Genomic DNA, 72,089 nt, shown 5'->3' on the forward strand with positions numbered 1-72,089 from the left:
CTACATAGATATTTAAAAGGAGCAGGTAGTACTTTACCAAAGTCGTAAATTTCATGTGGGCAGGGGTAGAGTTTTAGTTTGGGGCCAAAATTATCATAGTGATTATTGTCTTTATCATTCCCAAAATCAGTAGGATTCTTCCTCTTTTGTGTGTGTGTGTTATAAGAAGGGATATATACTAAAGGTTCTGTTTGTGTGTGTGTTTTTAACACTGAGATTGTAGACACTTCATAGCCCACGTTTTTTGCGCCATTGATAACTGTTATGAAAAGAGGAAAAATCCTACTGATTTTAAGATCAAAATGTCGAGGTCATTATGGGACTTAGAAAAACTTTATAAACACTATATTGGCTGCTCGATCCATTTATTTGATACTTCATATGTAGTTTTTTTTATCACGAGATGAAAACCTCCATTGATTTGGGGGTTACAAGGTCAAAGGCCATTATGGGAATTCATAGAAAAAGCTTGCAGACACTTTGTAAGAGGGTTGTCCCACCTTGTGGAGCTCTTGTTTGATGTGTTTTGGATATTCTCCTTAAACTGAAAGTAATTTTATCCCCGAAGTCGATCAATCACATTAACACTGTTTTTTTGTATGTGACTGTACTTTTGTATGTGACTGTACTTTTGGTATGAAAACTGAAATTTGAAGCATTTTGATGTTTATTCTCATTCCAATGATGTTGATTACATCATTAAAGGGCCCCTCCCCTTTACCCAGCCTTCATGTATGACTTTAGTGCTGTTATGAAAATTATGTCGTATATTCACCTTTCTTCTTTGTGTAGACCTTTCTTTCCTTTGAGTAAAAGCTCTTTCCATTCTTATTTTGCAGGTACCAATGATAGAAGGGATAAAAAAAACCATTGAGTATTTTAGAAATGAATTGAAACGAACCCGACACAGTCAAAGAAATTTACATGTTCCAAATTGATTTCATTAGGACATGAATGTTTTTATTTTAAAATTTACAATTGTTACTAAATACTTTTAAAGATGATTATATTGCTTTTGTAGAAATGCTTTCAAACGATTTCATTTGTTTATTTTTTGTATCTTTATCAGCCTTTATTTTTCAAGGTTGAACTCTAATTTTAGAAATTTGAAAATTCATATCTGTGCTGTTGCTGTTCATTAATTCCTCGCGTTCATTGTATATATAGGAATTTACAGTGACTGAGAGCAGACTACATTAACTGATCTAGCATTTGCATCCAACAGTTTACGCCAATATGTCACAATAACATTGCATGTCTTTCAAATTGTTATTTATTTTTCCTTGGCTAATGGCTGCTGGACACAATGGTGTACATTTATTAATTTAAGCTGATCATGTTCTTAGTATTACGTGTAGATGATGTATATTTATATTATTAGTAAGTGTGATGAATTATTTGTATCAGGATTTTTTTATTACACTGTGACAGTAAATATTTTCTGTTTTAAAATGATGACTATAGTCTCTCTGTTTACACAACAACCGTTCGTAGATATGTATCTGCTGTGGGTATATTTCTAGTAGATTTTTATCTGCTCTGGGTATATATTTCATGTAGATATATATATATATGCTCTGGGTATATTTCTAGTAGATTTGTATCTGCTCTGGGTATATTTCTAAAACATCAGCATAGATACATGTAAGCTATTTTAATTGTGTTGTAAGAATTCCCTGACTCTTGCGACAGAAATTCTGCTATGCCCTGTCAACATTGTGGTATTTGTACAGTGTACAGAGGACTTGTTAGATCAGACATTCCATTTTTTTTGTCATTTGTTGAGTCACTTGTGTTCTGATTTTATTGTAGTAGATTGTAGACAATCTCCATCAGCTGTACACACATTCACTAAGACTTGTTCTGTAACATCTGCCACTGTTCACAAATGTCCATTTACATGTACTGATGTATAGAGTCCTACTTGTTCAATTAATCAGGGATATTATTGATCATTACATTGTATAATTAAGATCATTTAACTGAGCCATTAAGGCAGCGTTTCTGGCTTACAATAGAAATCTAGCGATTGTTGTGGGAATCTTCTGCCTAGGAGGAGTACCTGTAAGCATCCCCTGTCGACCGGTCACATCCAACAGCAGTGATGATTAAAGTTTGTGAAAGTAATGTAAAAACACACAGTGACATGTTGTGTTTGTAGTGTTACAATGCTTTGAACATATTTTGTTTTATATATATTTACAAAAAGTTTGGAACACAAGTTCTAACAACTTAGGAGTAGTCCAATAGCATGACCTGGCTTATTGCTGAGCAGCTAACTGATCCAGTAAGGTTCTATGAGCAAGGTGACTCGGGTATTACTCAAATTTTTACGGCTGAAATAAAAGAAAACGCAGACTTAAATTTGAGATTTTTTTTAATAGAAATTCCACAAGCCTGTGCTTTTAGTTTCCCTTCTTAATCATTCATGCTTTCTTATATACAAGAAGGATCTGAATGTACTGGTATAATCAAGTCCTGTGTGGTTTATTCCATGAATTGTCTTGTTTACACGTAAACGAAATCCGCTAGTCATTTCATAACCAGTGAAATCTAATAGAAATCTGACATCAAAGGCAAGAATACTCGAATTATTAGTTTCTCAACAGTTTGATGTGCTATGATATATAGCCATTTTTTTTTTTTTTTTTATATCTTTCCAGTAATTTGTACTTTTTTTTTTTATTTATTGTTCCTAGAGAACTTTTAGGTCATTTTTCTGTCACTTGCTTTTACAACAAATACAGTGTGGCTTGTTTCACATCAGCTTTCCTGAATTTATGTAAATAGCATTAAGAATTTACAATTGTATAGTGCGTATACATCCTGTGAATGAAAAGTATAAGTAAGATATTAATGTACGTAATAAAATTATTGGAATTGGAAGCTTTAGATTTATCTTGTCTTTAAAAATTGCAATTTTAGATCAGGAAAAGAACATGGGTGAACTTTGTGAATAATAAGCCTATTCATAATTGGGCACCGGTCGCGAATCGGGAGTTTAAAATCCGCATTGATTGTACCCGTATATTGATACAGTACCATACTAAAGTGCTGTCCAAAATATTCAGCATTAAAAACAAATACATAGATCATACTTCAAAGAATGATATTTAATCCAAATCATCATCAGAATTTGTTTCACAGGCAGCATCATGTATATCAGACATTAAGCGGGCTTTAACACACATATAATTACACTGATGCCTGGAGTACCTAAGGTACCAAATGACATTACATATATGCTCGCAACATCCAACAGTATGTTCTCCGCATTTCCATTGACATACATGTATTTACTGATGTGAATGAGAAACTTCACGTTTTGTGGTGTAAATCAAACGTGGAATAGCGTTTTCGGTATGGTACAATATTAATGCTTTGTTTCTCCCAACAAATGTTTTTGAACAGCATTTACATCCTACTGGTACTAATATACCGAATATGATAAAGGCATCAGTTCTCGCCTCATTTTGTACAACTGCAAATTTACAGTTGCAAAACACACATTTGTTGTTAGATTTCCCAGCAAATACAAATGGGACAGAAATAGACACTTGATTTGCTTTTGTGTTTGTACTGTTCCTTTTAGACAGTTGGTTACATGTATTTCACTTTTGTCATGATCTCTTCAAGTAACTTCTTAAACATTATTGAAATTGTTCTTTTTAACTTTCCTTTAACGTGTCGTTTACATGAACAACATCCATATTTCACAGGAGGCCCCATACTTGTTTACATTTATTCACTAGCTGCATGTTGGAATCAATTACTTGTGATCCTCATTAAGACTGCATAAACTTAGCATAAAATGCCAGAGACAAATAATTATTGGAAGTCTATTCATTAATAAGAAAAAAAAATAGGTAGGGAAAATTGGTATTCGAACCACAGATATGCAATATGGGCTTGTCCAAAACGTCAGTAAGATTGCCGCTATAACACCTCGGCTATCCATTCCATGCAGTATTTCCGAATTTCAAGCTATCTAAAGTCACCCGTCGTGGACATATAAATTTTCTTGATAATACGACAAAAGTTATACACAAGAAGTAAGTTTTTTTCATAGACTGAGTCAAGTCTCCATACTTTTATTTGCTGGTGGACTGTTAGTCCCCGAGGGTCTCTACAGCCCAGTAGCTTAGTACTTCGTTACTAGCTTGAAAATACGGATGTATATTGAATTGCTGTTATAAAATTTAGAAATTCATTTCAAAATTAAGGATTATCTCCCTCGTGCATAGCTCTTATCCTTGGACGAATTTGGCTCCACTTTTTTGGCAAGCTGTTTTTGGCTATATTTAGCTCTAAAACTTCATAGTTATTTTGGATTTCAAACATTTCGGTTGAGCATCACTGAAGAGACATTATTTGTCGAAATGCGCATCTGATGCATCAAAATTGGTACCGTATAAGTTTTACATATTACACCTGAACATGTACTAACATATTTTACTCAGTTCACAATGGAGACTTGGCCCACTCCATATGAAAATCTGCTTGGAAAAGTCATATTTTCTGTTATTTTGTGCGTTAGGTTGAGGAATATAAGACATGTCATAAACACAAGAAATAGATTACATGAAAGGTGAAGATGACGAACAGTGATCAATCTCATAACTCCTACAAGCAATACAAAATAGAGGGTTGGGTAAACACGAACGCCTGGACACACCGACTTCTGGAGAACTCGTACCCAGGAGAACTCGTACCCAGAAATTTGGGTACGAGTTCTCCTGGAGAAGTCATGCCTGGGTACGACTTCTCCAGGAGAACTCGTACCCATCGATATCTGGGTACGAGTTCTCCTGGAGAAAAACTTTGTCATTTTATCAAATAGAAATGTAGGTACGAGTTCTCCTAAGGAAAAAACTTGTCAATTGTATTATAAAAATCTGAGTACGAGTTCTCTCGGAGAAAAAACTGTAATTTTATCGGATAAATCTGGGTACGAGTTCTCCTGCAGAAAACAAACTTTGTCATTTCTGTCATAAATGTATGGGTACGAGTTCTCCTGGAGAAAAACTTTGTCATTTCTGTCAAAAATCTGGGTACGAATTCTCCTGGTGAAAAACTTCGTCATTTTTTCATATAAATCTGGGTACGAGTTTTCCTCCATGTGCCGGAGAATAGAGGTACGCTATAAAAATACATTGTCGCAGGTTTAAAATTGCTGTTTAATTGCAATAATTATACTAATTATCGTCTCAAGCCAAACAGTATTTCAAATGAAAAAACAAAACAACAAACAAGTATGATCATTGTATTTACTTTTTTTTTATTCAATTGAAAGGGATGTTCATAGTAAATTATGTATAATGTATGAAATTCTCGATTTTTTTCTAGGAGAAATTGTACCCAGATTCCAATACCTAAAATGGTACAATTCTTAATGAGATAAACTCGTATCAAAATTTTGATTACTATATAATGACAAACTTTTTCTCCAGGAGAACTCTTACCAGGATTTATATGACAAAAAAGACATAGTTTTTCTCCAGGAGAATCCATTTAATAAAATGCTTAAGGTTTTTTTCTCACTACTGGACACACTATGTACTGAGAGTGTCACTATTGGACGCACTATATACTGAGAGTGTCACTACTGGACGCACTATGTACTGAGAGTGTCACTACTACACGCACTATATACTGAGAGTGTCACTACTGGACGCATTATGTACTGAGAGTGTCACTACTGGACGCACTATATACTGAGAGTGTCACTACTACACGCACTATGTACTGAGAGTGTCACTACTGGATACACTATGTACTGAGAGTGTCACTACTGGACGCACTATATACTGAGAGTGTCACTACTGGATGCATTATATACTGAGAGTGTCACTATTGGACGCACTATATACTGAGAGTGTCACTACTGGACGCACTATGTACTGAGAGTGTCACTACTACACGCACTATATACTGAGAGTGTCACTACTGGACGCATTATCTACTGAGAGTGTCACTACTAGACGCACTATATACTGAGAGTGTCACTACTACACGCACTATGTACTGAGAGTGTCACTACTGGATACACTATATACTGAGTGTCACTACTGGATGCATTATATACTGAGAGTGTCACTACTGGACGCACTATATACTGAGAGTGTCACTACTACACGCACTATATACTGAGAGTGTTACTACTACACGTACTATGTACTGAGAGTGTCACTACTAGACGCACTATGCACTGAGTGTCACTACTAGACGCACTATATACTGAGTGTCACTATTGGACGCACTATGTACTGAGAGTGTCACTACTAGACGCACTATATACTGAGAGTGTCACTACTAGATTCACTATATACTGAGTGTCACTACTGGATTCACTATATACTGAGTGTCACTACTGGACGCATTATATACTGAGTGTCACTACTGGATTCACTATATACTGAGTGTCACTACTAGACGCACTATGTACTGAGAGTGTCACTACTGGACGCATTATATACTGAGTGTCACTACTGGATTCACTATATACTGAGTGTCACTACTAGACGCACTATATACTGAGAGTGTCACTACTGGACGCATTATATACTGAGAGTGTCACTACTGGACGCACTATATACTGAGTGTCACTACTGGATGCATTATATACTGAGTGTCACTACTGGACGCACTATGTACTGAGTGTCACTACTGGACGCATTATATACTGAGTGTCACTACTGGACGCACTATATACTGAGTGTGTCACTACTACACGCGCTATATACTGAGTGTCACTACTGGATGCATTATGTACTGAGTGTCACTACTGGACGCACTATATACTGAGTGTCACTACTGTATGCACTATATACTGAGTGTCACTACTACACGCACTATATACTGAGAGTGTCACTACTGGACGCATTATATACTGAGAGTGTCACTACTGGACGCACTATATACTGAGAGTGTCACTACTGGACGCACTACATGTATGTACTGAGAGTGTCATTTTTCAACATTTTTCAAATTGGTCCTGTGGCTATCGAATTGGGAAAAATTGTTAACATTTTGATCAAATAGGGAAACCTAGACATTATTGTAAACATGCTGAATATATCATATCAAAAAAGAAATCACACACAAATTGATGTCATTCTTTTATTTTACATACTTAACTTTCCTTTCGTTAAGCTCTTAAATTTTCGACTATTCTTTCTAAATCATCTAGAATTGATGCGTCTTTGTCATGTCGTACATAAACTACTCACATATAACTTATTTTTTTAACAAATACGTACAAACATAGAAGCAGTTGATAGGACTATTTAATTATCTGCACACGCAAAAGCTTGATCAAAAGTAAACAATATGGTTATTAACATTGATAAACTTTAAGGCATGAAGTGTTATAAACTAGTGGAAATCCTCGTACTGCGCATGCCTTATGTTAAACATTTCTTTTCGTTTCCAGTCAAGAAAAAATCTCTACTTGGAGTTTTGATCCGTCTCAAAACCATCTTAATCAAAACTTTTTGGTGTAAATTTACCCTAATTTATGTACATCCGTCTACAATGATTAACAAAGAGCACCGCTGGAGTACTTGATACGCTGATCCGGAACAACATGTACATGTACTTGATGCATTTCTATGTTTGCAAACCTCAAGGTCCATCATCAGCGCAAATCTAATGGAGTTAGTAGACCTTATATTGTACAAGATATGATTCAGACACATTTTGACTATCTATATATAGCAATACAATCCAGGCATGGCGCTTCTGTGACGTGCTATTGGGTCATGACACGCCTTCCCCCAAAATACACCAAAATGTTTGATGGTTCTAGGCCCGACACAGTTCAACATATGATCCAGACATGACTTTAATATGTAGCCATAAATTTCCAAAATACGGCCACAGTGACCTACTTTTGGTCACGGCACCACCTCCCTTCAAGAGACACCACCTGACTAAAGTTGATGATCCTAGACGCCACAGTGTGGAAAATATGATCTAGACATGGTTTGAGTGTGTATATGATCTAGACATGGTTTGAGTGTGTATATGATCTAGACATGGTTTGAGTGTGTATATGATCTAGACATGGTTTGAGTGTGTAGATGATCTAGACATGGTTTGAGTGTGTAGATTATCTAGACATGGTTTGAGTGTGTATATGATCTAGACATGGTTTGAGTGTGTAGATGATCTAGACATGGTTTGAGTGTGTATATGATCTAGACATGGTTTGAGTGTGTATATGATCTAGACATGGTTTGAGTGTGTATATGATCTAGACATGGTTTGAGTGTGTATATGATCTAGACATGGTTTGAGTGTGTATATGATCTAGACATGGTTTGAGTGTGTATATGATCTAGACATGGTTTGAGTGTGTAGATGATCTAGACATGGTTTGAGTGTGTATATGATCTAGACATGGTTTGAGTGTGTATATGATCTAGACATGGTTTGAGTGTGTATATGATCTAGACATGGTTTGAGTGTGTAGACATACATTTCCAGAGGGAGGCCACAGTGACCTAGTTCTGACGCACGATACACCTTTTCCGCAAGATACATCAGCTGACCAGATTTGATAGTCCTAGACCTCACAGTGTGAGTGATGTGACTGGACATAAAATCGCTGACAGACAGACGGACGGGAAATGCCACACCACAGTACTTGTCAAAAGATGGACGTATAAAAATGCGTAGATAGATATTATGAAACAACCAACGTACTCTGAGTTTTTTTTTAATTTGACAATATTTTATTATCACACAACAACAACAATATGAAGGAATATACATGTACATGTACGTACAATGATAGCAAATTGATTGTTCTGACGTATCATTTGATACATATATTCATAAGAAAATTTGAACTATCATGTATATTATAGATTACCAGTCTTCAAGTTTGTTGTTTTTGTTGTTGTTTTCAAAGAAAAGGTTATATATTGATTGACATATTCATTATAATATCGATAGGCAAAACATATACATCATAATATCGATAGGCAAAACATATACATTATAATATCGATAGGCAAAACATATACGTCATAATATCGATAGGCAAAACATACACATCATAATATCGATAGGCAAAACATATACATCATAATATCGATAGGCAAAACATATACATTATAATATCGATAGGCAAAACATATACATGTATAAAGATTAAAAAATAGATATACACGTATATTTCTGATTATTGTCATTAATAGGGGGTAACGCCTCACGTAGAATACAGTCTATTCACAACCCCCATGGCAGTACTACAGGAGGACAGGTCTTCTACTTGTAGTTGAAAGAAAAACATTTATAAGCACATTGACAATTCATAAAACATTTTCACATTTAGTCTAATTTCTTATAAATTTCGTAGTAATATAAAAGATTGTTTTTTTTACGTACATTTTAATCCCCATATTTGTTTCTGGTCTCTGTTCATATCTTAATTTTATTTTTATCTTGTATACATGGGAAGCAATATTACATGTAAATAACAAAGGATTGAGAAGCTGTGTGTTTCGGTTTTCGACGGAAAAAATCCCCAATAACAATATGTTTCCACTGAATGTTTAAATGGCATATGTTTCGCGCGACTTCCCATATTTGTTTAACATTTTTACAATCAAATATTAAGTATTTTATATCTTTCGTCAATTTACAGTTACGTTTTTATTCCAGATGCTCACCGATTGTTCAATAAATTATGTAAAAGTTTGAAATTGAATTCAGCAAGTTGTTTTCTCTGCATTTTATCATTTTTGATGTATAGATTAATTTTCTGTGTTCTTTGAAGTCATTAAAAAGTTTTGTCAAATTTTTCTCAAAATAGGGTTTAATGAATTTTTTAGAAATGAAATCTTATGTAACATTTTACAACTAAATTGATCTAAAGATACTTTTTTATTGTTGCTCAATAAGAATTTGTCATAATTCGTTATATTGATAAAGTTGTTTTTATTTGTGTCTGCTTCTCTTCTACTTGTTTTAAAGTTCGTTTAAGTAGAGTATACTCACAAAGCCAGTTAGATTTGTTTTGTATTACATCAGAGAAATATTCTATTTCATGAAAATTTCCCTCTTGGTCAAGTATATCCTTTACGTACAGAATCCCACCTTTTGTCCAATGAGTGTAAAATAATGAATGTTTGTTTAATTTGGAAATTTTCATTTAGCCAGATAGGTTGTGATAGAGCCTTGTCAGCTGATACATATATTATTTCATTAAACGCACACAAAACTTCACAGTAAAACTTTGGTAGTTTTTGAAAAGCATTTTTAAGATCGGATATATATGTATTGCTAGTTTTCAAGAGATAGATTAAATCTATTGATTTTGTTTTACTTATACATGATTCGAAAAAGGATCTTATTGCAGATTTATTTTTGGATAAGCACTTTATCCACATAGCTTTTAACGATTTGAATTTACTTTCCACATCGACAATTCCTACTCCCAATTACGGTATTTCTTTTAATTCTATAGCGTTTCCCCCATAGAAATTGAAAATTAAAAATCAATTTTTGAATATTCCTCAAAGTTTCTTCAGATTGGGTAATTTAGAATCGTGGCACTATAATATAATTGAGTAAATGCTAATTTAATGTATTTATGATAGTACATTCTCCAAAGAGAGTAAATTTTCTGTTTTTCCATATGTAAATTGTTTTTTGTTTTTTTTTATAATTTCTTAACCTTTTTTTATCTTTTCATATCGATTAGGTTTGAATCTTTTGATTCAAAATTTTCAATTTCTCTTTCTATCAACAGAATACGTTGTTTTGTTTCAAGACTTTTATTTTGCGAAAATTACATTGAAAACGTTTTAACTATTGTTTTAATTTCCCCCCACTTCATTTGGTCATCTAAAATGTTATTTATTTCTTCATTTTCACGTATCAATTCTTTAAGTTGTGTTACATAATTAGCACCAGTCAAGGGGGGATGTATCTAATTTCCAATACCCTTTACTTTTCTTTTCTCCTATAAGTATAAAATCGAATCTTATTGCCAAATGATCTGAAAGTCTACTGTTTTTAACTTTAGGTGCTTTTTTTGCAAGAATGTTAGCTATTTCTAGTTCAAAGTGATTTGATATAAAAACAAAGTCAATATGGCTCCTGGGGATATCTCGCCCATCACACCAGATGAAGCCTGGATTATTTTGTTTACATATTCTCCAGATGTCGATTAAATTTAAGTATGTCAGTAGATCTGTTAAATGTTTAGAACTTTTATCATTAATGTTTTGTTGTGTCCAGTGTCTATCTTCTTTATCTATTATAGTGTTAAAGTTTCCAGCTAGAAAATTATATTTTGATCATTAAGCGTATATGATGGAGGAAGGAGTTGTTTGTGATATTTTGGGAAAGCCTCATCCCCTGGCTTGTGTCCAGCTTGAAGACAGACCTTACACTTAGGCCCCTCTTTGCACTCATGCGTGAAATGTTGGTTACTCCAGCAAATTCGACATTTCTTTTGTGGTGTAGTCTTGGGTTGTCTGTAGTAATATATAGTACACAGGCGACCCAAGCAATAGCTTTTGCGAAGAAGGAATGTATTTTCAGGTAGCGGTTCTATGTATACTATTCTGTTTCCATTGAGAACTGATGTCATCTCACGTGTGTGAGGGTTACGGATCTTCTCAAATTCAACTTTACTCTTGGGATTGACACCTAGCTTTCTCAACAAGTTTTCTATTTCACTGCTACCCACTGAGGGAGGCACGTCAGACACAGTTACTTTTAAAAGCTCGTTTGCTCTTCTACGTGGCCTAAGCAGAAATGGGTTTCTTTCATGCACACTAAAGTTTTGATCGTGTAGTTCGATACCATGTATAATAAGTTGTTGCCTGCTGTAATCATCAGCTAGGTAGAACTGCCATAAACTCCGGCCAAGCTGAACACAGAGAATTTTGTCACCGACAACTGCTAATACATCATCTCAAATTCAGAGATTCTCGTGTTCGATTTTGTTTGGATGTCTTTGTTATTAACAAAAAGGTTTGATACACTTTCCATATCGAACGAAATAATATAAATCTGTTTTCTCTCATACACTAGTCAACACAGCACAAGTAAACACAGCGAACTAGTAGTGAACATGTACTCACCGAGAGTAAAAAGTTAAATCTCCGAAATCCAAAGTTTGCATAACGCAAAAACAAACATATATACAAAGAATAAGGCACAATAATACAAATGCACCTATAAACACCTTTGAGTGATAGTTAATAGGACAAAAACTGTCAAAAAGACGGAGCTCAGTTGAGACACGACGGTTCACTTGCTCAGTCATGTGACTCGCGTGCTTTTTCAATAACATTGATAAATTTTACACGACAAAAGTCGGTAGCATATTTATGTTAATCACCAACATGAACTTGTTTATTCATTTTCTTCAGTTGTCTAAAGTATCTGGATACATTTCGGTACATCATTTTTAAATGAGCTTTTATTATGAAGATATCGGAGACGAATATAACCAAGAACACCATTCCTAAGAGAAAACCTCCCAGAATTCCAATTCCTTGTGAGGAGGGCCGATAGTCGGCGACACTTTCCTTCGTCCTAATATTTGAAGACAAATTCCGAAGTGACACTTTTCCCGATGCTTTGGCTTTCTGCAGGGCTGGTCTCAGGACGTTCTTAATCTCTTCAATTGTGTAGTTATTCAGAAACTCCCATTTGCTAACCTTAGGTTCTTGTCTATCTGTAAAGTTGTATATTGACTAAATGTAACGCTTGAATATAAGATACAGTAGTACTTTCAAATTGGTAGCTATTAATGCAACACTAGCATTTTACTTACGGTAAAATCCCAGAACTGCAAGACGATCAGCCATTATCAATGAATTATCTATAATATTATAAGACACGTTATAAAATGTAGCGCACACAAATGAGTCATACAGCTTGAACACCAAAGTCAACTATGTGTATCTCTGTCTAAAATGAGAATCTAATAATTGATAACCAATTCATAAAACCTAGATAAACCTGGAACTATGCTACCAAACATTTACATGTTAAATCAATATTTTTAATCTTGTTTGCAAAGATCCAAATTACCACCATGATATGCACAAAATTAAATACAGAGTTAAGCTTACCAAAGAAGTCATTGTACATGTTGTAACTGTGTCATGACTCAACACAAACTCAATCTCGTGTTCATAAATGAAGACTTTACCAGAAACCTATACACGCATTACAACCATCCAATTATCCCTGACAACAGTGAAGAATTCTAGCCAGATGCCATGGACATACTACGTATTGAATTCTTCTAATACATGTATTCTGGATTTTTTTTCGTAGAAAGCTCAAGTCTTGGTAGCTTATACAATGTAACATTATTATCAATTCAGTATCGCCTTCACTTTAGACAGTTTAGGTAAATCACTTAGTACAAGTCTGTTTGCCTTGGACTTTTAGTAGGGCGTGACTTTCTCGACGTTACATATTTACCGCCTGCCAAATGGTGACCTTAAGTATGCCCAGCAAATGTCGCTCTCAGATGGACTCCTGAAGGGAAAAGAAAGAGGGAAAGACCAAAAGAAACCTACCGAAGAATGATAGATAGAGAGTTGAAAGAGATGGAACTAACCTGGAAAGAAGCAGAAAAGAAGGCAATGGACAAACAACTGGCGGGAGCTGATTTCAGCCTTATGTGCAGACATGCACGAAGAGGATTAAGTAAGTAAATGGTGACCTAGATTATAATTGGTTAAGAGATCGATCGCATCAGTGATTTCGGATTGTTGCTGACAAAAGGCGAAATGACTTTAACCCCACTTCTTTACTGTAAGAAACGCTGCCATTGGTTTCTCGCTACCTATTGATTAATCTCATGACATCCCCGCTGTTTTCATCACATGTATATTACTCCTGAATGAAAATCATGAGTGTAAATTTCAGTTCAGAACATTGTCAGTCTTACATGTATGTATGTATGAAGTAAGCAGATGATATTACGTATCATATATACGCCGATGACACCCATATCTATATTATCGTTGAACCTGGTGACAATTGGACTGATATGTCTCAAATATTTTCAAGTTGTTCATCGGACATACGTATGTGGATGATTATCAACCTCCTCAAACTCAATGAAGATAAAACTGAACTTGTAGTATTCGCACCAAAACACAGACTTGTAGCTATGAGAGGTTTGGACACAGACTTGTAGCTATGAGAGGTTTTGACACAGACTTGTAGCTATGAGAGGTTTGGACACAGACTTGTAGCTATGAGAGGTTTGGACACAGACTTGTAGCTATGAGAGGTTTGGACACAGACTTGTAGCTATGAGAGGTTTGGATCTTGAATTTGGTGACTGTGTTGTAAGTTATTCGACTTTCGTAAAAATTTAGGCGTATTTTTTGACAAATCCCTTACCATGGAAAAACACTGCCTCTCTATTTCCCGCTCAGCATATGTGAACATTCGCAGAATTAGCTGTATCCGTCTATCTAACGAAGCACGTATAAATCCATCTTCACAAGTCAAGGATTATTTATCCTTTACCTCGCACTAACCCTTGACATCAGTCGCTATATAAAAGTTGGGCTCATTAGACCATTACACAATCCACTATAAATAAAACAACCAATAAAATCACTGCATCCTGTTATGGCATACATGGATACAAATGACGTGATTTCATACTGCTGTATTGATAAACACGCGCAATTGTAATATTTACACCACTAATCCCGTTTATTGACTGTAGATCAAGTTTGGAAACCTTTTTGCTTGAGACAACATTCCTTAAACGATTGAAATAGCCATAACTGTAGGTATCAATACTCGTGTTTTTATTGGAATCGCTTCGCGTTGTTGTCGATAGAACTGTATTCCCAATGGTCCCCACTCTTTTGTGGAAACAATCAGAACGAGCCCAGGTTTTTTATAACCATTGATGTCAAGGGTTAGTGCGAGGTAACGAATCAATAACGCTTGACTTGTGAAGATGGTAAAACTCTTGTAAACTCGTTAGTTACATCCAGATTAGATTACGAAAATGCATTGCGTTATGGTGTTCATTCTCAACACACCAGCAAACTTCAGAGGGTACAAAACACAGCTGCAAGATTAATAACACGCTCAAAACAATCCGACCATATAACTCCTGTTCTAATAGATCTGCACTTCCTCCCAGTTGAATACAGAATTCAATTTTAGATCCTTCTTCATTCTTTCAAATCTCTCAACAACCTATCTCCAGTTTACATAAAGGATATCCTTACAGTTTACAATCCCACACGATATATATATATATATATATATATATATATATATATATATATATTTGTATATATGTAAAACACTCTTTTTACATGAGGGACCCCTTCTCTATACCTTTCAGGGAGAAAATAATGTGAAAATCATACTCACTTTTAATTGTGTAAAGCATAAATTTGCATGAAGGTTGTTTCTTAGTAAACTTAATCTTCAGATGCTTAGTGTAGATGCACGAGTGTAACTTCGAGCAAGCATATAGCTACAAGATATAAACTTTGATTTAAATACCAAACCATCTGAACCAGTCTTTCAGACGTTAAATTGGCTATAAATCTCCCACTCTCTCATCATATAATTTAATCATTTCATCCTTTACCTACAAATTCAAGAAACTTTTTTTCTGTCTCAAATTAAAAGCACAATATATTTTCAAAGAAGGAAACCATTATTTATCTAAATCCGTTGTTGCTACATTACAAAGACACTGCATAGCCATATTTTGTACGTAAGGGCCCTGTTGTAAAAGAGTAGTTAACATTCAACTGACATTTAAATTGTGCATGTAATTAATTCTTTCGTTCATATCCCAGGAAATTATATCGTTAGTGTGCGAATTTACTTATAAAGGGTAAAGGTATATAACTTTATATACATGTATAGGGTACCCAAGTTAGCCTATGTAAAAACAATAAACCAAATGGTATAAAATTCTACTCTGCATTCTAATACATTTCTAAAGAATCAATCTACATTACTACCAAGGTCATCCTGAAATTCCGTACAATTCCCATGTACTCTGATGTTGAAATAAAAAATATGCTAGAGTTCCTCATTGATAATATCTTCGTGGTCTTTGGTGATCAGGTCGTCCAACAGTCTGTTGGAATTCCCATGGGCACGAATTGTGCTCCTTTGTTAGCTGACCTGTTTTTATATATTCATATGAAGCAGAATTTATTCAAAAACTTATACGCGAGAAGAAAAGATCTCTTGTTGCGGCCTTTAATTCGACATTTAGATATATCGACGATGTTTTGTCGATTAACAATCATAACTTCCATTCATATGTCGATTTGATATATCCCTGTGAGCTCGAAATAAAAGACAACACAGAGTCGTCCACTTCTGCTTCATACTTAGATATTTTATTGAAAGTAGACATTAACGGCAAACTGACAACTCAACTGTATGACAAACAGGATGATTTTAGCTTCTCCATCGTCAACGTCCCATATTTATGTAGCAATATTCCATTGTCACCTGCATATGGTGTCTATATCTCTCAACTGATTCGATACGCATGCACCTCCTAAGAAAATTATCATTACCCCTTAATAGAGGGCGGTGTGATATAGACCCCCTACTATTACATGCATTATTACAAATAAAAATTACCGGTTCCTGTGCACGGCAGCACGTGTACAGAATGAAATGAAAGCGTTGTTGCCAACATCCGTCTCAGACAACACAAATGTACCTAGAGAGGTTGATCTTACCTCTAATTTAGTTAATGTTACCAAACACAAGAAATTAATCCAAATGTGGGATTATTTACCAATGCAGTGGTTGTACTTTCACTTCTCGAAGTAACAATATGGCCGACTGGGACCTATAGTGATTATACCTACGTTCTTTACAATTAAATAAATTGAAAACCTATAAACTGTTTAAAGTTCCGATTGTACAGCTTTGTCAATAATTTGATGCATTTGATATTTATTTGCAAATCAACTCAAGAACTGGTTGATTGATTGTATTGCTGTTTACCGCCACACTAAAGAATTTTTAAGTTCTCTGGTGGCGCCCAGTTTTTATTGGTGGAAGAGAGAGCCCAGATACAATGTACCTGGGAAGAGACCACCGACCTTCCGAAAGTAAACTGGGAAACTTTATCACTTACCGGCGCAAGCGGAATTCGAACCCGCGCCGACCAGAGGTGAGAGGCCGTGTGAATTTGAGCGTGATGCTTTAACCACTCGGCCACGGAGGCCCGTGTTGGATTTTTTAATTTTTCGGCATCGCGCATTTTTTTCAGATATGACATAACATATGCTGTTTTATGACTGTTTCGTTAATCGCTACTTACCCAAGGAATTAGGCGGGAAATTCAAAATATAAAATTGAAAATGCACCCATTAAAGGTTTTTTTTTGAAAATATAGATATATGCAATGAGTTACTCTGACTCGCGTTATTTCATTTGTATGCAGACACCGTTGTAGTTATGAACCATTTAAGTATTCTGCCGTAGAGCGTTACTCAGAATATTTAAGATATGCTTAATATTTATTACTTAGTCCATAAAGTTGAAAACACCTTTAGAATGAACTTCCTTGAATGTTAAATATTTTCAATAAAAATGACAAGTGTACACCTTCATTACATACATACACAAAGTTTGAATCAAATCTGTTTGATGGTTTTAAGCAGACAATGCCCAATGACAAACACCCCCATCAAAATGGGGAAAATGTCCCATAAATTCCTTGCATATCAAACGATATCAATCAAGGTCTCATGTGCACAACTTCATTGTTTATATAAGATATACAGAAATCAGATCTGAACGCCGGTGTAGTCAGGACGAATTATATCTACGGACAGATAAAGAAACAGGGTGACTCCAGTATACCTCCCTAAACTTATTACAATGTATGATATCTGTGCTTTGAAAATTTTAACAACACCCCTCTGTTGGAAACCTAGGAATTGATACTATATGATTAATACATTTCAGTGGGCTTCACTGATTAACACTGTCAAATAATACTTATGCAAAGAAAAACAACCCGACCCCCCTACAAACATGATATAAAAAACTCCAACATACTTTAACAATTTTTGATTTAGTCCCTTCATAAGGCCAGAATTCCATCTCCACGTACGTCCCATTGTAATGATGTGATTCAATACAACATATGTATACAGCTGTCTTTTTTGTAATGTTACCCTATAAAAGAGAAAAAGAGATAATTTCCATTGATATCAAATACTTTGTAATTTGTAAATGCATATTTTCTATTTGTATTATGAAAATCGTCAATTTCATTTTTCATTATTATAGTTCCATTTGACCATGGATTTACATACTTTGATAGATAATACAGGGACGAGGAATCGGGAGGGGGGGTTCGCGACATTGTCCGAAGTTTAGAAGAATATGTGAAATCATTGGAGCGAGCTTTGTTTGCTAATATGTGCACATGGATATACGGTGTGACCGTTGGACCGAGTGAAGCATGAAATGGTCATTGACGTGTCCCAAGTGATAATCTTAATTCTGTTAAGAAATAGAAATATCCTTTCACTTGGAAATATATATTATTTATCAAGTTCCCCTTGCCCCAAACGTCCAGTAAAGTCCAAACAGGAATGGGGGATATATGAAGATAATTACAGTACGCAAGGTGAAGATAACGAACAGTGATCAATCTCATAACTCCTACAAGCAATACAAAATAGATGGTTGGGCAAACACGGACCCCTGGACACACCAGAGGTGGGATCAAGTGCCTAGGAGGAGTAAGCATCCCCTGTTGACCGGTCACACCCGCCGTGAGCCCCATATCCTGATCAGGTAAACGGAGTTATCCGCAGTCAAAATCAGTGTGACAAGAACGGCTTTACAATCGGTATGAAACACGTCAGACAGCATTTGACCCAATGCGAGGTTGTATTGACGAACTAGATCGTTATAACGACCATAGAATTTGCGAAATGCTGACTTCAATCGAGACTGTTGAAATCCCTGTACCATCAACTTGTTTGTCAGTAGCTTACCTCGATTTAAAAACTGACTATACCCAGAACAAGCGCTTGCATATCGAATCAGTTGAGATCTATAAACACCATATGCAGGTGATAATGGAATATTGCTACATATTTGTGGGAAGTTGAAGATGGAGAAGCTGAAATCATCCCGTTTGTCATACAGTTGAGTTGTCAGTTTGCCGTTAATGTCTACTTTCAATAAAATATCTAAGTATGAAGCAGAAGTGGACGACTCTGTGGTGTCCTTTATTTCGAGCTCACAGGGATATATCAAATCGACATATGAATGAAAGCTATCATTGTTAATAGACAAAACGTCATCGATATATCTAAAAGTCGAACTGAAGGTCACAGCGAGAGATTTTTTCTTCTCACGTAGAAGTTTTTGAATAACTTCTGCTTCATATGAATATAAAAACAGGTCAGCTAACAAAGGAGCACAATTCGTGTCCATGGGAATTCCAACAGACTGTTGGAAGACCTGAGTATATGATTATAGAATAACCCCTCAGGTTTAACATTGTTTAATGCATTTTTTTATGTATTTATTGTTCTTTGTTTTGGTTTGTTTTTATTGGTATACTTGTAAAGGGATTTAGGGTAATTGTCTTAATTAGATAACGCACTATATAAATCTATAATAATACTATTAATGATATATGATTTGCCTATTCATTTAATGCGGCGAATATAACGCCAGCCGACGTAAAATGTGCATTGTGACGTCACACTTAGCTTCGATGCTTTCTCTCTTTCAAACCAAACAATTATAAATAGTAACAATTTATCTTCAAAAAATTAACCAACACATTTGAACTGGTAAAAAAGTAAGCGCATATCTTTATTTAAAGAAAATCTTGTTCATCTATTTATAGACCATGGACTAGTAAAAGGTAATGGGGGATCCCCCTCGGGAATTTTGCAAAGAAGTATTTTTTGAAAGTGCTTAGTCTCTTGATTATAAATCAGGTTATTTGACATTTCTGCGTTGGGGCGTTTACAAGTTTTAGGGCAAAAAACATGAAATTATAACAATACATGTAAAAACCGAAAGCTGGAAAAACTCTTCAGATCCGAAATAGATGGCACTGACATTTGCAAACAAATATTTTGTGAATGTATGTAACCCTTTAATTATATATCAAGTTGTTTGACATATATATGTGGGGGTTTTAACGAGATTTGCGGCTAAAACAGGATTTTTTCTTTAAAAATCGCTGAAAAATGGAAAATTCAGATCCTATATAGATAATATGGACCTTTGAAAACAATTATTTTCTGAAAACATGTAGCCCTTTTACTATAAATAAGATTGTTTGTATGGAGACCTTTACCTGTTTTAGGGCAAAAACCTAAAATTTATAAAAATAATAGCCGAAAACTGGAGAAACTCTTCAGATCCGATATAGATGACATTGACATTTGCAAAGAAATAGTTTGTTAACATATGTAACCCTTTGATTATATATCAATAAATATGGGGGAATTTACGAGGTTTGGGGCTAACATATCATTTTTCATTAAAAACTCGCCAAAGAATGGATAACTTCTTCAGATCTTATATAGAACAAATATTGTTTTAAATTATGGAGAAAAAAATCTCGTTCTACATTACCGGTCTTTCTCATATAACAAAATGTCACTAACACATATATCAACAATTTTTTACATGTGAATATTTCACAAACGCGAACATCACAGAAAGTTATTTCAATTTCACGGCTTGAAATGAACGTGACCATTATTTTAAGATCAAATAAGAAACAAATATAAAAGGCGAAGATAACGAACAGCGACAAAATATAGTTGGGCAAGCACGGGCCACTGAACATAACAGAAGTTGGGTCAGGTGCTTAGGAAAAGTAAGCATTCCCTGTCGACCGGTCACACCCGCCTTGAGCCCTATGTCTTGATCAGGTAAACGGAGTAATTCGTAGTCAAAATCAGTGTGCCAAGAACTCCTAACAATTGGTATGAAACACGGCAAACAGCATTTGGCCTAATGATAGGCTATATGGACAAACTAGATCATTATAACGATCAGAGAACCTATTTGCAAAATGCTGTCTTTAAACGAGACTGTTGAAATCCTGAAACATCAACTTGTTTGTCAATAGCCTGCCTCGATTTCATAAACTGATCATACACATAACAAACTCTTGTATGTCGAATCAGTGGAGAGATACAAACACCATATGTAAGTGATAATCAGAGTGGTGTCTATCAAAGTAATTTTTTGGATGACTGATCACCAGATAGGAATATTTGCGTTTTCGATTTTTATTTTTTTTTGAAGAAGCAACTGTATATGATGTCAAAAAGGTCTAGTCTTTAATTTATCGTGAGGAATCTATTCACAATGCTAATTTTCATTCATATGTCGATTAAATATATCCCTGTAAACTCGAAATAAAAGACACCACTGAGTCATACACTTCAGTTTAATAATTAGATGTTTCATTGAAAATAAATATTAACACCAAATAACAACTCAACTTTATGACAAACGGGATGATTTCAGCTTCTCCATCGTCAACTTCCCATACATATGTAGAAATATTCCATTATCACCTGCATATGGTGTCTATATCTCTCAACTGATTCGAAACGCAAGAGTTCGTTCTGCATATGATAATTTTTTTTAACTTGAGGCAGGCTACTGACAGATAAATTGATGTTACAGAGATTTCAACAATCTCGTTTAAAATCAGCATTTCACAAATTCTATAGTCGTTATAACGATCTAGTTTGCGATTACAACCTATCATTGGGTCAAATGCTGTCTCACTTGTTTCATACCGATTGTTAGGCCGTTCTTGGAATACTAATTTTGATTAGGAATACCTCCGTTTGCCCGTTAATGACATATGGTTCACGGTGGGTGTGACCGGTCGACAGGGGATGCTTACTCTTCTTAAACACCTGATCCCATCTCTGGTATATCGAAGAGTTTGTGTCTGCCCAACTCTCTATTTTGTATTGCTTATGGGAGCTATGAGATTGATCACTGTTCGTTATTTTCAACTTTCATTCAGTGAATGTGAATATACATGTATGGTATGCAGACTTAGCTTGATTGTGATTCAACCAAAAACCAAAAGTTATGTGACACATACGTGTCCGTGTTGTGACAGTGTTGTGACGTGATGCTAATGTATCGAAACTCAGGGGCATAACATGATAGATGGAAATGTAGGCACCAAGAGGCAAGGGGTCTGGGAACCACTTAAGGTTCCCAGTAGTTCCAGGTCGGGACGTGGGAGGGGTTCAGGGGGCGAAAAACCCTGCCAAAAACAGATTGAAGCATTCTGAAATGTCATAAGATGCCATAAAATGGTGTTTTATCTTGATATTGATTCAGACGGGGGGGGGGGGTTAGTCCCCTGATTTTAACTTAGTGGAAAATTCAAATGAAAAATAAGATTAAAGCCAGGATACAAAATGTCTTGATTTTTCTTGAACACTAATTGAACGTATGGCTCGTGCAGATTAGTGGCACAATTTTTGTTGACTTTGGTTTTTGGTTGAAATGTGCCTCTTTTTGAGATTGTTCTAAAAATGACGGAAACTGAAAAGATGCAACTTAGTACTGTTAATGTAATGTTAAAGTGAATGGAAAATGCATACCAAAGTGATCATAACCAGAAAGTGCGGAGATAGGCATATATGACTTATCTTTTTACGCATAGACGAATTATTTGTGTGTGAAAATAGTATGCAGGCTCAGGCTTTTGTGCTACCATTGCTGTTGTTACGCCCCTGAAATTTATGTAACACATGTACATATTACAGAAATCCATGTACGTGACATGGAGCTCCTCTGCCCTTTTTATCAATTCTAGTTCAAACAGAAGCGTATTGGATTTTCCATGTGACCTCAAAGGTTTTATCCTTCGGGTTGCGACAGTAACGTACATTTCAAATGCAGTAAAACGTCATTTACTATAGGCCAGATCAGAAATATATAACAGTTATGAATAACACTAACATTTCTTAATGCAAATTTTAATCTTGGGAGAAAATCGATTAGTACCCTTATACTGAGAATCGGCGGAAGGAGAACGTGCTTGCTTCAAACCTATTGTGATTTTTACACATATTCAATTTTAATTTTCGCCAGTTTGATAATACCAAGTTAAACGCTGTACTTTCTTTTATCGTTAAAGGTACTCACATGGTCGCAGCTATGGTTCTTCATTTCCAATTTTGTCAATTTAGGCCCTGTCTCATCACCCTCTATATTAATAGAATTTCGTGCATTCATTAGACCAATCAGTGAGGGTTTTTTTTTACTATTCTATACCCAGAATCTTTGTAGTTCGTTGACCCTGATTCAAATTCAAATCAAAATGGCCGTCATCGTACCGATACAGATGACAATATGGCCGTCATCGTACTAGTCTCATGCAACCAGACGCTCTGCTTTTCCCGTAAATATCCGAAGAGCAGAGAGTCTGGTAAAGACACGCGATGACGTTTGTAACGTCAGAACGAGACTTACCAAAATTTCGGTATTTAATTTGATTGGTTGATTCAACACACCTTCAAAATAACGACTATCAAAGAAATTTGTAATAGATTGAATTTACCGTTTAAGCTTAAGGATTTACAATTAGAGTGTTTATAAAAACTTTTGTAAAAGGAAAGGATTTATTTGCTGTTCTACCGACGGGAAATGGTAAAACCGTTTTATCAAAATTACTTTAGGAGGCAAAAGTGAAAGTAAAATTTCCAGCTGACAAAGAGCGTAATTTTTTTTTAATTGTACATGTAGTAATAAATTTCCCATTAGTATCACTAATGAAGGATCAACTAATTAGCATCAAATTTCGGAATTGATTGTTTATGTCAGAGAGAATCCAACGGAAACTAAATTAACGCTCCCTAGCGGTAATAGTTATTATCGCGTGTCTTTACCAGACTCTCTGCTCGTCGGAGATTTACGGAGACAGCCGAGTGTCTGGTTGAACGAGACTATCATCGTACCGATACAGATGACAATTTGGCCGTCATCGTACCGATACAGATGACAATACGGCCGTCATCGTACCAATACAGATGACAATACGGCCGTCATCGTACCAATACAGATGACAATACGGCCGTCATCGTACCAATACAGATGACAATAAGGCCGTCATCGTACCAATACAGATGACAATACGGCCGTCATCGTACCGATACAGATAACAATACGGCCGTCATCGTACCAATACAGATGACAATATGGCCGTCATCGTACCGATACAGATGACTTCAATTGAAGGTCCGGTTTACTCTAAACCAAAGGAGATAGAATATAAAACAGTTTTGTTGTATTCTCTATAAATAGGGTGGTTTGTTTGTTTGTTATACGTCCCGTCGAGAATTTTCACTCGTTTTAGGACGTCATCAGTTGTAAGTACCACAGATTTAGACCTATGCTTAGGACTTACGGCCGCAGCAGTGAGGATTGTGTATATCATGCCAACACCTGTCACGACTAAGGTCAGATCCAAAAGTCCCGTGATTCTCACTTCCAAATGCCGAGTGTTTGCTGAGGGAGCAATAATCACCCTTGTTTCAGTCTTAGGATTTAACGCGGTCATGACACCTTCCTGTTTACGAAGCAAACGCTTTACCATTGAGCTACCGCAACCAGTTCTTTACAGATAGGGAAAAATGCAATGTTTTCCATCAGAAAGCTTCAATGTGCTCGAATCTTGCTTCGTTACGGATAAATGACATCATGAATGTGTTGTAGCATGATTTGATATTGTGTTCATTTATAAGACTTGAAACCTATTGATGCACAAAATTTGAATTCAATGCTAAACATGTTTTTGTAAATATTTTAATTGATTAAAAGATCTGTGTCAATGTATTATAACTTGGGGAAGGAACATATCGATTTCCAAACTTTCGGCTCGAGCATCAACGAAGAGACATTATTTGTCGAAATGCGCATCAAAATTGGTACCGTATAAGTTTTACATTACAACCCCTGGGTCGAGGCCTCTGCTGGTGAACTGTTAGTCCCCGATGGTCTTTACAGCCTAGTAGCTAAGTACTTTGTTACTAGCTTGAAAATACGGAAGTATATTTAATTGCTGTGGTAAAATTTAGAAATTCATTTCAAAATTACGGATTATCTCCCTCATGCATAGCTCTGAACCGTAGACAAATTTGACTCCAGTATTTAGCACCCTGTTTTTCCTTTTCGCTCTTACAAGTTTATTGTTATTTCGGATTTCCAAACTTTCGGCTTGAGCATCACTGAAGAGACATTATTTGTCGAAATCCGCATCTGGTGCATCAAAATTGCTACCGTATACGTTTTACATGCGAACTGTATTCTAAAAGACAAAGATGGTACTGTCAGAAATATTTGTTTTGCTATTTTAAAGCTACAATGTTTTTATAAAATCTTGTATAGCTGGTTGTATAAAACGTATTATGGCCTGCACATGCTCTACCACAAGATAAAACACTTAGTAGAATTGTTGGACCATGGATATTACATGTATGTGGGTCATCCATGTTGACCATTTTCGGTAGCTATGGTGGGACATTCTCTACAACTGCTCGCAGCATTTTATGGATTTCACAATTCTATACTATAGTAGTTGCTTAAAAACAAGTAAGACCAGTAGTCTGAAAGTTCACCACTCTATGGAAAACAAATTGCTCTCAGTTAATAGAGCTGTGAGTTTTATATGAACCGGCAAACTAGAAGTAGATATTAAAGTGTAAACGAAGAGGCCAGCTACAGCTTTTACGCTGCATTCTGCTATGTGATGACATAACACTAAATCCCGGACCACTAAAGCAGCCCTGTACACTCTGTGGCAGTCCATTCAAGTCAAACCAACAAGCTATTCAATGTAAGTTCTGTAAGTTGTGAACACATAGTAAATGCACCATAACAATATCGCAATATATATCTCTTAAAACATCAGATGTCACTATCTTCTGTTTGACATGAAAAGAATGATTGCCTATTCTCAGCGACTTCCGAACCCCAGTTCCCCGGATGGTGATGGGGCGTGTAGTAAGTTTGTTCAGAACACAGGGCATGGCCAAAACGCCTTCAAACAGCTGATTGATGTGAAATTGAAATAACCAAATCGCTTCATATGTACATATTTCAATATGAATAATCTCTCATATAAAATTTACCATATCAAAGAACGTTTGAGCAAACATACAATGTAGATGAATTGTCTGTAGACTGTTATTTTCAATGTGGATAATTACATGTATACACTTTGGAAAGCAGACAGAAATACTAAAGGTGAAAAGATTGCTGCATACTTACGATCGGATCTACTTTCGGTCGCCTCTTGCAGGAGACCTACAAAAGGTATTGGAATTTCAACATATAGTCTACATAGGTGTTGAGCCTCATAACAACAAATAGTTGTTCATAGCAGACCTTTATAAACGGCAATTTATGAGTAAAGCTAATTTTACCATCTTTCGTAACTGTAGTTAAGACGACACCTAAATGTGACCATTTTATGATTTAAATCAATACCTTTTAGACAATACCAAATGCACACTTCTCATTAATGTTTGCATTAATTTTTTACCTTACAAGTCTAGTAAAGACACTCATTTGTTTGACAAGAATTGGCGGACCAAGTGTGGTCGATGTTATACTTACAAATAGTCCATCCCCATGTGATATTAGTGATGCACATAAATTAGCTGTGTTTTATCTCAATATGCAGATATCAATAACATCTAAAGATATTAATGATTTTATCAAAACAGCCTGTCATTGGGTACATTGCTGTTTGACATATTTCATACCAATTGAGGTCATTCTTTGCACTCTCATTTTGACTACGGATTACTCCGTTTACCCGATCAAGATATAGGGCTCTCGGTGGGTGTGACCGGTCGACAGGGGATGCTTACTCCTCTTAGTACCTGATCCTACCTCTGGTATGTCCAAGGGTCCATGTTCGCCCTACTCTTAATTTTGTTTTATTCTTTATAGGAGTTATGAGACTGATCACTATTCGTATCTTCACCTTTTCATCTAAACAAAAAATCTGGAATGTAAGTGGCAAAAACATAGTATCTTTAGAATATTGATCATGACTCGTTTCTATTTGACCTTGGAAAAATTGAGTAAGCTAGTGTTACATTGACAAATAATGCTCACCAAGCTCACAAAGATTTCTCTCGGAGCCTATTGGGTGCCAAATACGTCCGTGTTGGCCCAACTATCTATTTTGTATTGCTTATAGGAATTCAAAGATTGATCACTGTTCGTTATCTTCACTTTCCATACGACCATTTACATATAAAGAATAGGAAAACAAAAGAAAATTAATTCCCATATTTTAACAGAAACTTTAGGAAAGCAGTATAAAAGTAAACAATGTTATATAATAAATATCAAAAGTTTCCAAACTCTATGAAAATATAGGGTTCAAGGAAATTATATCTATAAACCAAAAATAATCAATCAATCAATAGTACCTAGAAAGATGCTCTGGGTGACAAACACCCAAAACTTTCTGGCCAACTGTCAAACCCTTCATTCCTAACAAGGGAATATCAAATCAAAAGGACACATTGTTATATGAAAATGAATGCTTAGTCACAAATCAGGACAACATTAGTGAAATCTTCAATTCTTCTTTTTTGTTGATGTAGGTAAATATATAGGCATCTGTGAACAAGAAGTAAATAATGACGACCCAAGTACAACAGCGATCAGAGAAAATAGCAAGTCACCTTTGAATGGGCAACTTCCGAGATATTAGCTCTTCTGTGATGGAGGTACGTTCAGTATTCTGTTGAACGCTTGGGTGGGTACAAGATGCATATAAATGTATTATAGACTAGCTATGTAAATAAGGATAAAAGTTATAAAAGCGTAAATTTTGTTTATATCAATCGTTGGTATACATCAAACCGGTTATATCAAAATATTTGTTTGAATTAGGCCATTAAACTAAATATGAAATTATTTTTCATTTCATCTTCTACACGAGTGATATTTTCATAAAAAGATGGGGATTTTCAATTTTTGTTTGAGCTATTTTATCATCAAATACTCATAAACTTACTAAACTTGTGTGTCCCAGCAGTTTGGGTGGTTGCGTGATATCTGATAATCATCCTTTAGGCAATATATGAAGGCAGTGATTACCATTTGTACCCACCGCGTGTGAACGAAAGTATGTTTTGCGTTTCACTGTAAACAAGAGTTCCACAAAGGGAAAGAACTATTGGGCAACTCGGAAATTGCGTATTTGAAACCAGTATCAGAGGTGTTTTTCCATAAAAAAAATTGCCAGCATAAAGGCAACTGCCGTTAACACCATATCCTCCAAACTTCTAAATTTGTAGAACCTAATTTCCTTAGACTTAATCACCTGATCGCAACAATAGATTGTTTACCCAGATGATATTAAAATTGACCAGACAGTCTCTTACATAAAAAAGACGTGTATTAGAAATGGGCAACTATAGTTCCGTTAGTGTTTTGCTCAAAATATCTAAGATGTTTAAAGGGGCAATTCACTGACACATTGCGACCTATGTTGACAGTATTTTTACCCCAATCTATCTGTTTTGGTTGGCGAACTACACTATTTATTGAAGCCTGGAAGAAAACCTTAAACGAAAATAAATACATATATATCGAGGTTATCCTTATTGACATTTCGAAGGCATTTGACGGTCTCCCCCATGATCTCTTGCTTCTAAAAATAGAAACTATCATACCTCAGTCTTAGGTACAGTCATTGCCTTTGAAGATGAAGTAAAGTTTATGGGAGTCACTTTGGAGTTTAAGCTTAATTTTAATAATCACATCTCATATGTTTAGTAAGGCTTCCAGACATCGTAACTGTTTACAACGCCTAGGAAGAATTTTAAGACGATTTGGGAGACTTACTATTTACTAGTCCTTTATTCTTTCTAACTTTCATTACTATCCACTCACTTGGCATTTCTCATATTGAGACATCACCAGCTGTAGGTGAAGTACCGCACATTTATACCCATGCTTAGCGGACCTCCGTCTTTAAGGTCATATCCGAAGAACCCATGATTCTCACAAATGAATGCCGAGCGTTTGAAGAAGGAACAAACACTGCCAATCTTTACGTCTTGACGCAGTCATAGTACAAGCAAAGTTCGAACTCACAACTTCCGGTCACGAGGGGGACACTCTTTCACTGAGCTATGTGGCTGTATGTAATAAGATAGTGTTTTTTATTGCACATGAAATACGAGACGGAGTACCTGCAGAACTGTATCTGTGGGAAATAACTGGGATATACTTTGGTGTATCCCAATTGTTTTCTCATAGCTACAGATTTGCTTCAATAGACAGAAGTACACGTTATCCATGTCGACTGTGGCGGAGAAAGTTCGTAGTGCATGGGTCAAGGTTTCAAGCATCCCCTGTCGGCCGGTCTCACCCACCGTGAGCTCTATATCTCTATCATGTAAATGGAGTAATCCGTAGTCAAATTCAATGTATAAAGAATGGCCGCAATATGTATGGAACATGTTATGCAGCATTTTACACTATGACAGGTTGCTTTGGTAAATTAGGTCGTTATAACGACCATAAAAATTTCGAAATGCTGACTTTAAATGAGACTGTTGAAACCTCTGAAACATCAACTTATCTCTCAGTAGCCTGTCTCAAGTTAAAACAAATTACCATTAATTATTGTGAAAAGCGAAGATAACTTGTGTTTCGAATAAGTTGAGAGACATAAACATCATATGCAGGTGATAATGGAATATTGCTACATAAATGTGGGACGTTGACGATGGAGAAGCTGAAATCATCCCGTTTGTCATAAAGTTGAGTTGTAAGTTTGCCTTTAATATCTACTTTCAATAAAATATCTAAGTATGAAGCAGAAGTGGATTACTCTGTGTTGTCTTTTATTTTGAGCTCATAGAGATATATCGAATCGACATTTGAATGAAAGTTATTATTGTTAATAGATAAAACGTCGTCCATATATCTAAAATATTGAATGTCGAATTGAAGACCACAGCATCATATTTTTTCTTCTCACAAAGACGTTTTTGAATAAATTCTGCTTCATAAGAATATACAATCAGGTCAACTAACAAAGGAGCAAAATTCGTGCCCATAGGAATTCCTACAGACTATTGGAAGACCTGATCACCAAAGACCACGAAGATATTGTCAATGAGGAACTGTAGTATGTTGGGTTTTTTTATATTTTAACTTCGTAGTACTTGTGCGTGAAATCAGAGTGGCGTTTTACAAAGTATTTTTTTTGGATGACAGATCACTAGATATGAATATTTCCGTTTTCCATTTTTGTTCAAGAAGCAACTGTCTATGATGTCAAAAAGTCTAGTCTTTAATTCATCATGAGGAATGATCGTGTATAGTGTTGAAAAGTCATAGGTTTGAATGTTATTCATTTGGGAAAAATTCTGCGATTTCAAGTTTACTAAAAGTTCTTTAGAATTTTTTTAAATCCACATTTGATTAACACCACTTCTGGTATATGTAGTCGCACAGTAGGTTTGAAATTTCTCCTTCACAGCTGTTAATATTTTCGTGGGGAGCAAAGATGGGGGTTTGGTAGGGCACTTACTGGATCCAGCAATGTATCATTGTTTGTAAGGGTTTTTATGTAGTTTAGGAATCCAGTATATGTATGGTAATTCATATTCATCCGATCCATTGATTGGGATATTAAATGTGTCTAAAACCGAAGTAGGTTTTGAAGAACGTCATCTTTTGAAAGGGCAGTTGGAGTATAGGTACGATTAACATAAGTGGAATTAATGCCAAGTTCGTTTAAAATACAGTTGTAATAATGAGCCTTACAAACAAAGACAATGTTGTTACAAGCTTTGTCAGCTAGAACCAGTACATGTTCCTCATGTAACTTATCTAATGAAAGGCGAAGATACCAAACAGTGATCAATCTCATAACTCCTATAAGCAATGCAAAATAGATAGTTGGGGAAACACGGACCCCTGGACACACCAGGGGTGGGATCAGTTGCCTAGGAGGAGTAAGCATCCCCTGTCGACCGGTCACACCCACCGTGAGCTCTATATCCTGATCAGGTAAACGCAGTTATCCGTAGTCAAAATCAGTGTGCCGAGAAATGGTCACTAATATGTCTAAAAGCCAGATAATATACAATTTTGGATTAAAACCATGAGTTCAAAAATATATTTTTTTTAAAATATAAGCAAAACACTCTAGGGTATATGAACTTGAGATCTACAGGTCACTAACTTGATATTTTGTCCACTGAGGTACTAATCGATCGATACAAATAATTTCACAAATAATCAATATCGTCATCTTGTGACGTAGTGTTATCAGAAGTATAAGTCTTGGTATAATGAGTTACTTGAAACTAAATTATTAAGGGAAATATACACATGATTATATCAAATATGAAAAAAAGTGTTTAAAATGCAAAATATTGACTGATTGATATTTTTACGCCCTGTTGAGAATATTTCACTCATACTGAGACGTCACCAGCTGTAGGGTAAGTACCTTTATAGATAAATGTATACCTATGCTTAGCGCTCAAGGCTGTAGCAGTGAGGGTTTTAGCATGCCAAAGAACCATGATTCTCACTTCTAAATTCCGATCGTTTGGCAAAGAAGGAAGTACTACCTATTTCAACGTCTTAGGTTTGACGCGGCCATGGCAAGAGTGGGTCTCAAACTTACGACATCCCGGTTGCAAAGCGAACGCTCTATCACTGAACGACCGGTGAAAATAGAAACTAAAAATGTTGCGTCATTCGGTTTCGAACCATGGTAAAACATAACCAAACTATTACTGCTAGCGGTGCTGCTGACTGAGATACTCGAAGCACAAATAACGTTCGTGTAATTATGCACCAGGTTTTCAAATACAGTTCCCTTAAATGTTTCAGTTTTTCGTGAATTTTGAACCCAAGGTAGGGGTGTCCCTAAAATATTATTGTAAGTAGTTCTTATGATTGTAACCTATCAAAATATCAAAATAAATATTAGTAACAGGCCGACTTTGAAAGACTTGTCAAAATCGGTGCATAAATGGGGTAAATGCTGTTTAGACCAACTTTGGAAGTTAATTTGAATATTTTAGATAATAAATTATAGGTTTGAAATAAATACATGTATAATAAAAAAAAATCATAGATATGTATGACAGAAAATAAATAAAATAACATGATATAACAATTTGACTTTTCTCAGGAAATTGTTCTTCCCTATAGGTGAAAAGGTGAACATAAGGAGTAGTGGTCAATTTCATAACTCCCATAAGGAGTTCAAAATTTAGAGTTTGGCAAACACAGACCCCTGGACATACCAGATTACTGTAAACGTATTATATTTGGCGTGTACGATATTTGGCGGACATCATTTTTTCAACAAGTTAGCGTAGATTTGATTTAGCGCATTCCTGAATTACTTTAAACATCTAGATTTACGGATGGCATTTAGCGATGTACTTGATTTAGCGGAAGCTGCGTTCCGCCAAAGGCGCTATATAGAATACACAGCCACATGTAATACATTTACAGTATAAGAGAGGGTTTTTTAATATGATTTCTTCGTTAAAAATCAATGCAAGGTGAAGATAACGAACAGTGATCAATCTCATAACTCCTACAAGCAATACAAAATAGATAGTTGGGCAAACACGGACCCCCGGACACACCAGAGGTGGGATCAGGTGCCTAGGAGGAGTAAACATCCCCTGTTGACCGGTCACACCCGCCGTGAGCCCTATAATGGCAAGGAAAGTCCATATAACGATTACACAAGGCAGGATGAGGGGGTTATTGTGCAATATGCTTATAGCAAATTCGATGTGAAATTTTTATACATCTTTTGGATGTGTTAAGTGTTAAAACCGCCGGTGTATGCTCTGTAGATGGGTTTCAATACAGATATTTACGATTTTCTAGCTGTATACGGCAAAAAATATGTTGTTCATACGTATTTAGATGTAATTGAAATTTCGCATTGTGTATTGGGTCATGATTTTTGAATGACCTATATACGACTACATATACCAGAAGTGTTGTTAATAAAATGTGGATTTAAAAAAAATTCTAAAGAACTTTTTGACATCATAGACAGTTGATTCTTCAACAAAAATGGAAAAAGGAAATATCTACGTGAGAAGAAAAAATATTTCGCTGTGACCTTCAATTCGACTTTTAGATATATCGATGACGTTTTGTCTATTAACAATGATAGCTTCCATTCATATGTCGATTTGATATATCCCTGTGAGCTCGAAATAAAGGACACCACAGAGTCGTCCACTTCTGCTTCATACTTAGATATTTTATTGAAAGTAGACATTAACGGCAAACTGACAACTCAACTGTATGACAAACGGGATGATTTCAGCTTCTCCATCGTCAACTTCCCACATTTATGTAGCAATATTCCATTATCACCTGCATATGGTGTTTATATATCTCAACTGATTCGATATGCAAGCGCTTGTTCTGGGTATAGTCAGTTTTTAAATCGAGGTAAGCTACTGACAAACAAGTTGATGGTACAGGGATTTCAACAGTCTCGATTGAAGTCAGCATTTCGCAAATTCTATGGTCGTTATAACGATCTAGTTCGTTAATACAACCTCGCATTGGGTCAAATGCTCTCTGACGTGTTTCATACCGATTGTTAAGCCGTTCTTGGCACACTTATTTTGACTGCGGATAACTCCGTTTACCTGATCAGGATATGGGGCTCACGGCGGGTGTGACCGGTCAACAGGGGATGCTTACTCCTCCTAGGCACCTGATCCCACCTCTGGTGTGTCCAGGGGTCCGTGTTTGCCCAACTATCTATTTTGTATTGTTTGTAGGAGTTATGAGATTGATCACTGTTCGTTATCTTCACCTTGCATTCATATCTAGTGATCAGTCATCCAAAAACTTACTTTGTTAAAGACCACTCTGATTTCACGCACAAGTACTCTGAAGTTGAAATAAAAATATGCTAGAGTTCCTCATTGACAATATCTTCGTGGTCTTTTGTGATCAGGACTTCCAACAGTCTGTTGGAATTCCCATGGGCACGAATTGTGCTCCTTTATTAGCTGACCTGTTTCTATATTCATATTAAGCAGAATTTATTCCAAAACTTATACGCGATAGATAAACAAGGCAACCTATTCTGAACAATTTTATATCACCTATATCATGTTTTAGCAACCACAACTTCACATGATCTCATTTATTGCAACTTCTTGAAATACCAAGATATCAAAACATTACGTGTAAACTGTTTTAAATTGGAAAATATAATGAATTTTAAATCAATTGAAATCAAATTTAAAAACATTGCGATGGATAAAAATAAATCACGCCAGCTGTCAGTATGTGGTATAATTTTCTGCTACGTCTGGAACGAGTATTCTTACGCATCTGTCGGACTCCCCCGTTCACATGTCTATAGGGAAACCAGAAAACGAACTGCTTTTCATCGATGCCATTGAAACGACAAGGCAGTCTTAACAGTTTCGTGGCATTTACCACATATTCCACCACACTTGACAATTTACGGTGGAAATGTCTTATTCCGAGACCACTTTTTTCGATACCACAGCTATAACCATTGATGACCAGATGCTGTTCCACAACAACCCACCGATTCTCATATATTCTACAGTTAATCTTTCAAGTTATCATCCACCTCATATATTCATTGGTGTGCTAAAAGGTTACCCACACAAATCTGTAACACCTATTAAATTCCCACGCTCCTATTTATTCATATTTAACGTATGACCTTCTTATACATAAAGAAGGAAAGCCACTATAGGATACAAAATTTTAGGATATATTACATAGGTAGTCCGGATGTCACTGCTTTGAGTATGACGAAAATTATCAATGACTGCAGACTGGTATGAATTTCAGCAGTATTGGCGTATGTACCACAGTCATGTACTCAATAGCAGGTGTAGAGGTCGAACATTGTCCCAGAAGCGTCTGTCTGATGTAAATATTCACCTTCATCTACATGTAGTACTGCTGCAGAGATCCGAGTAATGACGTAAAATGTCAAACTTATATGGTACCAATTTTGATGCACCAGATGCGCATTTCGACAAATAATGTCTCTTCAGTGGTGCTCAACCGAAATGTTTGAAATCCGAAATAACAATGAATTCTTAGAGCTATTACAGGGGAAAACAGTGTGCTAAAACGGTGGAGTCAAATTCGCCTAAGGATTAGAGCTATGCGTGAGGGAGATAATCCTTAATTTTGAAATGAATTTCTTCATTTTGTAACAGCAATTAAATATACATCCGTATTTTCAAGCTAGTGACGTGCAAGGTGCAAGGTCTAAGATGATCTCACATGACTTCGATCCTTGAATATTTGTTACATATGTAACTTACATAGACTGCCGGGCTTGGGATGATGTTCACTAGTGACTTGCCGCATATTTATGTTAGTGATATGAGTGAACACATGTTAGTGTCACAAGTGGTTGGTTCCAGTCATCCGGAACTGAGTTATGGAGTTTGAAAGCTTGGTACCATCATACAGAACTAAATCCTGAGTAATAAAAACTTGGTGCCAGTCATCTGAGACGTAGTCCACATCGATGTAAGGTTGGAGACAGTCATCTGAAAGTGAGCCCTGTGCTATGGAAGCTTGCTACCAGTTATGAGAAAATGAAATATGCACTATGGAAGCTTACTATATCAGTAGTGCTCATTTACTGACGTTGAAAGAATTCAATTGAGGTTTCGTTAGAGGTTGTTTTACTCCGTGTAAGACGTTTTACACATATAGAGAGGATAAAAGCCACAAAAAGTACCAGTATTTAACAGTTTGAGTGCAACGGTTGGTTAGTTGAATATTGTTTAACTTCCCGAGCATTTTTCACTCATATGGAAATGTCACCATGTGTTCGGCGCTTACGGTTTTTGAGCAGGGAAGGATATTTTACGTGCCACACCTACTGTGACAGGGGGCCTCGATTTTTGTGGTCTCATTCGAAGGACCGCCCCATTTAGTCGCCTCTTACGACAAGCAAGGGGTACTGAGGACCTATTCTAACCCGGATCCCCTTGGGTTGGAAGTGGACCGTGATTTACAGATATCATCAAATATACTCGCAACAATGACGATCGTATGGTAAAGAAATTGAAGCTAACGTGTTTCTCCTTACCTCTAATGCTTGATGATACTTGGAAATTTATCATGTTACTGCAAATGTTTGATAAAAAGGAACAGTGTGTGATGATATTTTCTTCTATTTTAGAGAATTATTAAAACATCAGCAAATTGATCAACACCCGATGCGAGTGCGTTAACTCGATGAATTAAGTATATATATGTTGGATAGATTTAATCTCACTTGTTCAGCTTTGTCTCTTGTTGTGCATCCTATTCATGTGTTTTCCAAGTGCGCTGGTATATATAGAGATACATGTACATGTGCAATCTTTCTTCTTTTAGAAATCATTAACCAATTTAAAAACTTTTGGTTTCTCAGTGAATCTGGCGAAGTATTATCTTACTTCAAAACCTAGTGTAGTTTAAAAAAAAAGTTGTTTGTGTTTGCCCAACTCTCTATGTTGTATTACTTATGTGAGATTGATCACTGTTCATTATCTCCACCTTTCATTTTTATTTATATGCATTAGAAATATGACCCTAACTACCCGCCGTATACCATGACCTAGAAAAAGGGTTCTTCAGCATTTAGAAGTGATAGTCACGGGTCTGTCGGATATAACCTTAAAAACGGAGGTTTTGTGTTACCGCAGGCATCGGCACTTTATAAGCCTTAACCGCTACGGCCCTAGGCGCCAACCATTGGTTTTACTTTGTTGTATTTCACCTATAGCTGGTCACTTCTTTTGATGAAAATATAAAGATAATGGACAGTGATTGATCACATAACTGCTGTAATGGATTCAAAATTAAGAGTTGGGAAAACACGGACCCTGGATATAAAAGAGGTGTAATCAGGTGCCTAGGAGGAGTAAGCATCACATATCGACCGGTAACATCCGCTGTAAACCCTATAGCTTAATCGGGTAAATGGAGTAATCAGTTTGTAAAGAAAAGACTAAGAATTGGCTTGGAACACAATTGCATATAATCAGATGAGAACCGGCATAGAACTGGCATAGAACTGAGAATTGATATAAACGCCATATGCAGGTGATAATGGAATATCGCTACAAACATATGTGAAGTTGACGATGGAGATGCGGAAGTCATCCCATTTGTCATGAAGTTGAATAGTTAATTGTCGTTATTCAATAAAATATCAAAGTACGAAGGAGATGTGGAACACTCTGTGGTGTCTTATTTCTAGTTCACTTAGATGTAAAACTTATACGGTACCAATTTTGATACACCAGATGCACATTTCGACAAATAATGTCTCTTCGATGATGCTCAACCGAAATGGTTGAAATCCGAAATAACGATGAAGTTTTAGAGCTATTATAGCCAAAAACAGCGTGCCAAACAAGTGGAGCCAAATTCGTCCAAGGAGAAGAGCTATGGATGAGGGAGATAATCCTTAATTTTGAAATGAATTTATAAATTTTATAACAGCAATTAAATATACATCCGTATTTTCAAGCTAGTAACGAAGTACTTTGCTACTGGGCTGTAGAGACCCTCGGGGACTAACAGTCCACCAGCAGAATCCTCGACCCAGTGGTCATAATATAAAACTTATACGGTACCAATTTTGATGCACCAGATGGATATAATGTGTGTCTTATTTCTAGTTCACTTAGACATAATGAATGGACATATAAACGAAAACAATTCTTGTTGATGAGGGGGGAAATCGTTCACGTATCTTATTGTGGAGATAAAAGCCGCAGCAAGAGATTTATTTTTCCTCATGTAGAATATTTCAAATAAATTCTGCCTCGTAAGAATATAAAGACAGGTTATCTAACAAAGGAGCAGAATTCATGCCCTTGGGAATTCCAACAGACTGTCGGAAGACCTGATCACCAAAGACTACGAAGATATTGTCAATGAGGGACTGCAGAAGCTTTTAAATATCAACTTCAGAGTACTTAAAAGCGTTGAATCAGGAAAGTTTTGAATAACTGATATGAATATTTCTTTTTTCCACTTTTGTTGAAGAAGCAACTGTCTATGATGTCAAAATCTCGTCTTTAATCTATCATGTACATTGTTGAAAAGTCGTACGTTTTGATGTTGTAAATTTGAGCAAAGCATTCTTCGTTGTCTGTTCAGCTGGACATGCCATTGATGGTGATGTTGATATGGTTGAAAATGAGGACCTGGGATCACTTATTTTAAAAGGTCCTAGATTCAGAGAATCCCGGTCTTTCGATTGGCGACAGAACGTCATCTCTATTATGAATTATGTCGAAGATTATGTCAGACGATGGACTAAATATGAAAAAGAACTGGATACTTTGTCAGAATGGATAAAATGTATGAGAGCAATAGCACAATCACGTGTTAGAAACATCAAAACAAAAGTGTACTATTTATCCTTCTGTGTTTAGTAAACCACAACTAATAAAAAAAAGATTACTTTGTTAAACACCACTCTAGTGATCAGTCATTCGAAAGATTACTTGCACCACTCTGATTCTACGCACAGGTGCTCTTAGTTTGGTGTTAAAAAAGATGCTGGAGTTCCTTATTGAATATATTTTGAAAAACTTTTTTTTTTATTTAAATTTTCGGAGAATCCCAGCCATTAGAATAGTACTACCATATCTATCAAGATTCATACACACACCGTTCACCTTGATCAGGAGATGGCTATCATTTCAATTGGTAAAAATATCGAAATAAAAAACATTGCAAATACAAGTATTTGATTGTATAACGTAAATAAGAGGATATCCGAAGCAAATTGATTGTCACACTCATTGTACCTTTCTTCCATTTGCCAGTTTATTATTATCATCTTTAAATTTTAATTACGTTTAACTGACCATATTGTCCGTCTTCATGGGGAGAAAATACGGTCATCGTGTTACTGGAGTGATTCCGGTATCTATGAGCAAACCTGGCCTTCTTTCTTCCATTGCTTACATCTATCTTTATTTCTCCACTGCTCTCGCTGAAAATTTAAAGAATTCGAATATACAAAACCCTGTCGATAAATCCCACCTGTTCAAAAAATATGATCAAGGTTAAAGTTTGCAGATAATGGAAAGGCGAATAACAAAAACACCTAAATCTTTTCTATTGAGGCATAAAACTTCCAAATTTTCTTAAATGCTATAGTTAATTAAGAAATGTAGACGGGTCAGGAAACTGCTGAATCCCCTCTCCAGATGCATCGGTACATGTCATTAATGCTTATACGATTATATCAATGAAAGGCGAAGATAACAAACAGTGATCTATCTCCTACAAAAAAAAACCAATAATACTTCTACCGCCCACCTAAGAAATGCCTAGAATCAAAATATAATCAGATAGTGAAGCAAGTACGAACAATGCTCAGTTTGCTTAAGACGATGTAAACCATTTCATTTAATCTTTTCAAATGCAATATCAGTAGCGCAACTTAATAAATAATGGCCCTGTGTGTATATTGGTTGATTGATTGTATCTTCTTGAACGTTCCGCTTGAGAATTTTTCACTCATATGGAGACGTCACCAAGACCGATGAAGGGCTTCAAATTTTGGCCTGTGATTGGCGCCTACGGCCGTTGAGTAGTGAGGATTCTTTAACGTGCCACACCTACTGTGACACGGGACATCCGTTTTTAATGTCATCTCCGAGGACCCGTGACATTCACACCTGATGCCGAGCGTTTGGCGATGGAACTATCACTATTTGTTTTAAAGACTTAGGTCTGTCGCGGCCGGGATTCAAACCCCGACCTTCCGCATGCGGGGCGAACGCTCTACCTCTAGACCACCACAGCGGTCCCCTGCATTTACAACTTCATTTACTATACAGAAATATACGTACTTTACGTTAATGAAGATACTGTTTTTCATGGTATTGTTATAATATTTGTTTGGAAGGATCCACTCCTTCGTCATCCAGTGCTTCACTCTGGATGAGTTAGTGTCATTGGTGAAAAAGTCAATTGACCAGAGAGGCTGTCCGTACCGGTTGAACAACATTACCGAAACCTTGAAATTTACATAAAAACTGGTTAGATCAAGACTTGGTTTAATGTGCATTATAAAGGCGAAGATAACGAACTGTGATCAATCTCATAAATCCTATAAGCAATACAAAACAGAGAGTTGACCATTATGATAACTTATGGGAGAAAAAAAGACTAGGTTGAATATTAACATCATTTGAAAGGCCCTGGATAAGAGAACGTGTACTACACGATTCAATGGAATATTATAAGCAAATTAGTTAAAGAAGAAATATGACAAAAGACATAGTGAAAGGAGTCTTGTGATAATCAATATTTACATATTCTGGTGTCATTGTATTCCATCTATCAATTAATGGGCTTCTTAAACTGTCATCGATGAACATATTTTCGAATGTCCCTCCTGTTGATCTGTTCCAGACCTCTAGAAAATTAGTGTTATTTCCCGGAATACTGAGCAGCAGCCTTACATCGTAATCTAGTTTGAAAATTGGGAAAATAAAATTTAGCCATAAAGATAATTATTTTCAGAACCTGGTCAAAATATAGGGCTCATGGCGGGTGTAATCGGTCGATAGGGAATATTTACTCCTCCTAGGTACCTGATCCCACAACTCGTATATCCAGGGGTCCGTGTTTGTCCAACTCTCTATTTTGTATTCCTTATAGGAGTTATAAGATTGATCACCCTTCGTTATCTTCACCTTTCCGCGTACCAAAATTATATTCAGGTTAACGAACAGGTTATTAGTCTTTGTTTTGTTGATTTGGCTTAGTGTTTATTTCATTTTCCGTCATGAAGTCTACTATTTAATGAAAGGTGAAGATAACGAACATTGATCAATCTCATAACTGCCATAAGCAATACAAAATAGAGAATTGGGCAAACACGGACCCTTCACACACCAGAGGTGCCGGGAAGTAGTAAGCATCCCCTGTCGACCGGTCAGACCCGAGATGAGTATCTTAATCAGGTAAACGGAGTTATTCGTAGTTAATCTCAATGTTTCACGATATTTGGTCGTGTTTCACTAACTTTGACCATGCTATTAATTCAGCGTTTTCAAAATATGCATTCAAACACAACGTTAGACACAATTTTAGTGTAAAAATGTTCAACTTAGCTATATCTATATTTTGAATTCCTCTTTTTGTGAACACCCAAAATGAAAAATGTACATTTAATACTCATTTGTGTGTATGATTTAAGTTACTATAGAAACAATGTTTATCCATTTCTAACACTCATTATATGCACTGTACCAATACTGAAACTCCCCCAAACGATACACGTTGTAATTATTACCACCTAACTATGCTCATAAATCGTATAGAAGGTGCTCTCAGTTATGCAGTCATGTATTATTAGACAATTACCCGTATTGTAAATGTCCATGTATTTTGCCCCTCCACAAGACTGTAAGAACCTGTTGTCTTCACACTTTTTATCGCAGTGTTTCTGGTCTACGGCAAATGTCTGATTATAACTTTTTCCACAGTAGCACTTTGTACCTGCCTATGGAAAAAAGATATCCTGCTTGTTTGTTATAGATGTGCAGTTGCAGAGAATTTGTTTTTAAAAATTGGTCAATTTTGGCAATTTTTGTCCCATGCATTCCTAAGGCCCCGTGGGTGCAGAAATCTTTAATGTTCAAATTATGTTCATTTATGCAAAAGATGCTTCACACTAAAGTTGAAAAGAATTGGAAAGGTAGTTGTCAAGAATTTTAAAATGTTCAATTGTTAACGCACGAAGGGTGACACCGGACGTTGACCAAGGGCAATAGTTTCCGTGAGATATGACGTGGGGATTTGGTAGCATTTTAACTGGAAAAGTCCTTACATGCCATGGATATTGAAACTGTACATACATTTAAATGTTTCCACATAATGATCTGCAAAATCTAGATGTCTTGATATAATATTCTTTTTCTGTTTGAATATAAACCTGTTACAGCATGAACAAAATTCATTAACATATAAAACATGACGAATACATAAAATCATACGAACGCAAACACATTTTCTTCCTCTATCAAACTGTCAGCGATTGATGAAATCGTAATGTTTTATAAACATGAAATTTGTTTTCAGAACGAAACAGCTAAATTATCAGTTTACCATCAGGCCAGCGTACTTCCAGTGTTGTTGCATGCAGCTCTGCACACAACTATGCACTGTTAATGGACCGATAACTCTTGATAGATTAAATCTAGTGAACTGCTTCATCTGATTCGTGTAAAAGTAGCAGCCCACGAAACCTGCAAAAATAGAGAACTTTGATAGTTTCACCACATTGGTATTTCGATCTATAAAGGCTGTCATCAGACAATGTCGCTGATGGAGAGGGATAATGCACAGAGGACTGGAACCGCACTGATTTCGAGATGGCTTTGTTTGTAGCATGATGGTGCAATCATTTTGACGAGACGAAGACATACATGCCAAATATATCATTTTTTCTTTCAATATGACCACCTTAAAGAATTACTAGTATGCTACAACACCGGTACATATGCAATTTGATATTGTATATAACATTAGTATGATTATAGCACTTCACTATGTTGCGCAATTCAAAACAATCATTTCCATCAATTCATGTAATACATAAGAATAAGCCGCCGTAGGTTATTCCCATTCTTCTAAACCTTGAAATAGTAATAACGTCTGCTATTTTTACATTTCCAATGTAAACAATAACAATGGTGCGAAAAGGTCGAAAGCTCCCCAACGATGAAAAAAGATCATACCAGCAATGTAGAACAATGGAATGAGATCAACTAACGTTCCAGAATGATTAAACTTGAATCTCTCCATGGTATGTCCTTTTATGAAGCCGTTTAGTACTACGAGGTAATACTGAACACAAACATCGAAGCTAAAGACCTGTCCCATGACGGTAAAGAAAGTACTTTATCAAGAATCGTAAAGAGGGACAGAAGAAAGAGTTTATTGGATATAACTGAGGAATTTTGTAAAAATAGATCTTCACCCTCAACTAAATAAATCTTCACATTTCATTGATCAGTGCCAAAAGAACAATTTAGCGAAATTTGCATAATCATGAGTACTGGATGACAATGGCGAAAGAAAATGGGGGTGAGTGAGGTGAATAGGAAAGAGCGACTGTGATAGAGTATATTGTTGAGAAAAATTAGAATTTCATATTGAGTGCTTATATAACTGTAGTTGTGAAATCTGATGGTAAACTGAAAATTCGAAGGAAAACATTACAAAAAGGGTTTCTAAAGACAGGTTCTCACGCAACTCAATACATGTAAAAACAAAACAATTTCCACACCCGTCCTACCAATGATCTAAAATGTGAATTGCAGTGTTCTTGGAACAGTGGAACATTCTATCTATCTCAGATACCTTTATTCAATTCTACCTAATGAGCATATAGCTAGTTTCCATTGTGGTCCTGCATTAAACCATATACATATACATAGATTATGCTTTTTGGAATTATATACAGCTGCTTCTTAAACAAAAATGGAAAACAGAAATATTCATATCTAGGGATTAGTCATCCAAAAAATGACTTTGTTAAACACCACTCTGATTCCACGCACAAATACTCTAAATCTGAATGTAAAATATGCTGGAGTTCCTCATTGACAATATCTTTGTGGTCTTTGGTGATCGGGTATTCCAACAGTCTTGCTGGAATTCCAATGGGTACAAATTGTACTCCTTTGTCAGCTGACCTGTTTTTATATCCATATGAAGCAGAATTTATTCAAAATCTTCTACGTGAGAAGAAAAAATCTCTTGCTGTGACCTTCAATGCGACATGTAGATACATCGACGACGTTTTATCTATTAACAATACCAATTTTGATTCATGAAAGGTGAAGATAACAAACAGTGATCAATCTCATAACCTATGGTGGGGTCAGGTGCCTAGGAGGAGTAACGATCCCCTGTCGATCGGTCACACCGTCCGTGAGTCCTATATCTTGATCAGTAAACATAGTTAACCATAGTCAAAATTAGTGTGCCTAGAGGGACAAAGGCTCCATTACGCATAACAAGCTATCACATGATTTGAATTTATGTATATTTCTGCTAATGTAGCTAAACAAATAAACATAATGTAAGATCACTAATTTTCGGCATTGCACTATCTTGAATATTTGATAGATAATTGGCTCGTGGTCCGTGATAATATCAAAGGCCGGGAGAGTAAACCCCAACAAAAAAATCAAGGAAGATTCCACAACCACTGCCTTGTGAATATCTTGGGAGAGACAAAGGCTATGGAAGCATACCCAGAAAGAAAAAACCGCTAGGAAAGAAACCGCTAGGAAAGAAACCCTAACAAAACATCTCGACCCTATAGATGACAGGTTGAGCATTGGGCTAATCACCCTACCTGATGAAACAAGCAAGTGGATTATGGAAATCTTGAACAATTCATACATAATCCAAGATTGGGAAGATTAGCAATCCAGCATATTCCTGGAAGTGTCATTATAACGCGTTCGGGCCAAAGCCACAGGGAAGTTTGTGCGCAAAATGAATTGCTAATGAACCCCAAAGTTACTTGAAGGATTGGGACATGAAACGCCAGGACGATGTAAGCCACTGGGAATACAGCGCAAGTCATGACAGATGAGGAGATATCCTCTAGACATGTTAGAAATTCGCGAATGGCCACAACCTGCTTGTCACAAAGATCAGACTCAGATTGCACAAAGAAATGAACACAGAAAATATCGAAATGATATCAAACGTCTAAGCGTCTAAACGTCTAAACGTCAAAGTTCCACAGATAAGAGAGAATTTCAGCATCGAATTAAAAAATCGCTTCAGTATCCTTAATGACTATGAGGTACCTCAACTCGATAACATATGGAACAACTTCAAAACAGCATTCAATGAAACAGCATCCGACATCCTTGAGTCAAAGAAAAAGAAGACCCAAGAATGAATCAGTGCCGAGACCTGGAAATTATTTGATGATAGAAGGACCCTCAAGGTCAATATTGGTGGTACAAGATCTAAGAGTGAAAACAAACAGTGAAAAAGACAAGTGTATCAAACGAAGCATGAGGAAGGACAAGCGGAGCTGCCTTGACAAATTAGCAAATGAGGCAGAAACAGCAGCAAACAATGGAATAATGAAGAGAATATACATTACAAAGACCATCTGTAATGACAGAATCCGACACTTAGACCACATTAGAAACTAGCAAGGGCAACTGCTAACCAAAGAAGGCGAAGTTGGAGCGAGGTGGAAGGAACACTTCTGTTAAAGTCCCTAACAGACCGGATCCACCAGAACCAGAGGATATGCAGACCCGTAATGTTGAAGTCCTTACTAGCGATGACTCCCCACCACCCAAAGAGGAAATCATAAAAGTCATTAGAGATCTAAGGAATGGAAAAGTCCCAGGAGTTGACAACATTACCACTAAACTTCTGTCAGCAGACACAGAAACACCAGCAACACAAACACAGGAACTGATACAAAAGGCGTGAACTAAAGAGAAGGTGCCAACAAACTTGAGAAGAGGACTGATTGTGAAGTTACCAAAGAAAGGTGATTTAACAAAATGCAGGAACTAGAGAGGCATTACGCTCATACCAACAACAGCAAAGATAATTGAAAAGATCATAGTCCAAATCCTCTTATATCTCTATCAGGTAAACCGAAAAAGAGGACCAAGGGCCACATCGCTCACCTGAGTCACCTTGGCTCATATTTAAAGATTTTCCCTATATATTTGTATGCAAAACTTTGATCCCCACCTTATGACCCCATCATACCCCTGGGTGCCATGATTTGAACAAACTAAAATCTGAAATATGTCAGAAAGCTTTCATGTAAATCTCAGCTTTTCTGGCTCAGTGGTTCTTGAGAAGAAGATTTTTAAAGATTTTCCTTATATATTTGTATGTAAAACTTTGATCCCCTACTGTGGCCCCATCCTACCCCCGGGTGCCATGATTTGAACAAACTTAAATCTGCATTATGTCAGGAAGCTTTCATGTAAATTTCAGCTTTTCTGGCTCAAAGGTTCTTGAGAGGAAGATTTTAAAATATTTTTCCTTATATATTTGTATGTAAAACTTTGATCCCCTACTGTGGTCCCATCCAACCCCCGGGTGCCATGATTTGAACAAAGTTGAATCTGCACTATGTCAGGAAGCTTTTATGTAAATTTCAGCTTTTCTTGCTCAGTGGTTCTTGAGAAGAAGATTTTTAAAGATTTTTCCTATATACAGTACCCGCAACGTTATTCTTGACATTCCTATCGTGCTCTATCGTGCGTGTATCCTAGCGTATCGTGCGTGTATCCTATCCTATCGTGTATCAGGTTTTCCGTTTTCTATCGTGTTTTGCGTTTATCAGGTCTATCGTGTATCGTATTTTGCGTGTATCAGGTTTTCCGTTTATCGTGAAAATCGTTTATCGTGTAGCTTCGGAAACTATCGGGATCGTATATAAAATCTAATGAAAAAGTACGATACTTTCCGAAACCTTTATTCGTTTTGTTAAAGAAGCTATTTTTAGGAATCGAGGAAAGTCGGTATATTTGAAGGAGAACATAAAGTTGTCGATTTTAAGGCAGAAGAAGAGCTATTTGTCTGTCCAGAGATAGTGAAAATTTATCACAATTTAATTCTAAGTAGTCTGGAAAGTAGGCAGTGGTCCGTCGAGCGAACCGAGGACAGTAAATCTGAAAGCTCCTTCATCTGAAGTTCATAAACATTTGTTTGTCTAGAAACAATTATTTGTAATTAACACTAACAGAAACATAGAAAGTTCCGATTTGAAAGGGAAAATCAGTAAATTACATTGTTTGTCACATACATATATTTTGATAATGGTTCTTTTTCTTCCGATTTTTTCACCTGCATGTTACCTATATAGCAAATGCTGAACTTGTGCGCGTCCTTGTATCTGATTTTGTGTATCAGCCGTGTTTTGACAGCTAGCATTCTCAGGGACATTGTATTTCGCACATTTAGAAGATTAAGTTCAAAAGGGTGCAAGGGTGTTGAATCCCCCGAAATTCTGCTCAACTGGCACGATTCCGCTGTCATCATTGGGTTTTTTTTTACTTGTACATGTACACATGTACCAATAGTCGTAAGTGTAGATACTGGAAATTTATGCTGGTTTTGATGATTATTTGAATTTTTTACACACTAAGCGTTTCAAAATTGCGAATTTAAAACAAGCCGGGTTTAGTTTATGTTTTTTAAACAGTTTATTTATGTTTTGTTAACAAAATATCAATTCAAATAAATACGTTCCAATTACTTATGACTATCAATTATCATTCATAGTGTTAAAATATCTAACAGGTGTAGTGCGGTTGATTTTTTTAAAGCGGTCGTTATGAAAATAACTTGAGATGTTGAATGAGCCGTGAACTTAGAGCTTGATGCAAAATAACCCCCTCCTCGCTACACACACAATATTACTTGGTTTTATTTCATATTCAAGGTAATATACATTAGCATAAGAGAGCTACTGAAGCATGATATCACTACATCATATTACATTTAGCTAATTCCCTGTATAACTTATATATTAAACATTAGGTGACAATATAAATTTTTGAATCATTGGCTGAGAAAATTCATATAGATATCAAATAATGAATTCAATGCCGTATATATATTAGTTTTTTTTTTTTTAGCTGTGATGGCATAAAAAAACAAATAAAATTTAAAAAACGACGTACGACCGTGGATTAAAGAGTTTTTATGGTACAAAACCGATCAATGTTTTAAACAAATGTTTTCCCGAGTTACCTTTTGATTTTTCCCATCGCAAGAACGCGGAAAACAAGAAATCCGCGTTGTCCACAATGTAGGTATATACTGAGCATTGAAATCCTTCAAAATTATTATCAACATAATGTAATTATGTTGTAGGTATCAAAATTTCGTTCTGTCTAAATCGTTTCTAAATTTACAACATTTCTATCAGGTTTTCCGTTTATCGTGAAGATCGTTTATCGTGTTTTGCGTTTATCAGGTCTATCGTGAAGATCGTTTATCAGGTTTTGCGTTTATCAGGTTTATCGTGTATCCTATCGTATCGTGCGTGTATCCTATCCTATCGTGCGTGTATCCTATCCTATCGTGCGTGTATCGTGTCCTATCATTTATCATGTCAAGAATAACGTTGCGGGTACCGTATTTGTATGTAAAACTTTGATCCCCTATTGTGACCCCATCCAACCCCCGGGTGCCATGATTTGAACAAACTTGAATCTGCATTATGTCAGGAAGCTTTCATGTAGATTTCAGCTTTTCTGGCTCAGTGGTAGATTTTTAAAGATTTATCCTATACATTAGTATGTAAAACTTTGATCCCCTATTGTGACCCCATCCAATCCCCGGGGGCTATGATTTGAACAAAGTTGAATCTGCACTATGTCAGAAAGGGTTCATGTAAATCTCAGCTTTTCTGGTCCAGGGGTTCTTGAGAAAATTTTTAAATGACCCCACCCTATTTTTGCATTTTTGTGATTATCTCCCCTTTGAAAGTGTCATGGCCTTTCATTTGAACAAACTTGACAGCGCTTCACCCAAGGATGCTTTGTGGCAAGTTTGGTTGAAATTGGCCCAGCAGTTCTTGAGAAGAAGTCGATAATGTGAAAAATTTACGACGACGACGACGCCAACGACGACAAACAACCGACAAGTTTTGATCAGAAAAGCTCAGTTGAGCCTTTGGCTCAGGTGAGCTAATGATATGTAGTCAAAATCAGTATGTAAAGAACGGCCTAGCAATTGGCATGAAAAATGTCACACAACATTCAACGAAATGATAGCTCGCAAAGGGTAATATATTTGCAGAATCGCAGGAATAGTACGTCGTATTAAACTGATTGTTTATAAATTTAGTACTTGAACAAATTTCCAATCTTATATTTCTCGTACAACAAAATTCAACTCACCGTAATTTGGAACATTCGCTCCTTCAGAAAATCCAAAAAAGAAGCTTGTAAAAGAAACTGTGACGTATAATAATGAATGTACACATAGATGCGATGAAAGGAACATAGCTATCAGTATTTTCAGTGATGAATTCTTATCATTAAAAGTACTTCAAGCACATTCTACAAAAAGGACTTTCGTCCTCGCAAAACAATTACCAAGTAGCTTCATGCAGAGGATACCGCTTTGATTTATTCGTGAAGAAAGATGATCATATTGGAAATCCCCTGAATCATGGTCTTCTTCTCATATAACTCCTGTCATGAAAAACCCAGGTATTTTCAATAAATCTTGAATTTTTAATCATTAATGCTTTCTATTTCCACATTGCTTCCGAGTATTCTATAAAGTATTATATTCAATTTGCCTATTGATTCTTACAAACTATTTTTCTGCAGTACCAATTGTTTTGTGACTACAAGATCTTTATAAAGAATGAATTATGACGCTACAAGTGTATGGGATAAGCATATAAAACTCGGAGGTTTTCCTCATCTGCCCCTCCCCCTTTTGTAATTGACATATCAAGACTTAGTTTTGCTTGTCTGACTACCCTCTTGAAATTGACTACATAGATGTACAAAGTTTTCTTGTGATACGCTTATGCCCCTGTCATTTAAACTGGTATGCCAATTGACTACAAAGCCACGCTGAAAATGTTTAGGAGTTATAAGGTTGATTATTGTATTTTCCCGTCATGTTTTTCTCGATATGTATTCGTATTTCTTTTTTCAGAACCAGTGGCTGATTGAGAGGGGCCGAACCTCTTCCAAAAATTAACACGAGATCCTCTTTGACCAAAAAGCCTCCTCCCCTTTTTGTGACCTCCCAAACATTAGTAAAACACCAAACGTATCAGATATTCAAGGTGGGGATAATATTTATAGATAGAATAACCAGACAAAGCGGCAAAATAAACTTCTTTGGTAAATCAATTGGGATTTCTATGACACAAGAAAAAATTATTCTATTCAGAAAAAAAAAGAATGAAACAAACTGTGCAACTTCGCATTGAAACACCAGGGTGAGGTGACTATTTCATGAATCGATACATTCTTATTTACTGAACAAAGAACTTCCACCTGAATGTACCTCTTGTGACTGTCCATTAACTATACATCACAGCATTTAAAGTTGTACTGATTTTTCGCCCAAACGAAATATACGTTTTGATAATGCACAATCAATGTAAGGACATTTTACAAATACTGACAGTCATATTACACAAGAATGCGATTTTTACAGAAAAATTTGAATTCTTTTACGACACAACTGTTTATATACACGAAGTATTATGATTTTTACCTGTGTACATATTTTAAGGTCACCTGGGCAAACTGAGTTGACCTTTTGTAATTGGTCATATGTTATCAACTGAGCATTTTGAACTTCTTTTTGATAATTATCATTTCATTTTTTTTTTTCAAATTTGGTACGGGGGTAAATAAATTGTAAATTTCACGATTTTTGCACCCCTGCCAAACATGGATCAATTATCAAATATCCCTCTTCTCTACAACCACATATCTGTAAGAAAAACTAGAAAGAGGTTCTGACTTCAGGATGGGACAAATCTTGGTGTATAGTGTTTATGTGTAAACATTTAAATAACATCTTTAGTACTCTTGACACTAAAGAGATATTCAGAAAGAGCAGGTAGGCCTTCACCAAATTTGAAAATTTCATGATCCCAAGAATAGGGATTTTGGTGGCAGGGTGGGGCATGCAGGAAAATTGTCTTATATTTCATAGCCCTTGGGACTAGTGATACTCAGTTGATCGGTATGGCACGTGGGCCACTTTTTAATTTAAGTCTATAATTTCTTTGCAAGTAAAACATTTATTTAAAAAACGACACGAACAGCCACTGTTGTTTTACCCACTTTTCAAAATCCTAAAATCGTGCGGAAGGGACTGTGAACATTTTCATTTTAAAACTCAAAATTATTATTGCCCCAAATCTTTGATTTCTAAAACCTTGGTGAACAGCACTAATACTTCCGTACATGTCTTCAATTTTAACCTTTATTTGATTTATTAAGATTTAAAGTCGTTTCGCCCATATTTCAGCCATTTTACAACGGTGAACATTTTTTTACTTTCGCCCATCAATTACCGTATAGCGGTTTTTTTCGTGGAGTGATACATTTGGCTGATTTTAGCGATTAGATAGCTTTCCACCAAAATTTCACTCGTCAAATATGCACCCAATTGCGACCTGGGTATTTGTAAGAGAGATAACTCTTTCTTAATCGCCAAAATTTATTCCGCTAAAATTATTAGCATACGTTTGAGCCAGCAAATCGCCAAATTTTAGACTATATATCGCTATATACATACAATAATATGGAAGTCAATCGACCTTTCGGTTATTTTAATTGCCGAGTACGGAAGTCATTAGTCCCGGACGTCGAGCTTGAAGAATAGTTCACCACATCTTTTTTCAAAGGAGGTAGATTAATAATTTTCGAACATTGGTTTAATTCTTAAAAACAAAAGCCTTTGCAGGATTTGAAAACAGGAGATGCATGTGCATGTCAGATACCTTTCCTGTCATTTCATTATATTGAAGATTTTGTATCTTATTCTATCATGAATTTTGAATTTCCGTCTGTAAGATGAAAGGCAAAATTAACGAACAGTGACCAATCGCATAACTCCCATAAGCAATACAAAATAGAAAGTTCGTGGAACACGGACCCCTGGACAGTGTTTGCCCTACTCTCTATTTTGTATTGCCTATAGGAATTATAAGATTGATCACTGTTCGTTATCTTCACCGTTATAGGAATTATAAGATTGATCACTGTTTGTTATCTTCACCTTTCATACACGTACACTAATTTTGACAACGGAAATCTCATTTTATCTGATCAAGATATAGGACTTTACGGTGGATGTGACCGGTCGACAGGGGCTATTTAATCCTCCTAGGCACCTGATTCCATCTCTAGTATCTCCAGGGGACCATATTTGTCCAACCCTTATTTCTTATATGAATTATGAAATTGAGTATTGTTCGTAATATTCAACTTTTCATCCTATCATTACTTTTCTCCACTAAATTTCTTGACTTAAATCCCATTGAAAATATGCGACATATACTAGAAAACCATGCAAAACATAAAACTCTCGAATGGACTTGAAACAAATAAAAAATCATATTAATATACTTTGAATTTATATTTCTACCAATACTAAAATATTGTGAATAGCTACTCTGAAAATGTCTAACCAATGACACTACATTGTAAAAATTTTATACTTGGAATGGTTCAGTGGAAAAGGGAGTGTTCAAGGCCAAAGATGATGAGAAAATGGTAAAATCGTTTTACAACTTCAATTCGCCTTCATTGTCTTTTAGACCTATGCTAGAGGCTGAGGGCCGTATCAGTGATGGGGTTCTCATTACAAGAGCGTGCAGAGCATATACGACACCATGTTTCAATATTCTGATTTTTACAATTCATATCCTATGACAAGATTCCAATATTTAACACCTGGCATGAAGTTTCAAATGCATTCGAATGATTGTCAAATAATTGATTTTGCTATGCATTATAACGACATTAAAATGATACTTTATAGGTTAACTGTTTCAATTCACAAGCTGTCCATGTATCGAATTAAGAAACTATCCCAATTCACAGTTTTAGCTCAATACATAATTTATTTTTTCTTTCTCTATGGTAAGATTACATCAAAAGTACTTAACATGATGTGGGCTTTGGCTACCTGAATGAAGTTAATTACTTTATGGAAATTATAAATTTGATGTAGAATTTATGAACAGCTGGGTGATGTACGGAACAGGCACGGAGATTCATTAATCTTGAACTTTTCCTAGATTTGATAACTTTTTTTTGAAAAAGGTGCACCTTTCGTTCTCTTTTTCCCACCGTAAAGATACAGCACATTAACAAATGTTTTACGGTGTCATTGCAGATGAATCTATCAAAGATATATCAATAGAAGAACAATAAGTTATATTCTCCAGCTTGCTTGATATTTCGTCAATCAAAAACTAGTTGAAATGATGCATTTTCAGTAACTAATTATTCAGACGAACATGTTTTCATTTCTTCTGGCAATTTACAAGAAATTGATTATGGATGTTGCCATTCACAGGCTCTTTAAAACACCACGGATCATGGACGGTACTCCTTCTACATCATTGCCGCCAGTTCCCTAAGATCAAATATACAAAGGAATCGATGCCGTCAACATAAGCAACATTCTTCGTCATAAAAGAGTGCAATCGTGTATTACAACTTATTTCAAGTTCAGGTCTACACCCAGTATTTCTTACAAATATACTTCTAGTATTACATCCAAACTTTTTAATTATAATCAAACTTTGCAGTGCCTAGATATAGACCATCTTATACGTAATCCACCAACGTGTTCTTGTTCTTCATCTTCTTTCAACTATAGTCCAGCTGGACATGTCATTACTGGTGATGTTGATAGAGCTGAAAATGAGGACCTCAAATCACTTATTTTAAAAGGTTCTAAATACAGCGAACCTCGGCCTTTCAATTGGCCACAGAACTTCATCTCTAATATGAATTATGTCGAATATTATGGCAGACGATGGGCTAAATATGAAAAAGAACTTGATACATTGTCAGAATGGATTAAAAGTATAAGAGGAATATCAAAATCCCGCATTAGACAAATGAAAACAAAAGTACGTACCATCTATCTATCTGTGTTTAGTAAACCTATTTTCTATTTCTGAATAAATCATCATCCTTACGATTTCATTTCTTTAAGGTGCAACTTTCGGTACAATTCTTTTATAATGTAAAACTTATACGGTACCAATTTTGATGCACCAGATGCGCATTTCGACAAATAATGTCTCTCCACTAGTGATGCTCAACCGAAATGTTTGAAATCCGAAATAACAAGGAAGTTTTAGAGCTATTATAGGGGAAAAAGAGTGTGCCAAATGTATTTCACTAAGCCCACTTCCTCCTACTTTGGTGTTGGAAAAAATTTGACAGAACGTTCTAGTAAGTCAATTTTTATGAGATAGTTTAGTTTTCTATAAGAGACATTTATAGGTTGTGGTTCGGACTTTTTTCTTCCACCTTTTTAGGAATATACTTTTGCAACTGGCAAACGTCCCTCGTCGTCCGTCATCCGTCAACATTTTTAACTTCTTGATAACTACTTTTCCAATTTTTATGAATCATCTTTGGAATAGATATGTCGTAGTTCCAAATTTCAGAACTTGTGCATCCCTGGGGCCTTAGGGGCGGAGGAAAAATACCAGAAATTTATTAATTTTTAAAAATCATATTCTCTTTAACCGCTCTATCAAAATTTTAATTTCATGATCCCCACGCTAGAGATTCTGACTCCAGGGCTGGGCTATATACAAGGTGAAGATAACGAACAGTGATCAATCTCATAACTCCTACAAGCAATACAAAATAGATAGTTGGGCAAACACGGACCCCTGGACACACCAGAGGTGGGATCAGGTGCCTAGGAGGAGTAAGCATCCCCTGTTGACCGGTCACACCCGCCGTGAGCCCCATATCCTGATCAGGTAAACGGAGTTATCCGCAGTCAAAATCAGTGTGCCAAGAACGGCTTAACAATCGGTATGAAACACGTCAGACAGCATTTGACCCAGTGCGAGGTTGTACGGACGAAGTATATCGTTATAACGACCATAGAATTTGCGAAATGCTGACTTCAATCGAGACTGTTGAAATCGCTATACCATCAACTTGTTTGTCAGCAGCTTACCTCGATTTAAAAACTGACTATACGCAGAACAAGCTCTTGCATATCGAATCAGTTGAGATATATAAACACCATATGCAGGTGATAATGGAATATTGCTACACAAATATGAGAAATTGACGATGGAGAAGCTGAAATCATCCCGTTTGTCATACAGTTGAGTTGTTAGTTTGCCGTTAATGTCTACTTTCAATAAAATATATAAGTATGAAGCAGAAGTGGACGACTGGGTGTGACCGGTCAACAGGGGATGCTTACTCCTCTTAGGCACCTGGTGTATCCAGGGGTCCGTGTTTGCCCAACTATCTATTTTGTATTGCTTATAGGAGTTATGAGATTGATCACTGTTCGTTATCTTTATCTTGCATAGGTACATGTAGTGAATCTTATTTAGTCAAACTCCCGGGATCAGGCATAATGTGAAGTGTTGCAGTTCATATCCCCATGTACTTCATGATTATGCATAAAGAATGTTGAATATATACATTGTGCCTTCTTATCTGTGGATATTTTATCCCTTGGAATACACGTACTGTATTTCAAGATTCATACGCATACTGTTTACAACTTCAGCGCTTTCAAAAGAAAATGGCTATCATCACAATTTGCAAAGATACATGTATCAAAGGCAAACATTGTTAATGTAAATATCAAAAAATCATATACCTGTAATTAAAACGACGTATGGCTCATGAAAAAAGCTATGCAAAGCTAAAAAAAAAAAAAAAAAGAAATAATTATTGAAAAAATATGTTCATCGGTGTTAGGCGTTGTATTAGAAATATGTGTATTTAAAGTATCTTTATTTTATTTTCTGTAGAAGTTTGGACAATAATAAGATAACAACAGTAGAAAAAGGAAGTTTTGAGGGACTGGCGGGCTGACAAACACTGTGAGTATGCGTATGAAATTAAGCTGATTATTTGAGATCTTAATATGATTTCTACGTGTATATGGCGAGGAATCCCACAACACAACACAACACAGAAAGAGAGAGACTTCGTGTGGTTCTAATAAGTACAAATGTTTCATATGTTCTACCAAACTAAACCCCTATATTTTCTCCTGAAGAATATATTAACAGCATATGCCAGAAGTGGCATATATCAAATTTGAAATCACAAAACTTATCAAAAACATCAAAACGTTCGACTTTTGAACACTTTATACGAGCATTCCACACGATTTAGCAGCTAGACTTTTGACATCATAGACAGTTGCTTTTTCAAGAGGTCATTACACTCTTGGTACTAATAATTGTGTTTATTGTATAATACTATATTTGATATCATAAAAAATCGCACTGGAGCAGATCGTTCGCGATGGTAAGGCGGTAAGGGCACAACATTTAAGTCCCAGTATTTGTTTTATATATAAATATATATATATATATATATATATATATATATTGCTTTCATCTCTGTCGAGATTTCCTGTCTTTAGAATGCACGTACTATATTTCAAGATTCATACGTGCATTGTTTACAGCTACAGTACATGCAGGGAAATGTTATCATTAAATTTTCTAAAGATATCAAAGGTAAATCATTGTAAATGTAAATCATTAAATATTTTGTACCTGTAGATAAAAGAAGCTAATAATCATGAACATACCTATGCAAAAGTCAAAATAATGATTATTGAAAAACATAGAATATTTTGGCATAAAACAATTTCATGTTTTAGGAGTTGTATTAGAAATATTTTTATATTTTGTGTAATGAGGCATCTGTATTTTCCTTTTTAGGTACTTGTGGGATAATAAGATAAGAATGGTAGAAAAGGGAAGTTTTGAGGGACTGGCGAATCTACAGGAACTGTAAGCATGCGTGTGGAGTTAAGATGATTATAAAAAATCTGAATATGATTTAGATACGTGTATATGGCGAGGAATCACATGAAATTAAAATGCATCTCCAAATTCCATAAGCAACGTAGCATTTTCGGAGTTTATCAAAGTAATCTCTTACAATATGCAAGTACATGTGTAATGATAATGAATACCCAATAAGACTTTTTCCAATCCAATGGTTAATCATTTTAATGAAATTAATCTACGTATTGTACATGTACTCAACGTAATCTTCTTATTTTCACTTCCTAGTCCATCATCAATAATTCGTCGGAAATTCAAAAAGGAGGAATGGTCAGATAATGAACCCACGTTGTTGAGGCCCTGAGTATCGTGCCTAAGTCACTATTACAAACGAATTATAATGCTAGTAGCAGTGTTGCGATTTTATACAACCCCAAATCATAAATCATATATAGACTTTAGATAAGCCTGTCCGCAAATTAATCAAGAATTGCATTGTCGATATTTTTTCTAATGAAAAGTTTCGTGATTTTATTGACTAAATCTATCTTGAATCTTGATATGAAGATACTTTTTGATATACTTGGATACTTCTACATGTTAGATGTTTGGATAAATATATAGACGTGTAATATCGTATTATGAGAGCCTCAATGTTTTAGTCACACTGCCGTTTGTGTTAAACTTTATATATTTCTACACGTGTAGGACTTCTGTTGCATCATTATAATCAAGTTTTAGATTGAATAGTCTGATGCTGGCCATAAACACTATAATATTTCTATCATGCTTCAGACATCTGGGAAATAATTTGCTGCAGAGTGTAAACAAAGATCTGGTAGAAGGATTACCAAATCTGAAATGTCTGTAAGTATCTGTTGGCATGACCTGATCCTGTTCAGCTGTAAGGCTTTATGGAAATATATTTGAGAGAATTACTTCAATTTTACAAAGGAATATCATTTAAGATCCGATTGTTTTGAGGATACTGCAGCTTCAAAATGAAAAGGTACCAATAAAATGAAGAGAGGAATGGTAAATAGATATATGAAAACTAAAAATGTGTTACGCAACTATTTTTGATGACTTCTGGCTCAGATTTTTTTTTTCAATTTTGAGGAAGACCAGACCAAAGAAGTGAAAAGTAAATGAAGTATTTTGTGAAAAGGTTTTCCTTTATAATGCCTTCCCTAAAAGTGAATTTGAAAAAAAGAATGAAAGACATTGAAATATATACGTACAATTGTGTCATCCTGGATAAATAAAGGTTATTATTATCATCATTATGTCAAAATGCGCATCTGGTGCATTAAAATTGATACCGTATACGTTTTACATCATACATACTTAGATACACAACCAATCGCACATTTGTGAGCCTTTCTGACAAGCCGAGAAGTTGTGATTGGTTTACATCATGATCAGCATAAAACTGTGTAGGTGTTCAGTGTTAGTTATACTTATAACAGTTTTACAACAGGCCCATATTTATCATTTTATGAAGATTCATGATCATATTACCTATGTGCAAGGTGAAAATAACGAACAGTGATCAATCTCATAACTCCTACAAGCAATACAAAATAGATAGTTGGGCAAACACGGACCCCTGTTGACCGGTGACACCCGCCGTGAGCCCCATATCCTGATCAGGTAAACGGAGTTATCCGCAGTCAAAATCAGTGTGCCAAGAACGGCTTTAACAATCGGTATGAAACACGTCAGACAGCATTTGACCCAATGCGAGGTCGTATTGACGAAGTAGATCGTTATAACGACCATAGAATTTGCGAAATGCTGACTTCAATCGAGACTGTTGAAATCCCTGTACCATCAACTTGTTTGTCAGTAGCTTACCTCGATTTAAAAACTGACTATACCCAGAACAAGCTCTTGCATATCGAATTAGTTGAGATATATAAACACCATATGCAGGTGATAATGGAATATTGCTACATAATTTCATTCAATCAAGGACACCACCCCCTCCAGAGACATCATACATATTGATAAAGTTTTAAATACGGTATTCATCTGGTATTTTCCATGTTCTTTATATATATATTTCATGATAATAGAAATCAATATTACAACTTTTTGTAATAATTTATCAACAGTTACTGATATATACATAAAAATGGACAAACACAAAAAAGTTTTTATTTTGGTTGATTATGTTTTGTGATGATACAGATCTTATTCAAGTAATAAGTCGAAAACTGTCCAATATGTCAGATATAGAATGGTCCAGGACTGTTCTGAGAAGTTTGCGCCTTACAACTTTAAAGTTAAAACATGCTACCGAAATTAGGTTTTACACTACCTGACAATGTCCAACAAATCAGGTCACTGTTTACAATATATCAGAATGTCATTCATATAGTGCATTATGTTTTCGATTATTGCGTTTGACTAGAAGAAACGTTGTGTGTTCATAATTTTGCCCTAAAATTGTCGCACTGGACAAAAACTATCATTAGAAACACATTCGAAATACTGAGTTTCAAATTTTAAAATTATGAACGACCGTTTATTTTGTCTTTGGTCAACTATTCAGCATGACGGATTACAATATTGCATTTGTAAAATTATTATCTAATTTTCAATACGGTGAGAGATCATTTATGTTACATAAGGAACATTTAATTTGGAGCTCCAAATGGCAACCTAATAATCAAGTTTTATTTACTATACATGTATGTAAAACTTATATGGTACCAATTTTGATGCACCAGATGCGCATGTCGACAAATACTGTCTCTTCAGTGATGCTCAAGCCGAAATATTCGAAATCCGAAACAACAATAAACTTGTAAGAACTAAAAAGAAAACCAGAGTGTCAAAGACTGGAGTCACATTCGTCTAAGGATCGGAACTATGCATGAGGGAGATAATCCATAATTTTGAAATGAATTTCTAAATTTTATCACAGCAATTAGATTTTCATCCGTATATGATATACAGCATAATTAATGCACACAATTACTCCAAAAACACTCTTGAATTAATTTGAATCAAAAGTATCGTTCATTCAATTCATGTTTGCAACATTTTAAGGTAGGTCCCTAGTTCTGGACCTACTTGTGATTTCTCAAAAATTTGAGTTTAAATACTTCAATTGTTCATTTAAGGGTATGATAAAAACAAAAAAGGGGGGTTTTCAGTTTAATGAGTAAATTATGGTATTTCTATTACGTGTACTCCCATTTGTCAAACGGCAATATCATAATTCATTGAAGAAGTCCTAGAATATGTCCATAAAATTTTGTTTGAGGTATGATGCTGCAATTGTTTTCCTCAAATATGAGTTAAATATGTCTAATTAAATAATTAAAAGTGAAATTTTAACACAGTTTCATGTTTTTTAATAATGGTGGTACAAAATTGAACTCAATACAGGCCCTCGGCAGTAAAAAATACGGCACTGCAACACCACTAATATGAATATTTAAAAAATTTGACTTGTGGTTTTTCATTCAAACTCACATATTATGTTCATATATGAATGCTTGTTAAATTGCATTTAAAAATTCTGCCCTTTCTCAGCATAATATTTTCACAGCATCTCAATTTATATTTACATCTTTTGTCCAAAATAGCCATTTTGAAGATGATTTTCACATAATAGAAGACATCAAATATATAACAAGATACAAATATATAACAAGTGCAGAATTGTTTTATTTAATTCCGCAAGTGCATTATTACATATCATTATGTTCCCCAACAAAGTTTGGGAACATATTGTTTTTACTCTGTTTCTTATTATTAGGGTCTTCCGTCTTCAGCGGAAGACCCTTCTATTATTCTATTGTTGATTTTTCACTTTTTAAGGTCTTCCGTCTGAACGGAAGACCTTATAGTGATTCTTATGTTTCTTTTCCTCTATTATTATTATTATTGTTCTTTTTCTTACCGGTTTTGTGCACGCGATTTCTCAAAAACGGCTCGATAGATTTTCATGAAACTTTCAGAAAAAATGTAAAATAGGATTTTCTAGAACAGGTTTTTTTAGTTTTGCCAAAATCACTTCCGATCGCAAGTTACGGTTGAATTTCCGTTTTTCAAATGACATTTTGTCCGGGCGTTTTCTCATAAACGGTTAAAGATTGAGTCTTCAAACTTTCAGGGATGATAGATGGTGACTTGTAGCTGTGCAATAGGGTATTATCATTGCCATCCGTCACTTCCTGCCGTCACCGGAAGTGAACAAAAGAAACGTCAAATTTCAAACTAATGCTTTTGAAACAAAACTTGCATAGACTAATTAGATATCTTTTGGCGTTTCAGAAAATGTTAGACTTACCGGAAGTTTAACCAGCAACTTCCGGTTTTTAGAGGAAAACTTCGAAAAAATGGTCTTTCTTTGTCCTTGTATATCTCGTTTATTTATCAAACTTTTAATACGATATTTACAGATGTTATTGACATTATCCATCTTAAGGGCACCCTATAACACTATTTCAAAATTTACTTCCGGTCACAAGTTACGGCCGAATTTCTGTTTTTCAAATGATATTTTGTCCGGGCGTTTACTGATAAACCGTTAACGATTGAGTCTTCAACCTTTCAGGGATGATAGATTATGACTTGAAGCTGTGCAATAGGATATTAGCATTGCCATCCGTCACTTCCGACCGTCACCGGAAGTGAACAAAAGAAACGTAAAATTTCAGAGTTATGCTCTTGAAACAAAACTTGCATAGGTTCATTGGGTCTCTTTGGGAGTTTTAGAAAATGTTAGACTTACCGGAAGTTTAACCTACAACTTCCGGTTTTTAGAGGAACCCTTCGAAAAATTGGTCTTTCTTTGTTCTCATATATCTCGCTTATCTCTCAACTTTTTAATACGATGTTTACAGATATTATTGACATTATCCATCTCTGGGATACCCTTTTCATACTATTTCAAAATTCACTTCCGGTCGCGAGTTAGGGCCGAATTTCCGTTTTTCAAATGACGTTTTGTTCGGCCGTTTTTTCATAAACGGTTAATAATAGAGTCTTTCAACTTTCAGGATATGAGTGGTGGTGACTTGTAGCTTTGTAAAAAGATTTATAATTGTCATCCGTCACTTCCGGCCGCCACCGAAAATGAACGAAAGAAACGTCAAATATCAAATTTACACTTTTCAAACAAAACGTGTGCTTGAAATAATTAAGTGTCTTTTGGAGTTTCAGAAAATGTTACAGTTACCGGAAGTTTAAACAACAACTTCCGGTTTTTAGAGAAAAACTTCAAAAAAGTGTTCTTTCTTTGCTATCATATCTCTCGCTTATAAATGAAGTGTTTGTTATGATTTTCACATATATCATTGACATTATCCATCTTCAGAGTTTAGTGAATTATTTGTGTACCGGAAGTTGGTTGTTCGAAACCGGAAGTTGTCCCAAAAGTCTGCATATTTCACCGAAATATTTAGTGTGGGTTCCTACACGGTAAGTGTGGAATTTTCAATCGTTTTATGGACTCCCAAGATACTCGAAAGTGAATAAAACAAAACATAAATTGTTTGTAATTGATACATCACGTCTTACATGTACATGTTTATCACTGGGTTTTTTTAAAAAAAAAATAGGTGTTTATTTCATTCATGTATAGTCGTTCTTCACTAATTGAATTCTCCCAGTCAAGATCCTATATCGTCAGAAATTGGACGGAAGACCTATTCGTTGCTCGCAACGAGATCATTTCTAGTTAAGGTCTTCCGTCTCCTGCGGAAGACCTTACTATTATTGTTCGCGTTCTTCTTCTTCATTATTATTATTATTATTAAGGTCTTCCGTCTCCTGCGGAAGACCTTACTATTATTGTTCGCGTTCTTCTTCTTCATTATTATTATTATTATTATTATTATTATTTTCCTTGGTAGTACACGCGTTTTTCTCAGCCATTTCTCGATCGATTTTCACGAAATTTTCAGGAAAGATGTCTTTTGGTGACGAAACTTTGCTTGCAAAATTTCGTGCTTGACGTCACTTCCGGTCAGGAGTTATCTCTCTTTTAGTGACTTTTTGAAGGGCCTTGTTGTCCACACATCTCCTCCGTTAGTTTTGAAGCTAGAGTCTTGAAATTTCTACACAAGATAGAGTAAACATTTTAGAAGATTTGTGGGGGATTCGATTTGACCGGAGGCGATTTGCCTAAAAGCTCGCCTGGACCTGAAAAAATGGATGCCAAAATTTTTCGCCGATTTCGGCGATTTTTGACCTTTGATCTCCAATATCTTTTTTCTTGCAAATATTTTGTTAAGACATGTAGAACAAAAGTTGTGCACATTTACGAGATCTTTTCGAAAATATCAAGATTTAGGGGCTAGCCCCTTAAATTAGGGATCTAGAAGGGCTCAAAGTCTAGATCAAATATCTCAAAAATCGTTAATATTTTGGTATAAGTCAAAGAACAAAAAATGTTCATCTCAACAATCCAAATCTATTCATATAAAAATTTAGGTCATATGTTACGTAATAAGGGATTTTAAGGGCCAAAACCATAAATTTTTTAACCCTTGTATCTCGAAAACGACAAATATTTTGAAAGGCAATAAAGAACAAAAGTTGTTCAGAATGATGATCTGAACAATATGCATATTTCGTTTTTACCCTATGTGGCCCCGTTAGGGAGCTACAGTTTGGCCCCTAAAAATTACTTCTAGAAATAACTCGAGAACGGTAAAGAATTTCTAAATACTTGTTGAACAAAAAATGTTTGAAATGTCATGATCTTTCTTACGATATCAAGCAAAAGGGGCTGACCCTTTAAATTAGGGGCCCAGAAGGGTCCAAAGGTTTTTGAGAATATCTCGGAAACTATTAATATTTTGTAATAAGTCATTGAAGCGGAAATGTTCATCTAAACAAGCTTGTTCTTATCAAATCAAAAAGTAGGTCATATGTTACGTAATAAGGGATTTTAAGGGCCAAAATCATAAATAATTGACGCCTCATATCTTGAAAACGACAAATATTTTGAAAAGCATTATTGAACAAAAGTTGTTCAGAATGATAATCTAAACAATATGTACATTTCGTTTTTTCCCTATGTGGCCCCGTTAGGGAGCTACAGTTTGGCCCCTAAATATTTCTTGTAGAGATAACTCGAGAACGGTAAAGAATTTCTAAATACTTGTTGAGCAAAAAATGTTTAAAATGACAAGGCCTTTCTTACGATATCAAGCAAAACGGGCTGGCCCTTTAAATTAGGGGTTCAGAAGGGTCCAAATGTTTTTGAGAATATCTCAGAAACTATTAATATTTTATAATAAGTTGTAGAAGCGGAAATGTTCATCTCAACGAGCTTGATCTTATCAAATCAAAAAGTAGGTCATATGTTACGTAATTAGAGATTTTAAGGGCCAAAATCGTAAATATTTGACGCCTCATATCTTTAAAACGACATATTTTTTGAAAAGCATTATTGAACAAAAGTTGTTCAATGTGTCATAACCTATTGATCAATATCAAAAAATGGGTCTGTGGGCCTCATGGCTCGCCTGTAGAGTCGATTTTTGTCGATATCAGTCGATTTCAAAAACTTGTAACTGGTAAATATTTTGTAAGGACATATTGAACAAAAGTTGTTCAGTTTATCGAGATCTATCGATTGATATCAAGAAATAGGCCTATGGTCCTAATGGCTCGCCTGTAGAGTCGATTTTTTGTCGATATCGGTCGATCTGAATAACTTTTTACAGGTAAATATTTTGTAAAGACATATAGAACTAAAGTTGTTGAGTCTATAGAGGGCTAACAAATGACATCAAGAAATAGGCCCGCGGGCCTTATGGCTCGCCTGGAGAGTCGAATTTCAAACGAATTTCACCGCAACTTTGCTTCAGAAGCTTATGATATGAAAAATTGATTATATCTAAAGTGTCTTAAAGTCGGAAACTAAATTGGGACTCATTTGTCTTTCTTTTCTTTTTTTAACTCCGAGTGCATCAACAAATCGGACGGAAGACCTACTCGTTGCTCGCAACGAGATCGTGTCTAGTTATTATTATTCTTTTTTTTTTTCTCCTTACCGATTTTGTGCAGAATATTTCTCGGAGATGGCTGGATCGATTTGCTTCAAATTTTCAGGGTTGATGCGTTGCCATTTGAAGTTTGTACCGCCGTTTCAATTTTTGAAAATCACTTCCGGTTGGAAGTTATTCCCCTTTTATCGATTTTCAGATGACCATTTTGTCCAGACAAAAACTCAAAAACGACATAAGTTAGAGTGCTGAAATTTTCAGTGATGTTAGACAACATGTTGTAGTTGTGCACCTGGGTTTTAAAAATTTCCGGAAGTGCCTAGTATGGAAGTGCGGTAGGGGTCGAAAATGGAGTTTATAAAAGTGCCCAATTTTTTTCCACGTTTTAAATCATAACTTTTTACTCGTAAATATTTTGTTTAGACATATATAACAAAAGTTGTACAGTTTATTGAGATCTTCCGTGACATATCAAGAAATGGGCCCACGGGCCCCATGGCTCGCCTGAACCATTGAATTTCTGTTACAATGATTAACTTTTTTCTCACGAAACTTTTGATAAGACATGTAGAATAAAAGTTGTTTAGTTTTGCAAGGTCTATCTAATGATATCAAAAAATAGGCCTCCGGGCGTCATGGCTCACCTGAATAGTCGAATTTATATCACAATTAATAACATTAATAACTTTTTTCTCGAGAAACTTTTGACAAGACATTTAGAACAAAAGTTGTTCAGTTTAGCAAGTGTTAACTATCGATGTTAAGAAATAGGCCTGCAGGTCTCATGGCTCACCTGAACAGTTGGGTTATTGTTGCAATCTATAACATTTTTGTCAAGAAACTTTTAATAAGACATCTAGAACAAAAGTTGTTCAGTTTTGCAAGATCTTTTGAACAACATTAAGAAAAAGGCGAACGGGCCTCATGGCTCACCTTAAGAGTTTGATTATTGTCACAATCAATAACTTTTTTGTCGAGAAACTTTTAATAAGACATGTAGAACAAAAGTTGTTCAGTTTCGCAAGCGTTAACTAAAGATGTTAAGAAATAGGCCTGCGGGTCTCATGGCTCACCTGAACAGTTGGGTTATTGTTGCAATCTATAACATTTTTGTCAAGAAACTTTTAATAAGACATCTAGAACAAAAGTTGTTCAGTTTTGCAAGATCTTTTGAACAACATCATGAAAAAGGCAAACGGGCATCATGGCTCGCCTGAACAGTTTGATTAGTGTCACAATTCTAACTTTTTTCTCGAGAATCTTTTGATAAGACATGTAGAACAAAAGTTGTTCAGTTTTGCAAGATCTTTCAAACGATATCACGAAAAAGGCCCACGGGCCTTATGACTCGCCTTAACAGTCTGATAAATGTCGCAATCAATAACTTTTTTCTCAAGAAAATTTCCATAGGATACGTAGAAGAAAATTTGTTCAGTTTTGCGAGGTATATTTAGAATGATATCAAACTTAGGCCTCCGGGCGACATGACTCGCCTGATCAGTCGAATTTGTATCGCAGTAAATAACATTATTACCTTTTTTCTCGAAAAAAGGCTGACCCCTTTAATTAGTGGCCGAGAGGGGCAGAGAGTCTTTAATTTATAACACTTAAATGATCAATATTTGTAAAACATTACCGAAACTAAATTGTATGTCTAGACAATATATTTGTATCGTTATTTATGAACAAAAATCTCAGTCAAATTCTTATCTCATCGCATCTAAAATTGGACGGAAGACCCACTCGTTGCTCACAACGAGATCGCATCTAGTTATTATTATGTTCCCCAAACAAAGTTTGGGAACATATTGTTTTTACTCTGTTTCTTATTATTATTATTATTATTATTATTATTATTATTATTATTTTTTTTTTTTTTTTTTTTTTCTCCGGTACTTTTTTGTCCGGTAGTGTTCTCAGAAACTACAAAAGGGATCGATATGAAACTTTCCAGGATGATAGTATAGCGTTTGTAGATGTGCGTAGTGATAGTCATTTTGTTTGCACGTGCATGCACGCGCGCGCACGTGCATTGCAATTTTGGTACAAAAAAATGGAAAATCAGAATATTGAAGGAAGCGATATAAAACCTAAATAGGATGATAGTATATCATTTGTACATATGAAAAATAATAGTTATTTTGTCAGCACGCGCACGCATGCGCGTGCACGCGCATTCCAAAATTTGTACACTAACTTTGGAATCAGTCTAACTTTTTTGTTGTTCATTGAAATGGCTTGAAATTCATATCATAGGTAGATATTGAGACCCTTAACTGATTTACATAGTCAAAATTACCAATTTGCACGCGCATGCACGTGCGCTTCATTTTGATTGGATAATACTAAAATGTTTGTAACTATCTTATTTATGAAGCGAATGAGATGATATTCACAGCATAAGTAGACAATATGTGTATCTATATATTGGTGTAATAAAAAAATGCCAACGTACACGCGCATGCGCGTGCAACGTTTTTTAAATGTTCAATTTTTAAAGGACGATAAGGTTTTTGTTTTTCATCAAATTCTATTGATATTAATGGTTTAGATGTATCTTGGTACTCCTTACAAATTGCTGTGGTTAGAATTACTGCTAAGCACGTGTATGCACGTGTGCTGAATTCTGATTGGACGATTTTAAAATCGCTATAACTTTCTTATATTTGGTGGAAACGTTATGAAATTCATACTGTGGGTATATGATACAAATGCCTGTTGAACGACATCAACAAAAATTCGGAATCGTACACGCGTGCGTGTGTATGCACGTGCAACACTTTCTTTCATTTCTTGGTACTGAAATGACCATATTGAATGTACTACATGTAATTAAAGACTAAAATAAAATGATTTTTTGCTATAGATTTAAAAGGACATCACTTTTTAATTGGGGGAGGTTTGGGGGAACATATGTAACGGTCCCCGTTACAATTAGAACTAGTTATTATTCTTTTTCTCCGGTACTTTTTTGTCCGGTAGTGTTCTCAGAAACTACAAAAGGAATCGATATGAAACTTTCCAGGATGATAGTATGGCGTATGTAGATGTGCATAGTGATAGTCATTTTGTCTGCACGTGCATGCATGCGCACGCACGTGCACTGCCATTTTGGTACAAAAAATGGAAAATCAGAATATTGAAGGAATCGATATGAAACCTAAATAGGATGGTAGTATATCATTTGTAGATATGAAAAATAATAGTTATTTTGTCTGCACGCGCACGTATGCGCGTGCACGTGCATTACAAAATTTGTACACTAACTTTGGAATCAGTCTAACTTTTTTGTTCTTCATTGAAATGGCTTGATATTCATATCTTACGTAGATATTGAGACCCTTAAGTGATTTGCATGGTCAAAATTACCTATTTGCACGTGCGCTTCATTTTGATTGGATAATACTAAAACGTTTGTAACTATCTTATTTATGAAGCGAATGAGATGATATTCACAGCATATGTAGACAATATGTGTGTCTATATATTGGTGTAACAAAAAATGCCAACGAACACGCGCATGCGCGTGCAACGTTTTTCAAATGTTCAATTTTTAAAGGACGATAACGTTTTAGTTTTTCATCAAATTCTATTGGTATTAGGGGTTTAGATGTGTCGTGGTACTCCTTGCAAATTGCTGTGGTTAGAATTACTGCTCAGCACGTGCATGCACGTCTGCTGAATTCTGATTGGACGATTTTAAAATCGCTATAACTTTCTTATATTTGGTGGAAACGTTATGAAAATCATACTGTGGGTATATGATACAAATGCCTGTTGAACGACATCAACAAAACTTCGGAACCATACACGCGTGCGCGTGTATGCACGTGCAACTCTTTCTTTCATTTCTTGGTACTGAAAAGACCATATTGAAGGTACTACATGTAATTAAAGGCTAAAATAAAATGATTTTTTGCAAAAGATTTAAATGGACATCACTTTTTAATTGGGGGAGGCTTGGGGAACATATGTAACGGTCCCCGTTACAATTAGAACTAGTTTTTTTTTTTAATTTACAGATAATTTTAACATGTAATGCCCCTGTATATCAATTAAACAAATATGTACCTCTGGTTTTATGTGTGAATTAGATGACAAAAAATGGAAAGAAGATTGGAGCCATAGTCTACTCAAATATAAGTGATTGAGTGTTATTGTATTCAGTTTACTAAATTAAAAAACATCCAGGTAACTGTAAAAATACGTTTGATAATAATAGTACGTGAACCAATACCGGAGTTCGATCCGGACATGACGTCACGCTACTAGACCCCTACTTTAAACACACATTAAAAAGTCCTTTCTGTATGCAATATTATTCAATTGTGGTTTTCCGCGCTTGCGCGGGGTTTCATCTAGTACTGTATATGAATAAAATTAACATGCTATGATACGAGGGTGATTCAATAAGTAACCAGTCTATCCCATTTCTGATTGACCGTCTCGGTCACGATTTTTATGCCTTGTTTTAGTACATGTTTTATATCTGGGTTCAAAATTGCACGCGTATCGAGTCATTCTTTAATAAGATGTTGAATGTCAAACATGGCTGGTGATGCAAACGCATGCTTTTCATCTAAATTTGAGTACTGTGCTATAATTCTGAATTTGTATATAAACGGTAAATCAGGCAAGGAAATACACGGAGAGTTAGCCAATGTTTTTGGGTCTTCTGCACCATATTATGCTCAGGTTAAATTCTGGGTAGGGGAATTCCAACGCGGTAGAACGTGTTTAGAAGATGAAGCCAGGTCTGGACGCCCACTGGATGCCACCAACAAAGAAATGTGTAAGAAAGTTCGGGATGTGGAATACTCTAATAGGCGAATTCAGGTGGGATAAATAACGCAGGCATTAGGCATTTCACATCGTGGCGTTTCAACAATCTTACATAATCGTTTAGGTATGCTCAAGCTAACAGCCCGTTACATGGGTCACCCAAATCCCTCAGCGATGAGCAAATGGCAATCAGAGCATCAGTATGCAGCGACTTGTTGAAACGTTTTAGGTACAAGGATGATTGTCTTTTGCGTCTGGTGACTGTAGATGAAATTTGATTTCATTATTATGAGCCAGAGAATAAGGTTCAGAGTCGTCAGTGGGTAGGGCATGAGTTCCCGAGGCCAAAGAAGTTCAACATGCCACCATCTACTGGCAAGGTGATGGTCACAGTATTTTGGGACGCAAAAGGCGTTATTATGTTTGACTTTTTACCCAAGAGAAGTACCATAACTGGAATGTACTATGCAAACATGCTAGACCAGCTGAAAACTGACATCCGTGAAAAACGCCAAGGTAAACTCTCTAAAGGTGTTTTGCTGCAACAGGACAACGCGAGAGTCCAAACTTGCAAAGTTGCAATGGATACTTAGAGCGAAACGGGTACGAATAAATACCACATCCTGCCTATTCGCCTGACCTAGCTCCTAGCGACTTCTTCCTATTCCCAAACTTGAAAAAGGATATCCGTGGACGTCAATTCCGGTCTGACGAAGGAGTCGTGGCGGCAGTTGAGGAGTGGGTCAATGGACTTTTTCAGTTCTGGGTTGATGGCACTTGAACACCCTCTAGTGCATCACACTAAAGTGCAATTACATCGAAAAAGAATAGGTGGATCTCAACCGGATATACGTTAGGTTGGTCACTTCTTGACTCGCCTTCGTATATATAATATATTTACTGGAACAGATGACCTCGAAAAAGTTAACATTGGTGATTATTGAATTCAATAGTTGTTCTTCATTAAAGGAACTATGGTACTGTGATTTAAGTTTTACTCACTACATTAAAAATATAGATGAAAGCCTTTCCTGCCACACTGATTTTGATTACGGATAATTCCTTTTACCTGATCAAGATATAGGGCTCAAAGCGGATGTGACCGGTCGACAGGGGATGATTACTCCTTCTAGGCACCAGATCCCACCTCTTGTGTGTCCAGGGGTCCGTGATTGCCCAACTATCTATTTTGTATTGCTTGTAGGAGTTATGAGATTGATCACTGTTCGTTATCTTCACCTTGCATGTACACGTATACTTACTTGCTATCCAAACATATTTTGAAGTGCCTTGGGAGAGAATCCTCTTCTTTGCAACTGTCAATTAGTAGCATTTCTTGCTGTTGTCAAAACAAGGAACTTGACATTAAAGTTTGACGACGATATTGAACCCAGCTGTCACACACCCAGTAAGCTGAATGGAACATTGTTGAAGGACTTCTCACTCCTGGAAATGGCCGAGAATTGTAAGCTGAACTCAGCAGCAGGCCCTCCCGTGGCTCTAGCCACCGATACGGACTCCACAACAATCACTCTTACTAGTAGGTCCTCGACATCTTTGTCAACCTGTTTTCAAAGTTTAGAAATATTTTTTTAAGTTTATCATACAAAACATACCTTTTTGAAATTGCTATTATGCTATACTAGGTATATGTATACAGAAACATATTTCACAGAAGTGGCTAGTTATATGGGAGTTAAAATGTTACATTAATATCAATGCTCTGTGTCAGCATTATATTACAATCAAGTAAATCACACCATGATTACAACAATACGTATTGTGATAATTTTAGACGCTTCTTCACATTAGTAAACTGTAAAATGTATACATGAAGTGATAGAAGATTTCCGTGTATGCAGACGTATGACATATTGTATGTTATATGAAAAAGGTGTTTTCAGTATATTTTTTTTTTAAATAGCAAATTTCACAAGAAAGAAGACTGTCTGCTGTGTTTCTGCATACATAAATCATAGTACATGTATTTACATAGCGTGGCTTATGATGTACTGCCATAATTTCTAAATTTACGATCACTTTTTTTATTTATGCTAACAGAAATAACTACCATGAAATGCCAGGCTCCTCTACAGGACATCCCCAAACTTTCTCCGTACCTTTTCTTATACATGTATCATTTTTGTTTACTGTATGTAATATTTCTATGTTGTGGTGTTGCTTTAATTAAAGTATCTCTACATTAGCAATATTATCTGATAAAAGTTTAGTAAGTGTATTTGTTTCCATTTAAGAGTTAAAACTAATAAATTATCAAATAGAATGTCAAGGTCATCGTACCTTTTATGACGTCAAAAATTGCATTTTTCCTTAAACAGGACTATCAAAATCTCACAAGTACTGATTATTAAGATATAAATGGTATTCATAACAATTTCATGAAACTGTTTCTGTACAAAAATATACCAAATATCCATGAACAATGAAGGAAATGTATCGCATAATGGACTTGATAAGGAAATCTATGAAAACAGAGTTATTGCCATTGGATTGAATATTTTGAAAAATGTCATAGATTAGTCATAAATAACTAAGATATTTGACTCATATTATGTTTAAGAAGATCTTTTACAATAACTATTATCCAAGAAGACTCCAAACAATTAATGTTCCTATCATGCATAAATCTGAATAAATCATAGATTTTGCAAAAATCTTAAGACGTC

The 72,089-nt window shown here is 35.6% G+C and overlaps 2 protein-coding genes across 2 annotated transcripts in view; one reads left to right on the top strand and one right to left on the bottom strand.

Annotated features, from left to right (window-relative positions):
- LOC125658139 (UDP-glucuronic acid decarboxylase 1-like) overlaps positions 1-2,886 on the top strand; it is a 22,650-nt gene extending 19,764 nt beyond the window's left edge. Inside the window, exon 12 of the mRNA XM_048889289.2 lies at positions 840-2,886. Coding sequence (XP_048745246.1) covers positions 840-938 — 99 coding nt within the window. The 3' untranslated portion in view covers positions 939-2,886. The remainder of the gene's footprint in view (positions 1-839) is intronic.
- Positions 2,887-12,894: 10,008 nt separating this feature from the next.
- Positions 12,895-49,265, bottom strand: LOC125658526 (uncharacterized). The gene is made up of 12 exons (XM_048889804.2): positions 49,227-49,265; positions 49,029-49,072; positions 42,220-42,359; positions 41,476-41,614; positions 40,419-40,576; positions 39,954-40,120; positions 38,961-39,088; positions 26,305-26,340; positions 23,182-23,243; positions 18,067-18,186; positions 13,101-13,187; positions 12,895-12,936 (listed from the first exon to the last, which is right to left on the bottom strand). The coding sequence occupies exons 3-12, from the start codon at positions 42,325-42,327 to the stop codon at positions 12,895-12,897; spliced, it is 1,047 nt and encodes a 348-aa protein (XP_048745761.2). The 5' UTR covers positions 42,328-42,359; positions 49,029-49,072; positions 49,227-49,265.
- Between the last annotated feature and the right edge of the window lie 22,824 nt (positions 49,266-72,089).

Source organism: Ostrea edulis, chromosome 9 (assembly GCF_947568905.1).
Source record: "Ostrea edulis chromosome 9, xbOstEdul1.1, whole genome shotgun sequence".
NCBI classification, from domain to species: Eukaryota; Metazoa; Mollusca; class Bivalvia; order Ostreida; family Ostreidae; genus Ostrea; species Ostrea edulis.

Bases quoted from the DNA above. Each gene is read 5' to 3' on its own strand.
- LOC125658526 (XM_048889804.2), bottom strand. From the start codon at position 42,327: ATGAAGCAGTTCACTAGATTTAATCTATCAAGAGTTATCGGTCCATTA. The intron at 39,089-39,953 runs GTACGTATATTT...TTAAATTTTCAG, and splicing joins AGTATCTTCATTAACGTAAA to CGAGAGCAGTGGAGAAATAA. The intron at 26,341-38,960 runs GTCAGTTAAACG...TACCTTTTGTAG, and splicing joins CCATGAAGACGGACAATATG to GTCTCCTGCAAGAGGCGACC.